At 44.5% G+C, this 62,531-nt stretch overlaps 2 protein-coding genes and 3 pseudogenes across 2 annotated transcripts; 4 read left to right on the top strand and 1 right to left on the bottom strand.

Moving 5' to 3' along the window:
• The first annotated feature begins 4,213 nt into the window (after positions 1-4,213).
• On the top strand, positions 4,214-4,372 carry LOC111823222 (40S ribosomal protein S28-like). The gene has a single exon (XM_023743959.1). It carries the CDS (start codon positions 4,214-4,216, stop codon positions 4,370-4,372), a length of 159 nt encoding a protein of 52 aa, XP_023599727.1.
• Positions 4,373-32,965: 28,593 nt separating this feature from the next.
• On the bottom strand, positions 32,966-39,367 carry LOC102424871 (cytochrome P450 2A13). Its single transcript, XM_006102630.2, has 9 exons — positions 39,122-39,367; positions 38,481-38,643; positions 37,514-37,663; positions 37,194-37,354; positions 36,552-36,728; positions 35,469-35,610; positions 34,845-35,032; positions 34,247-34,388; positions 32,966-33,698 (listed from the first exon to the last, which is right to left on the bottom strand). Exons 1-9 carry the CDS (start codon positions 39,299-39,301, stop codon positions 33,517-33,519), a joined length of 1,485 nt encoding a protein of 494 aa, XP_006102692.1. The 5' UTR covers positions 39,302-39,367; the 3' UTR covers positions 32,966-33,516.
• A 6,314-nt stretch (positions 39,368-45,681) lies between these two features.
• LOC102433212 lies at positions 45,682-46,796 on the top strand (annotated as a pseudogene).
• A 7,291-nt stretch (positions 46,797-54,087) lies between these two features.
• Positions 54,088-54,526, top strand: LOC102424243 (annotated as a pseudogene).
• A 3,037-nt stretch (positions 54,527-57,563) lies between these two features.
• On the top strand, positions 57,564-57,722 carry LOC111823221 (annotated as a pseudogene).
• The last annotated feature ends 4,809 nt before the right edge of the window (positions 57,723-62,531 follow it).

Raw genomic sequence — 62,531 nt, 5'->3', positions numbered from 1 at the left:
CAAAAATTAACCCCCAAGAAAATCTATGGCATTTCTATACACCAATAGTGAACTTACAGAAAAAGAGACTAAAAAAACAATCCCATTTACCATCGCACCAAAAAAATTAAGCTACCTAGGAATAAACTGAAGTAAGAGGTAAAAGACCTCTACTCAGAAAACTACAGGACGTTGAAAAAAGAGATAGAGGAAGACATAAACAGATGGAAGAACATACCATGTTCTTGGATTGGTAGAATCAATATCATTAAAATATCCATACTACCCAAAGCAATCAATAAATTCAACGCACTTCCCATTAAAATACCAACGGCATATTTCACAGACCTAGAACGAACTCTCCAAAAATTCATTTGGAATAAAAAAAGACCCCAAATAGCTGCAGCGATCCTGAGAAAGAACAAAGTAGGTGGGATCTCAATACCAGATATCAAGCTGTATTACAAAGCCACTGTTCTCAAAACTACCTGGTACTGGCACAAGAACAGACATATAGATCAATGGAATAGAATAGAGACCCCAGAAATCAACCCGAACCAATATGTTCAATTAATATTTGACAAAGGAGGCAAGAACATACAATGGAGTCAAGATAGTCTCTTCAATAAATGGTGTTGGGAAAATTGGACAGATACATGCAAAAAAATGAAACTAGATCACCAACTTACGCCATACACAAAAATAAACTCAAAATGGATAAAGGACTTAAATGTAAGAAGGGAAACCATAAAAATACTAGAGGAATCCAAAGGCAACAAAATCTCAGGCATATGCCGAAGCAATTTCTTCACCGATACAGCTCCTAGGGCATTAGAAACTAAAGAGAAAATAAACAAGTGGGACTACATCAAAATAAAAAGCTTCTGCACAGCAAAAGAAACCATCAACAAAACAACAAGAAAGCCCACTGCATGGGAGAACATATTTGCCAATGTTATCACCGATAAGAGTTTAATCTCCAACATTTATAGGGAACTCATACAACTTAACAAAAAGGAAGATAAACAATCCAATCAAAAAATGGGCAAAGGACCTAAATAGACACTTTTCAAAAGAGGACATTCAGAAAGCCAAGAGACATATGAAAACATGCTCAAAGTCACTAATCATCTGAGAGATGTAAATGAAAACAACAATGAGGTACCATCTCACACCTGTCAGAATGGCTATCATCAACAAATCAACAAACGACAAGTGCTGGAGAGGGTGTGAAGAAAAAGGAACACTCGTGCACTGCTGGTGGGAATGCAGACTGGTGCAGCCACTATGGAAGACAGTATGGAGTTTCCTCAAAAAACTAAAAATGGAACTCCCATTTGACCCCGTGATCCCACTTCTAGGAATATATCCCAAGAAAACAGAAACACCAATCAGAAAGGATATATGCATCCCTATGTTCATAGCAGCACAATTCACCATAGCTAAAATCTGGAAACAGCCTAAGTGCCCATCAGTAGATGAATGGATTAGAAAACTGTGGTACATCTACACGATGGAATACTATGCTGCTGTAAAAAAAGAAGGAATTCTTACCATTTGCAACAGCATGGATGGAACTGGAGAGCATTATGCTAAGTTAAATAAGCCAGTCAATGAAGGAAAAATACATGATCTCACTCATTCATGGATATAAAGACCATTATAAACTTATGAACAAAATAGATACAGAGGCAGAGCAGCCTCGAACAGACTGTCAAACTACAGCGGGAAGGCCGGGGAGGTTTGGGGGGCAGGAGGGGAGGGTAAGAGATCAACCGAAGGACTTGTATGCATGCACATAAGCATAACCAATGGACATAAGACACTGGGCGGTAGGGGAGGCCAGGGGATTGTCAAGGGCGGGGGGAAAAGGAGACATATGTAATACTCTTTGTAATACTTTAAGCAATAAAACAATTAAAAAATAAATAAAAATAAAAATCAAGTGAATAAATAATCTGATGAACAGAATAACCTGGTGAGTATAATAGAATCAGGGGCATAGAAAGGGAGTGGACTGTCTATTCTCAAGGGGGAAAAGGGTGTTGGGGGTGCGGGAAGAGACTGGACAAAAATAGTACACCTATGGATGAGGACAGTGGAGGGGGGGTAAGGGCAGAGGGTGGGGTGGGAACTGGGTGGAGGGGAACTATGGGGGGGAAAAGGGGAACAACTGTAATAATCTGAACAATAAAGATTTAATTTTTTTAAAAAAATCAATAAAATATATTTTTTATAAAGAAACTTTTAACCTTATAGACTTGCTTTTTAAAAAAATAAAAGATATGTTTGCAATAAACTGAAGAACTGCAATGCCCTTTTGTAGAAAGATTTAGAAATAGTACAATTATTAAAGCTATTAAACATATTTAATACCTATTTTAGGTTGTTTTTCCCTGCAATTCTTACTTTGCTTATATAACTGTAGTAAATAGTTTCAAGGAAGATTCTTGTAAGAAAATATTACACGTTTAAAGCTCTTTTTATTGGCTTCTGGTCAAATAGAAAAGTGCAATACTCACCACCTCCCGCAACCACAGCAAAATTTACAAATAAAGCCCGGCTGGTGTGGCTCAGTGTTTGAATGTCAACCTATGAACCCGGAGTCATGATTCAATTCCCAGTCAGCATGTTCCTGGGTTTGGGGCTCAACCCCCCATGGGAGGCGTGCAGGAGGCAACCAATCAGTGATTCTCTCTCATCATTGCTGTTTCTATCTCTCCCTCTCTCTTCCTCTCTGGAATCAATAACAATATACTGAAAAAATTTTACACTAAAATACAAAACAACCATCATTCAGAACCAACTGAAATCTAGCTGAACAGAAGTCCTACAACTATGGAATTAAAGAAGCACATTGAGCCAAACTGGTTAGGCTCAGTGGATAGAGCGTCGGCCTGCGGACTGAAGGGTCCCAGGTTCGATTCCGGTCAAGGGCATGTACCTGGGTTGCGGGCACATCCCCAGTGAGAGATGTGCAGGAGGCAGCTGATCGATGTTTCTCTCTCATCGATGTTTCTGACTCTCTATCTCTCTCCCTTCCTCTCTGTAAAAAATCAATAAAATATATTTTAAAAAAGAAGCACATTGAGCCTGGTGGGGGTGGGGGGGAGACATGGGTGGAATCCTGGACCCTGGTAGTCTGATGCCCACATGAGGCCATTTAAAATCAGGAGAGATATCTTGGCTGTGGGTGTTTCCCAGAAGAGCAAGGAGTCCCTTCCTGATACCAGACTCCCAGCCCATGGTTCCAGTGTCAGGAAGAGAAGTGCCCATACCTTCAGGCTGTAAAAACCAGCAGGGATTGTCGCTGAGTGATACAGACGCTGTTGGAGACCCAGGCAGTTCCTCTTAAAGGCCCACTCCTGGACTTGCTCCCTCTGAGCTCCAACACTGAGGCAGCAGCTTGAAAGGAACCTGGGATATTCGGAGAGAAACTAACTTGTCTGAAATCAGGGCAAGAGCTGGAGGGGCAGCTGTCTCCCAGGCAGAAGTGCTGGCAGAGGCCAGTGTTCCCTTTGATGAGACCTCCCTGCCATAGAGCTGACGGGCTGTGCTATATCTGAATCTCCATTAACCTGGCTCACACTTTTCACCCTGCCCTGGTGATTCCTAAGACCCCACCCCTTCCTATTTACAGGCTCATCCAAGCCATTTCCAGTGGCTTTTCCATACTGGCCTCTCTTGCCTCATGCTTTGGACTTTCCTAAAATCTCTCAAACAAGCAACAGCTGGCATCAGCATGCTCCATACTTCTCAATAAGTAGCCCCAGGCTCAGCACTAGCCACAGCCCACCATGGTTCACAGCTTGGCCTTTCCTGGGCACCTTCAAGCTCAATACAAGTAGCAGCCATCTGCAGATTGCTTTGTAGCTCATGCTGGTTGGCCCACGCAGGGCACAGGCAGAGGCTGACTTTGCACCTCCTGGGAGGCCCCAGAGCCAGTGAACCTGGTGGTCCACTTTGACCATGCTCAGTTGGTTAGAGCATCGTTTTAGTCTTGGTTAAGGTACCTACCCAGGTTGCAGGTTAGATCCCCAGTCGTGCATGTGTGGGAGGCAACTAATTGATGTTTCTCTCTCACATCGATGTTTCTCTCTCTCACTTCCTCTCTCTAAAAAAAAAAATTTAAGGAAACTGAAAATTAATAAGCCTAGCATCTAATATAGGAGAATAAAAAATTAAAAAAAAAAAACACAGAGTGAGCTCTTTCCACCGGACAGTTGCTGCCATCATGGACATGAGTCATGTGCAGCCTATCAAGCTATCCAGGGTCACCCAGGTGCTGGGCAGAACGGGTTGTTCCATCATCCAAAATGTAAAAGGCCTCATGCGTGAGGGCGACATGTTCACTCTATTGGAGTCAGAGCAAGGAGCTCGGAGGCTACACTGAATGTGTGATTGGGTCCTGGCTGTCTGGGTAAACCACATGGCCCATGGGGAAGATGTTCCACTGTTAACAAAGTGTTTATGTAAAAGAAAACAGTTAGTCCTTTAAAAAGATAAAAGTAGCACTGACTTGTGTGTTCGTGGTTAGAACACCCGCCCACAGACCTAAGGGTCTTGGGTTTAATTCCCAGTCAAGAGCATGCACCTGGGTTGCTGGCTCAGTTCTGGCCCCGGTACAGGTTCCAGAGGCAACCAATCCTATGTCTCTCTCACATCTGTTTTGAAAGGTTAACATGGGTAGTGTGCAGGCAGGCTAAATAGCCATCTTTGACAGTGGATTAACAAAAATTAAATTTATTTAAGGGAAGGGTATGTGGGTTGGGATATCCAAAGAGAAGGGCTGCACAGCACTGGGCCAAGGGGACATTGGGTGGATGATGGCAGCACCCAGGGGCTGGAGTTCCATCCTTATATGCAGTCACAGGTGGGAAGCTCTTGTCCTCAGTGGGTTTGGGGAATGAGCTGGTGGGCTTGGAATGCAGATGGGATATGAATGTGCAATCAGGTGTTTTTAGGACAGTTTTAATGCCTTGTATGTCGTCCAGCAAGTTTTCCTGGTCTTTGTCCTCCTATGGCCAGAAGCTTACAAATGCTGATAAGGATTATATTGCCCTATAGTCCTAACAGATGTTTCTCTCACTATCTCCTCCTCCTCCCCATCCATTCTCTCCAAAAATCAATGGAAAAAATATCTTCAAGAGGATTAACCTGAAAAGGTAAAGTTAAAGAAATAATAAACGTAATAGTATAAATGAATGGAACACAAAACACAGTAGGTAGACTATGAAAACAAAAACTTCTTCTTTGAGAAGGAAAAACAACTTTAAGTTCCTGTAATATTTGTGATAAGCAGAATTCTAAAGATGACCCCAGTCCGAACCGGTTTGGCTCAGTGGATAGAGCATCGGCCTTCGGACTGAAGGGTCCCATGTTTGATTCCAGTCAAGGGCATGTACCTTGGTTGCAGGCACATCCCCAATAGGGAGTGTGCAAGAGGCAGCTGATTGATGTTTCTCTCTCAGATGTTTCTCTCTCATCAATGTTTCTAACTCTATTCCTCTCCCTCCCTCTCTAAAAAATCAACAAAATATATTTTTTTAAAAATAAAATAAAGATGACCCATGCCCTTGTATAATCCCTTCCCCTGAGTGGGGGTGGGACCTGTGAATGTAATAAGATATACTCCTGTGTCTATGTGACTTATGACAAAAGGGTGCACAAGTAGAGACCCAAATCAATTAATTTTGAGTTAATCCCAAGTGAAGTCATCCTAGGAGGGACTGACCAATCAGATAAGTCCTTAAAAGGGACTGAGCCCTTCCAACAAAGGATTAGACTTAATAGTAAACCAATAGAAAAAAAGGTATTAAGAGGCAGTTCACAGAGGAGGAGATTAAATGGCCGCTATACACAGCAAATGTTCAACTCAGTAGCCATTTGGAGAAAAGTAAATAAAAATGAGATATAATTTCACACTCATCAGATTAGCAAAATTTTATAATTGATAGGATCAAATATTGGAGGACAACAGAGAAATCTTTGTGCACTGTTGGTGGGAACATAAATTAGTTCAACTACTTTGCCGAGCAGTTTGGCAATACCTATCTGTACATACATGTGACCCAGCAATTCCACTTCTAGCATCGCCCCTAGAAAAATTCTCACAGCCAGAATGTCAGCTCCATAAGAGCAGGAAATATTTTTCTGTTTCATTCTTTGCTGTATTCCCGGTGCCTATAGTTAGCTGGCCCTCGATTGACATTTGTTGACCTCATTAACGAATGCATTAAAAGCATGGTCATGTTAAGAAAGATTCATCTGGCCCCATGGAGGAGGTAAGGACTAGAGGCAAACGAGGAGGTGTGCAATGAGGCAGTGGTTCAGGTGGAGAGTGACAGCATCTTGATCACAGAGCCCAGTTCAGACAGAGGGGCCGTCCCTCCCCTATTGCACCTCTCACTTGTTTCCCAGTAAACTCGTCTCCTCTGTCCACAGACAAGCTGAAGGTGTCTGCCTCAGCTCTCAGCCACGAGCTTCTTCAGTTCGCCTTTACTCGCCAACGGAGAGTTACCACTGTGTGCAATGAGACCCATTGCTCAACAACCCTGTTCAGGGACCTAGGAAACAAAATCTGCGCTCCTCAGAGTGGCAGTCACAGCCCTTTAATACCCAAGTCCCACCTCCTCCCCCCCCCACCCCACCCCCACCCCGAACTTAAATGCCCCTGGGGGCCTGACAGGTCACCAGCAAGTGATTTGGGCTGGGAGGGGGAGTGGGACTAATGGACAGCCACGCCCTAACCAGTGTGGCTCAGTGGATAGAGCCGGCCCACAGACTTAAGGGTCCCGGGGTTCGATTCTGGTCAAGGGCATGTACTTTGGTTGCAGACTTGATCCCCAGTAGGGGGTGTACAGCAGGCAGCTGATCCATGTTTGTCTTATCAATGTTTCTAACTATCCCTCTCTCTTCCTCTCTGTAAAATCAATAAAATATATTTTTTAAAAAATAAAATAAAATGGACAGCCACTATCAGGTCCAGCAGACACTAGCCATGGACTTGGACAGTCCTCCTGGCCCTGGTTGTTGTCTCTCTTGTGGTTCACCAGGCCCCTTCTCTGTCTTTCACTCCCACCTCTGGAATCTTCCACCTCCAGGAGCTTGCGTGTTTGACTGTTCCACTTGTGAGATAACTCCCTTCCTGGTGTCTCCCAGCTGTGCTTCCCTCATTGCTGCCCCTCCCTCCAAGCCATTCTGTGGTGTTCCTGTACTTGTACCTGGGCCCCAGGTACTTTCTCCTATACAAGCTGCCTTTCCTCGCAGTCCTTCAGTAATACCTCCTGACTGTCATCGGTGCCACGGAGGTGGAATATCTGGAACTGTTTGATTCCCCTGCGACTTTCTTCCAAGTATACCCCCCTCCCAATTTCTCCTTTGCTTATTCGTCTCCAATGCAGCCACTATGCTGACTCTAGGAAAACTGCTTAATGGTGTGTTCCACCCACACTGATAGGCCTGTAAGAGGAGGTTCCTCTCCTCCTGCTCCACTCAAGTCCCCAGCTCCTTAGGTCTAACTGTCTTCACTTCATCAGCTCCCCTACCTCCACTTCCAGCCTCAGGTCAACTCTCCAGGTCTGTGGTTGAGTAAGGAAGCCACATCCCCGATCCCCCCAACCCTTCCCATGTCAGAGCAAGCAGCTCTGAGTCCCTAGGAGAAGGGAGAAGGGAATGGGGGATGAGTGTCCTTTGCTGCAGGGAGCTCCTTATGTCCAGGACAGGGGAGGAGAGAGGACCACTATGGATCCCAGCATGCAGACACATAGAAAGTAGACTCAGGAAAGGATTTGGTGGACGTGGGGTAATTTCTTCTCTCTCAGTTCTGCAGAAATCCAGGCAATAGTCTTAATGGTGTGGGTTGGGGATTCTCGGGTTCTAGAATGCAATTATTCTAACCCCTTCTAAACCTTTCATGCCAGGCTGGTGTGGCTAGTGGCTGAGTGTTGACCTATGAACCAGGAGGTCACAGTTCGATTCCCAGTCAGATCACATGCCAAGGGCGTAATCCCCAGTGAGGGGTGTGCAGGAGGCAGCCAATCAGTGATTCTCTCTCAGCATTGTTGTTTCTATCTCTCTCTCCCTCTCCCTTCCTCTTTGAAATCAACAAAAATATTTTTAAATAAACCTTTGTGGGATAGCAAGCCACTCTCAGAGCTGGACTGGCCCTTGGTAGGACTGGAGTTTCCTTTCACTCCACCCGTGCCCCTCATCTGCCACTGGCTTAGAAGAGCCAGGACTCATTGGAGAAGTGCTTGATTCCAGAGCAGGGAAAGCATAAGAAAAGGAAAAATAACTTTAACTTCCTGTAGCACTTGTGGTAAACAGAATCCTAAAAATGACCCCACATGGCCCATGTCCTGATAGAATTCCCCTTGTATAATCACCACACCCGCGGTGCCAGAAAGTAAAGACGTGGTTAAAAAAGATGGGCCACGTCAACAAGAAGCAGAAGCCGACCTGAAGGAGCGCCCAATGATCAAAGCTGAAACAACTTGAAAAATAAATAAAGTATTGGATTATAACCTGTGGAATAAAATGAATACCCATTAGACCATAGTGCTGTAAATAAATAATTGAACAAATAAATAAACAGGGGGAAAGAGGCAATTCTGCATTATGGAAAAATTCCAGTTAATAAATCTAGGAGGAATGAGGGAAATGGAAAATCACTGGGAGGCAGCACAGTAGCACTGTAGGCAAGGTCCACTGATGGCTACTAGCACTGGTAGGCAAAATGTGAGGAAAACAGAATGTTGTGATCTCAAATATATTCCCCAAGAAACCTTAAGCAAGTAATCAAAGTTGGCATGTCAATAATAAGATGTAACATCATGTACCCTAGACAGGATGCACTGAGAAGGGCACAGCATTCCTGTGCAAAACTACATAATCTCAATACAGTCATGAGAAAATATCATCATCTACTAATTAACTGACTATACTTTTTATTTTTTTTAAATTTATTAAATCTTTATTTTTCAGATTATTACAGTTTTCCTCTTTTTTCCCCCCATAGCTCCCCTCCACCCAGTTCCCACCCCACCCTCTGCCCTTACCCGCCCACTGTCCTCATCCAGAGGTGTACGATTTTTGTCCAGTCTCTTCCCGCATCCCCCTCACCCCTTTCTCCCCAAGAACTGTCAGTCCACTCCCTTTCTATGCCCCTGATTCTATTATATTCACCAGTTTATTCTGTTCATCAAATTTTTTATTCACTTGATTTTTAGATTCACCTGTTGATAGATATGTATTTGTTGTTCATAATTTTTATCTTTACCTTTTTCTTCTTCTTCCTCTTCTTAAAGAATACCTTTCAGCATTTCATATAATACTGGTTTGGTGGTGATGAACTCCTTTAGTTTTTTCTTATCTGTGAAGCTCTTTATCTGACCTTCAATTCTGAATGATAGCTTTGCTGGGTAAAGTAATCTTGGTTGTAGGTTCTTGGTATTCATCACTTTGAATATTTCTTGCCACTCCCTTCTGGCCTGCATAGTTTCTGTTGAGAAATCAGCTGACAATCGTATGGGTACTCCCTTGTAGGTAACTAACTGTTTTTCTCTTGCTGCTTTTAAGATTCTCTCTTTGTCTTTTGCTCTTGGCATTTTAATTATGATGTGTCTTGGTGTGGTCCTCTTTGGATTCCTTTGTTTGGGGTTCTCTGCGCTTCCTGGACTTGTAAGTCTATTTCTTTCACCAGGTAGGGGAAGTTTTCTGTCATTATTTCTTCAAATAGGTTTTCAATATCTTGCCTCTCTCTTCTTCTGGCACCCCCATAATTCAGATGTTGGTACACTTGAAGTTGTCCCAGAGGCTTCTTACACTATCTTCATATTTTGGGATTTATTTTTCTTTTTGTTTTTCCGGTTGGGTGTTTTTTACTTCTTCATATTTCAAATCTTTGACTTGATTCGTGCGATCCTCTAGTCTGCTGTTGGATCTCTTTATAATATTCTTTATTTCAGTCAGTGTATGCTTAATTTCTAGTTGGTCCTTTCTCATATCCTTGAGAGTCTCACTAGATTTATCAAGAGTCTCACTAAATTTATCGGCGGTTTCTAGAAAATCCTTGAAAAACCTTATAACCGTGGTTTTGAACTCTATATCCAGTAGTTCGCTTTCCTCCATTTCTCTCATTTGTGACCTGTTTCTTTGTCTCTGCATTTTGGCTGCTTCCCTGTGTTGATAGAGTGGCTTTCTGTGCTGGGTGTCCTATAGGGCCCAGTGGCTCAGCCTCCCAAATTACCTGAGGTGAACACTCTTGGTGCACCCCTTTGAGGGCTGTGTGCACAGTCTTGTTGTAGTTAAGCCTTGATTGTTGTAGGTATCACTGGGAGGAATTGACCTCCAGGCCAATTGGCTGTGAGAATCAGCTGTGTCTATGGTGGGAGAACTTCCGTGCTGGAGACACCCATATGGGGCAAGACTTTCTTCAGTGGGGCTTTGGTGCTCACTGAGTCTGCCCCCTGAGTGTGTCCCTTATGGATCTGAGGAGTTGTAATCTGGATGGTCCCACTCTGACCACTGGATACACTGGCACTTGGAGCTCTAAGGAGGTGCTAATTTAGCCTCTGCCTGAGGCTACCCATAGGAGCTATGGAGAGATCTGCAGATTCCTCTTCTTTGCTTGGGATTTGGAGGTGCCCAGATGAGGCCCAGCTGTGAAGCAATGCAAGCTGCTTTGGGGCCTTGGGCCTTCTTTTGGATGTTCTGGGTCTCCCTGACCCAGCTGCAGTTTGTTAGGTGATTTTAGACTGCAAATGGCCAGGTCATTCATATGCAAAAGTCTCTGCACACAGCTTGGGTGGGGCGGGGTCTCAGGGAATCAACAGGGCAGAGCAAACAGCTATGGCTGATCCTCAGTCCTGCCCTAAGAGGTCCCGGGTCTCAGTGTCCTGTGGTAATCACTGCAAGCACCTCTGAGAGAAAGCCGCCCTCGAGTTCCGCCCACTGCCAGACAGTCCAGTTTCTCCCCGTATGAGTCTGGGTCCCCAGAGACTCAAGGGGCCAAAGAGCCACATGTGGCTCTCGAGCTGCAGTTTGCCGACCACTGCCCTAGCTGATTGGCTCAGTGGATAGAGCGTTAGCCTGTGGACTGAAGGGTCCCAGGTTTGATTCCGGTTGAGGGCACATGCCTGGGTTGTGGGCTCAATCCCAAGTAGGGAGCATGCAGGAGCAGCTGATCAATGATTCTCTCTCATCATTGATGTTTCTATATCTCCCTCTCCCTTTCTCTCTGAAATCAATAAAAAATATATATTTTTGTAAAAGTGTCAAGGTCACTAGTCAATAATATTGTAGCAACAATGTAGGTGCCAGGTGGGTACTAGACTTATTGGGGTGATCACTTTCTAAATTACATAAATGTCTACTCACTATGATATACACCCAAAACTAATATAATACTGTGTGTCAACTGTAATTGAAAAGTAAGAAATTTTTGTGTGTCAAATTCATGAAAAAATGGAGACATTGTCCCAAATTGGAGGAACTTTAGAAAGAACAAAAACTAAATACAATATGGGAGACTGGCAGGCATCCTAGAATAGAAAAGGACACTAGAGAAGAACTGGTGAAATCTAAATAAAGTCTGCAGTTTATTAATAATATTGTACCAATGTTAAGTTCTTGGTTTCGATCATTGTACCAGTTATGCCAGTTGTTAACATCAAGGGAAGCTGAGCAAAGAGTAAACAAAATCTCTCTGTGCTATCTGCAACACCAGTCAAGGCTCCAAATGTGTGATTTTTTAAAGACTTTTCAAATATCTTCCATGTCTCATCCTCCTCTGTATCTTTCCATTGCATGAAAGCTTTCAATCAAACAACGAAAAGGACTCCCAAAAGCCCTTACCATCATCCCTCATTAATTACCCCAAACTACAACTCTTCTGTGTTGTGTACATGGATCATCCTTCACTACACTCCTCACTTATAACTTTCCCCTGAAATCCCTTCAGGGTACGTTGGCCTGTAGACAGGATGCAACAGGGACTTCTGTAACCTCTTAGAACCCCCCAGCTTGTACTAGGTCAACCTCTAATTTCATTTTCAGCTTTAGGGAACGGTCACACGGAGATAGGTGGGCAAGGCGTAAGACACCCCCACGCCAAGTCTTCACCTTTCAACATGTGAATATGTGTGTGAATTTTCCAAAATCTCCACTTTTACCATAATCTTTCCCTGGGCTCCTACAGCAAAAGAAACTGCGATGGGCAATAGTAAGGATTTCTGAAATCCTCTAAAATCTGCCACAAACACCAACCCTTCAGTGTATGCATTTTTTGTATGTTGTACATTTTTCTAATGTCCTCCTTTTCAATTGCTTTTCCTTGGGTTTCACTGCAGCAAGCGAGTCTCCAGTCAGACAAAAGCTGAACTTGATACTCTTTAAATTGAAGTACAACATACATGAAATAAAATGTATCTTCAAAGCGTAAATCTTGAGGAATTTTTACATCTCTATGCACCCCTATGACAATTACCCAGATTAAGATATAAAACATGTTCAACCCCCAGAAAGTTTCCTTATGCCCCTTCCCAGTCAACCCCCACAAAGTAGCTACTATTTGACCTTTAATCACCTTAGATTCACTTTGTTCTTGAACGTCATGTAAATGGAATTAAACAGTTTGTTTTCTTTTTAATCTGGTCAAGGACATTTGAAAGTCCTTCAAATTCCAGTCCCCATGAGACTCCAGACTTCTTTATGTTTATTTTTAAATATTTTTATTTTTTAATTACAATTGGCATACAATATTATATTAGTTTCAGGTGTACAATATAATGATTAAACATTTATATAACTTGTGAGGGGATCACCTCAGTAAGTCTAGTACCCACTTGGCACTATACGTAGTTGTTATAACATTATTGACTATATTCCCTGTGCTGTACTTTACATCCCTGTGACTATTTTTATACCTGCCAATTTGTACTTCTTAATCCCTTACCCTTTTTCACCCATCCCCACAAATCCCCTCCCATGTGGCAACCCTCAAAATGTCCTCTGTATCTATGAGTTTGTTTCTGTTTTCTTTATTCGTCTTATTTTTTAGATTCCATATACATGGTATTTGTCTTCCTCTGAGTCTTTTCACTTAGCAGTAGAGGCCCGATGCACGGATTCCTGCACCAGTGGGGTCCCTCGGCCTGGCCTGCACCCTCTTGCAATCCAGGATCCCTTGGGGGATGTTGGACTGGTGGTTTTGGCCCTGATCCGGCAGTCCAACATCCCCCGAGGGATGTAGCAATGCCAAAGTGGCAGGCGGCTGGGGAGGAGCCTGAGCCGGGGCCTGGCACCATCCCACAGCTGCACTCCTCAGCTTCTGGCTAATTAGCTCCTGCTGTGGGAGCGCACTGACCACCACGGGGCAGCTCCTGTGTTGAGTGTCTGCCTTCTGTTGGTCAGTGTGTGTCATAGCAACCAGTCAAGCCATCAACCAGTTCTAACGGTCGTTTAGTCCTTTATATATAGGTAATACCCTCTAAGTTTATCCATCTTGTTATAAATGGCAAATTTTCATTCCTTTTTAGGGCTGAGTAATATTCCATTGTATACTGGTATATGAAGCACATCTTTATTCAGTCATCTATTGATGGACACTTAGCTTGCTTCCATATCTTGGTATTGTAAGCAGTGCTGCAATGAACATGGGGGTATACCGTATATGAGACTCCAGACATAGAAGCAGACCAGCCTCTGACCATATTCAATTCACTCATCCAGCCAGTTATTCAATGAGAATTTATTGATTCTCTACATTGTGTCAGGCACTGTTCTAGGCACTGGAGATATAGTTGTGAACAAAACTGACAAAAACTTCCACTCTTACCAAACAGAGTATAAAAACATAAACAAATATAAGCTAATTTTCGATATTAATAATTACTATGAAGGAAAAATTAGGTTGGGTAAGGGTGGAAGAGGGGGCTGTTCCTTTAGATAAATTTGTCTGGAGAGGTATTATTGAACTGAAGCCTAACTGATGTGAGGGGTGCTGTGGTCTGAATGTGTCCCCCCAAAATTCATATGAATTCTAGCCCCCAAAGGTTATTAGGTGGAGTCACATCTTTTTGCCTGCCCCAGACACAAACATACAAATACACTTCATTAAAATCTGGGTGTTCTCTCCATAAACATAGTTTTCAAAGCTACTGACACACGTGGCAAGTATATGGTACAACAGTCTTCACACATTCTTAGCTGTAAAAATCTTTTTTCAAATTTTCCTATGTGCAAGTCTAATACATAAAGTAGGAAAGAGAGTTACTCATCTCTCTCTAGGTAAAGCACAGAAGCAATCTAGACCCTCAAAGACCCTTCACTTTCACTCATGAGGAGAATCTCTGGCCATGCAACACACATGTTTGTCCTCAGTCCTGCCCACACAACAGGGACCTGAGGACACAAAGGTGACCAGAGTAGAACCAATCACTGACCACATAGGGCTCTCATCCCAGCTCCTTCATTACAGGTATCTAGGAAAACCAATAATAAGTGGATTTCTTGTAACAAAGGCAAAGACCAGATTTACATAACAGAAAGACAGTAAAGGCAGAGAGAAAAAACACAATTTAGGGTCTATGAACTTGTTTTCCTTATCTTGAGTGGGCTGCTGATGAGCTGGCAGATATTAGAGACTGGTTAGTGTTCTGCCCTTGGACAGTTGGATGGACTATCAATAAAAACAAACTGAATTCTTTATGGATTACCCAGAACATCTTTTAATTTATTTTTAATATATTATTAGTAATTTCAGACGGAATGGAGAGAGAGATAGTAACATCAAAGATGAGAGAGAATGGCTGCCTCCTGCACACCCCCCACTGAGGATCAAGCCGGCTACCCGGGTATGTGCCCTGACCGGGAATTGAACCAGGGCATGACCTCCTGGTTCATAGGTTGATGCTCAACCACTGAGCCACATGGACCAGGCGAACATCTTTTAACTGTGAAGTGTATGCAAGGCTCTCTCTATATATAATATCTGTCTCACCTTAGAGGCTTCAGCATTCCCCTTATCAGAATTTCTCACTGCTCTTCCCACAAGACATACATATTGTCATTCTTTTCTAATTTTGTAACTTCAAAGAGCAAGAAAAGTGATACATTGCCCTGGGCGGGTGACTCAGTCAGAGTGTTGTCCCACCAAAAGGTGGTGGATTTGATTCCCAGTCAGGGTTTCTGGTGCAATCCCCAGTCGGGGTATGTACGGGAATGGATCTCTCTCTCTCTCTCTCTCTCTCTCTCTCTCTCTCTCTCTCTCCCTCCCTCCCTCTCTCTCTCTCCCGCTGCCCCTTTGTGTCTCTCTGAAATCATTTTTTTTAAAGAAAGAAAGGTGATATATTATGGTGTAAATTTTTATTGCTTTGATTAGTAATGAAAGGACACATGTGTTTATCCTTTGCATTTCTACTTTTATTAGTTGTTGATCACCTCCTTGGTTCATGTACCTACTCTATATTTCAGAATTTTTCTCATTGCTTCTATAATACAATGAAGATGCTTACCCTTATTTTGTGTGTTGAGTAAAGAGATTCTCGCGATGTGTTTGGTTTAGAATTGGGATATTTTTAAACATGAAATTATTTCATAGAAGTCAAAATCTTTCTAATCTTCCTTTTATGAGTTGTCCAATTATCTCTAGTTATATAAACAATCTTCTCTGTACATACTTTTTGACCCAACAATTGCACTTTGGAAAAAAAAAGTGCCAAGATGGAAACACAAGGATATTCATTTCAACAATGCTTATAAAGGTAAAGTAAATAACCATATATCCGTTGTGGAGCAGAACAGCATGCGTAGGTTATCAGTCCCAGGGAAGGACTTCACCTATCTGGAGGACCATAAAGACCATCACTGTACCAACCCCAGGAGTAGAAGGACAAATACTTCTAGCCATTGCGTCTTGGTTTCAGAGTCACCAAGGAAAACACAATCTAGTCAAGCACTGGATGAAGCAACACTTTACTTACACAGACAAGAGGCAGATCAAGATCAGCTTCAATAATGCCCATTGTCCCCTGTGGACAACAGGTGTCTCCTAGTAGCCAATGCAGGGCAATTCACCTATAGTTTACATCTCTTGTGTCATATGGAAAGACCACATTCCCTCCCCATGGGAACAGTTATAGCAGTGGGGTTTGCCAGGCACCATATGATAAACATCCTCAAGCAGAACAAAGGTGCGCTCAAAGGTGTGTTGAGCTTAAACAGCAAAAGGTATTCCTATCCAAGATTAGACGCCCAGCACAGGCTTTGTGTGAGCTTTTTATCTCTTGGTAAGGAAGTGTTCAAGAATCTTTCTTCTGTGGCCAAGCAGGGTTGGAAAGACCCTACACATAAGACAGCCTTTCCCAACATCCATCTATTTGGGGATGGTATATCACACAATGAGATGCTATGCAATTAATAAAAAGTTAAAATAAAAATTTAGACATAATAATTTCCAGTGAAATATTTTTGTTACAAAACTGCCTTCTTGAAATATTTGGAAACATGACAGAAGACTCCATCTTTCTTACCAGGATGTAAATAAATTGGTACTTTTCCTTCAACAACAACAACAAAAAATTCAGAACTTGAGAAGGACATTACTAAAAAATGTTTCAATAAAGTCTCCTTGATTTTCTACTTATTATAATATCAAGTAAAATTGGATGTTAACTGCACAATTTTCTTAGTTCTCTGCTGTTGGGGTTTCTTCCCCTGTTCTCAAGGATCTGAGCACTGGAGGGTCCCTCCCAGTATAAGAAGGGTATGCAAAACAGATTCCACATTAAAGGAGAAGGATGACCACTCCACTGCTCACAACGGACAAGTTATCAAGAGTCTCTTTTTAACCACTGAAATAAGTGCCTTCAATGACCTAATTACAAATTTTCCTTCCTCATTTTGGCTGAGGGAGGAGGAAGATAGTAGTATAGACACTCTGGAAAAGAGTTTGGCAGATTCTTATAAAGTTAAACATACACTTATCAAATGACCCAGCAATCCCCCTGGTAAGTATTTACAGAAGACAAATGAAAACACTTCTTGAAAGAAACTCTGAAAGATGGTTGTATAGGAGTTTCTAGTACTTGTCCCCTCCCATAAATATCAATTTGAAAAACTAACCATACACAAAAACCGGTATACTGATGTTTATAGCAACTTTATTTTTTAATTTAATTTGAGAGAGAGAGGAAGAAAGAGGGAGAAAGAGAGAGAAACATTAATATGAAAGCAAAACATCAACCAGTTGACTCCTGCACACCTCCTACTGGGGATCAAGCTGGCAATCTGGGCATGTGTCCTTACTAGGAATTGAACCAGCAACCTTGCAGTACATGGAAAATGCTTAACCCACTCCAGCCAGGGTGCAACTTTATTTTTACTTGCCAAAAACCATACCCAATCCAAATGTCCTTCAATTGGTGGATGGACTTCAATATATCTATATAATAGAATACTACTCAGCAATAAAAAAGAAATGAAGTACTGATACATGTTATGAAATGGATACAGTATGCTATGTGAAAAAATCCAGACTCAAAAGCTATGGAGGGGTCTCTCTTTTCCGCGTCCAGCGCGGAAAGAAAGTGGTCCGGTTCTTAGAGCAGAGGCGGCTGGGGATTTGAGAAATGAAAGAATGAGACAGAACACAAAGATGGAAGAAAAAAGCTTAGACCAGGTGGGACCGCTGTCCTCTTCTAACAAGGAGACAGGGACAGGGACAGGGACCCAGCACCAGAACCACATGTTTATTTTATACCTCCAATACCAGGAAGTAATTTCAGTTCTGGGCGGGCCTGGCTGGTGGACATGATGAGCAGTCCAAGGAGTCAAGCAGGAACCCGAGGGCGTGGCTCCACCTCAGGGCCCCTCCCACAGGTTGGGGCGCTAGGTGTCCCTTGGCCACTAGGCCTGGGATTGGGGCCAAAACTGACTTGCCAGTCACAAGGAGGAGACTCCTAATCATTCCTGGTGCTTGGCTGGATTTACAATCATAAAACCCACTCCCCAACACCTGGGCAAAGATGAAAGTCAAGCTGAGAACACTTCTGCCTTTTTGGTAAGATGTGTATCCAGGACGTGGCTCTGCCTATCGCCCTGAATTCAGCTGACAATTATTAGAGAAAATGCCCATGTGCCTTCCCAGGGGCCCTCTACAAAAAGCTTCATACAATATGCTTCCACTATATAAAATTACAGAGAAGGAAAAATAATAGGAGCAGAAAATGGATGTGTGGTTGCCTGGGATTGGGAGTAAGAAGAGAATTTGACTACAAGGGGTGTGGAAGACAGCATTTTGGGGAGTGATATAACTGCTGTCTATCTTGATTGTGATGGTAATCATATGGCTTTATGCATTTGCCAAAACTCATAAAACTGCATGCCAAAAAATGGATTTCACTGTATGTAAATTTAAAAATAAATTTTAAATTACATATGTGGGATGCTCTATTTTCCTATTAAATAATAGCTGCTCTAGAAGAAATATAATGAAGAAGCCAATATGTATCATGTTTTCTCAGAACAGAGAACAATATATAAAAACTAGTGTCCTGGTGCATGAAATTCATGCACATTAAAAGGGGTTTAATTAGAGGAAATATTTTAATATTGCTATTTGCCCTTCTTCTATAATAGAAGTGTCAGAGATGAAAGAAAATTAGTAAAATGTATATGAAAATCTTCCTTCTGTCAGTCTGGGGCCCACCATGGGACCCAGAGTCAAGTCCCCGCCCACCCACGTGTGCCTCAAAATCATGCGAGACCCAGACCCGGCCAGCCCCATCCCATTGGGCTAGAACATGACCTGGCTGGTCCCAACCTTGTCAAGCACTGCTGGGTGGGGTCACAGCCTCAGGTCCCCTGGCCTGGCACCAGGCGGGGGCACAGCCTGAGGTCCCCCATCAAGCCCCGCTGGGCTGGGGGCACAGGCTGAGATCCGCTGTCAAGCCCCGCCAGGAGGGGGGCACAGCCTCAGGTCCCCGGTCAAGCCCCGCTGAGCTGAGGGGCGTGACCTGAGGTCTCCCAGCCCAGCACCAAGGAGAAGGATGCACCTTGAGGTCCCCTGTCAATCCCCGCCAGGCAGTTAGTGCAGCCTCAAGTCTCCTGGCCTGGTGCCAGGGCGGGGGGCACAGCTTGAGGTCCCCCATCAAGCCCCACTGGGTGGGGAGCACACTTTGAGGTCTCCTGTCAAGCCCTGCTGGGCGGGAGGCGTGGCTTCAGGTCCCCTGGCCTGGCACTGGGGCAGGGGGCATGGTCTCAGGTGCCCTGTCAAAACCCACCGGGTGGAGGGCACAGCCTGAGGTCCCCCAGCCTGGCGCTGGGATGGGGTGAATGGTTTGAGGTCCCCTGTCAAGCCCAATGGGGGGGTTGGGGGGGCGCAGGTTCAGGTCCCTGCTGATTGCTCGTTAAGGCTCATTACAGAAACTCAGCCGCTGCTGTGGGCACAGCCATCTTGTGTTACAGAAACCCCGCCCCCCCCCTTGCCTCTGCTGTGGGCACCGCCATCTTTGTGGTGGGGTGACAGTCAATTTGCATATTCCCACTTTATTATATAGGATTCTACAGATACCATACTTTTATTTCCTCCCTTTTTCATATGTTATAGAAATTAAATATAGGCAAAGAAATGCCTCAGGGCTTATAGTAGATTGCCCTAGGAATGTTACTGTAAGTTTTATTGTTGGGAAGCACGAAAGACTTGGCTGGAAAGTTTGTAAAAAAAGACATTCTGAGAAAAGGGAAGTGTGCGGAAGGCAGCCTGCCCTGTTTATCGGAAATCTGACTTAGGCAGTGCCCCTAATTATTCCTAGACCTTCCCAAACAAGTCTGTGAACGTGCAGACCCCTGGATGTTTACTGGAATCTTTATACTTAATCTTTAGGTGTCCTTGCTTAAAAGACACTACAAACACATGTGTCCTCCCAATATTACTTACCCTACTGATTGTATCTTAAAGATAAACTTTATCTCAAACTGCTGCTACAGTAAAAGCCTAATGAGGCAGGCAATCAAGGCTATATGGTTCCTATAGCCAGGCAGTCCCTTAGCCCTCTCTTTCACAGCAAATGTTGTGTAAGAATAATCCATTCATCTGACGCTCAGGGTCTGCTGGTTAGCCCTGGCATTTTATAAAACTCATATTCTTTCAGATAAAGAAATACAATTACATAGTGAATAGATTTACCTAAACACCAAAACTGCATGTTTACATTTTCCAATTATATAAAATTTACCCATTCACTCACTCATTCATTCATTCATTATTTACTGTGTATCCATTCTGTTCCAGGCAGTGGATATTTGAAAGCGAATAAGATACTACATTCTAGTAAGAGGGTCAGGAGGAAGAAAATTAATGCAAATTAATCCATAAGCAAAAGCTTGCAATAGAATGAGAGGATGGCCAGAAAATACCTCTTTGAAGAAACTCTGCAAGTTGGTGATATAGGAGCTTTCAATACATGTCCCCTCCCAGAAATATCAATTTGAACAACTAACCACAGACAAAAATATCTTCACAAGACCTAAGATTCTAAGTGAGAGGGTACAGCACCTGTGTGAGGCAGGGAAATAAGAAAAGATGCATTGAGGTGAGTATGAAAGACAGTTTTGCATTACCTCCTTCACCCCAGAAAGCTCAGAGCAGAGAAAGGGACCCTCTCCATGGAGAAGGGAAAGTGAGGTGAGAATTGGACTTACCATGGATCCCAGCCTGACCCAGCACTAGGTGGCCCCCGTGGATCCTGTATGTAGGCACAGCCACACAGACCCAGATCTCAGCATCATGAATCCAAGCATCGTGTCTTTCTACCTGTTGACCAAGGCGCCAGACCCTCCTGCCCAAAAGCTCCAGTGGCAAGCCCACTGTAGACACCACAGATCACCCACCCAGACTCTCGAGAAGGGCTGATAGGTGAAGCGATTTTCAGTCTAAGCCATTCTGGAAAGATTAGAAGAGGTGCCTACTCCTGCAAATGTGCATACACCAATGCAAGGCCACAAGGATCATGAATAATCAAGAAAATATGACACTGTCAAAGAAAACTAATAAAGCTCCATCCAATGAGTGACCCTAAAGAAATGGATTCCTGTAAACTGTCTGACAAATAACTCAAATAATCCTCTTGTAAAAATTCAGTGAACTACAACAAAAAAGACAACCAAACAAAATTAGTAAATACAATGAATGAACAAATAAGAAGTTCAAGAACGACATAGAAATCATTTTAAAACAAGGCAAAAATCCTAGAGTTGAAGAATATAATAACCTGAACTGAAGATTTCAATACAGAGCTTTAAGATTGATTTCAGCCAAGCACAAGAAAGAATTAGTGAACTAGAAGATAGGTCATTTGAAATTATTCAGTCAGAGGAGAACAAAGAAAAAATAATGAAAAAGAGTGAAGAAAACCTACATGAATTGTAGGATGCGATTAAACAGAAATGATCTGTGCACTATTAGTGCCAGGATGATAAAAAAGCGTAGAAAGGGTCAGAACACTTATTTAAAGAAATAATGACTGAGAACTTCCCAAACCTCTGGAGAAATTTAGATATTCAAATTCATGAAGCCCATGGGTCCCCGTAATATTTCAACCTAAAATTATCTTCTCCCCGACACAATATAATTTAATAAAGATAGTAAATACACTATCTAAAAGCTCAATTTCAAAACATTAAATGTCTTAATTCACTTACCTAGAAAAGCAGACACAAGCCATACATTAGTGTATTTCTCCTGTTTAACCCTAACTAACATGAAAATTAATTTTAAATATAAGACTCTAAACACTTTCCTGGCTTATTCTTGCACAAATGAGCCACAATGTGATCGTTTGCTTAAAAATCATTTTTTCTTCAACTGTACATGAGGTAGGAGAAGGGGAAGAAAAGTAAAGCCATGGGACAGTGAGCAATGTTAGATTCACAATATACTCAGCATGTGTCCTTGGAGAAAGACTTTTCCTCTGAAGCCATGTTTCATTTGCCTGTAAAAGACTATTTCTAAAATTAAATGAAATTATGTAATTAAGCAAAAATGATATAATAAAATTGTCTAAAATCAAAGATAAAGAGAGAATTTTTAAATCAGCAAGAGAAAAATAATCTCTCACATATAAGGCTACCCTCATAAGTCTATCAGCAGATTTTTCAGCAGAAATCTGGCAGGGCAGAATGAGATGTTGTATTCAAAATACTGAAATAAAAACATTTACTTTATTCAGCAAAGATGTTATTCAGAAATAAAGGAGAGCTAAAGACTTTACTAGACAACCAAAAGGAGGAAGTTCATTGCCCTGGCTGGTGTGATTCAGTGATCAGCTCATGCACATAATGGTTGCAGGTTCAATTCCCGGGTTGGAGGTTCCCTCCCTGCCCCAGTAGGGGTGCATGTGGAAGGCAACCAGTCAATGTGTCTCTCTCACATCTATGTTTCTCTCTCACTCACACACACACACACACACACACACACACACACACACTCCTACTCCCTCAAAAAAAAAAACACTAAAGAAAGATACGAAAAATATTAAAGAAAGATACGAAAAATATTCTCGGGTGAGGATTAAAAATATAAAAGGAGGGAGTTCATTATCACTAGACCTGCCCTATAAGAAATGCTGGAAAGTTCTTCAGACCTAAAAGAAATGACGCTAACTAGCAACATATATAGGGTGACATCAGAGGAATGGCAGCATGAGAGAAACCCTCCATCTCTCCCCCTGAAACTTCAACTAGTTAATCAACTATAACCCAACAAAGGATTCCCTACTCAAGATAGACGTGCACCTGCGAGACCTGTGCATTGAAGTATCTAAGGGTGGGCAACCAGGAATAGATGAAGGGGCGAGGAGGGAAGAGAGCTCAGAACACCATGTACGCAGCCCTGCAGCTGGGGGCTGGCAACCAGCTTGGCCTGTAGACTGCGGAGGGAGTGGGGGCGGGGTAGCCCATGGTAGCAGGTGCTTCAGTGGGCAGGGAGGAACAGAGTCTTGGTGGGCTATCCGGCAGGGTGAGTGGTGCGAACAGAGGCTGAGCCAGCAGAGATGCCCAAGCAAGGACACAGCTTAGGGGTTCTGCCATGGCTGTCCGCTGTCAAGTGGTGGTGTTTCAGACAAAGAAATGGAGCCACAGAACCCTGCCACGCCTTGGACTCCCAAAACTCACCTCCAGTTGCCCTTGGTGTCCAGTGGAGGAGCACATTATCTGCAAACATAGCTATTGCAGTAGAATCACTATTACCTTCTGTGATTGATCCCCGGGTAAGGCAGGGGTGGGGAGGACCTCGCAGATGTCCAGGGCAAAATAAACCCCACACCCAGGCAGTGCAGCTGTCCTGTCTGATAGAAGCCAAGAAGGGCAGCTCTGGGAGGTAAGAGGTAAAAAAAATAAAAATAAAAATCTTGTGATTCAGCGCCACCTACTGGAAAATAATAAAAGACTTCTTAAGAGAAAGCTGCTAGAGAAAGGTAGGTAATACAACAGATGGTAGACAAAGAAAACCAGCAAATACCAATAAGCACAGAAATGAGGGAGCTAAGAAATAAAAAAAATTAAATAAAATCTCAAGAAATCTAGGTGGAATATCCCAAGAAACTAGAAACACCAATCAGAAAGGATATATGCACCCTATGTTCATAGGGGCACAATTTACAATAGCTAAGATTTGGAAGCTGCCTAAGTGCCCATCAACAGATGAGCGGATTAAAAAACTATGGTACATCTACACAATGGAATACTATGCTGTGGTAAAAAAGAAGGAATTCTTACCATCTGCAACAGCATGGATGGAACTGGAGAGCATTATGCTAAGTGAAATAAGCCAGTCAGAGAAAGATAAATATCACATGATCTCACTCATTTATGGAAAATAATGAACAACATAAACTGGTGAACAAAAACAGATCTAGAGACAGTGAAGCATCCTTCAGACCATCAAACCTCAGAGGGAAGGTAGGGAATGGTGGAGGTAAGGGGGAGAGATCAACCAAAGGACTTGTATGCATGCATATAAGCCTAACCAATGGACACAGACACCAAGGGGATGAGGGCATGAGTAGGGGGGTTGGGAAACAATGGAGAGATAAGCACACATATGAAATACCTTAATCAATAAAATAAAAATAAATCAAGGTGGAACACTTGGAAAGATGTGAAATAAATGACAGAGAATTCAAGATTGCAATTGTGAATATAATCAACCAGATGCAAAAAAAATACAGACAGAAAACATATAAAATTATAAAATACACTGAAAACGGTAATTTTATGGTCAATTTCAGAATACTTTAATACTATAATACAGTACTGAGTTAATCATTTAACGCTAGTATAAAAGATAAACAAATATATTACAGTAATATAGTTACAATAATTTGTTAATGAATACATAATATAAAGGAGGTAAATTCTAACATCAAAAACAAAATGGGGCCCAGCCAGTGTGGCTTATTGCTTGAGCATAGACTTATAAACCAGGAGGGCACGGTTCGATTCCAGATCGGGGCAAATGCCCAGGTTGTGGGCTCGATACCCAGTGGAAGGCATGAAGGAGGCAGCCAATCAATGAGTCTCATCATTGATGCTTCTATCTCTCTCTCCCTCTCCCTGCCTCTCTGCAATCAATAAAAAAATATTTTTTAAAATGGCTGAGATAAAAAATGGCAGTGGAGGAAGTGGATGCTACACTGACATGCTTCCAGGACCAAACTGGAATTACAACTAAAGTACAGAAAAAACATCTTGATTAATCAACTCAAGACTAGCTGGAGAGAATCCTGATAACCAATGGCAGAAAGAGGAGACTGCATAGAGACTGGTAGAAAGGGCAGATATATGAGAGGGCTGGCTGAGCTCCCACAAATAGCAGCTGAAGTCCTGGAGCGATATCTCAGCTGTGCGGGATTGCCACTGAGAACTCTGGGATCTAAATGCCAAGCTGGGCTCCCCAGCCAAAAGCATCAGAACTGAGAAAGGTGCCCACACAACACCTACTTGTGAAAAGCAGCAGAGTTGCTGTCTGACAGTGAGAGATGGCTGAAAATGCAGGCAACCTCTTGAAGGACCAACCCACAAAATGTCCTGTGCAGCTCACTCACCTTTGTCTCTGGCTGAGGGAGGGCAGAGTGGACACGAGCTCTGTGAGCAGAAGCCAGGGTTGGGGGATCTGGGGTTAGAGCTCATATCAGTGAATTAGAAAACAGGGTAGAAAAAAATCACTCAATCAGAGATCCAAAAAGAAAAAAACAATTTTTAAAAAGTACAACAGCTAAAGGAAGCTGTGGGACAACATGAAACATAACAATATTCCCATAATAGGTGTGCGCGATGGGGAAGAAAGTGAGCAAGGGATAGAGAACGTGTTTGAAGAAATAATGGCAGAAAACTTCCCTAACCTGGTGAAGGAAACAGTCTCACAAGGACAGGAGGCATAGATAGTCCCAAGTAAGAAGAACCCAGACAGGCCCATGCCCAGACACATCATAATTAAAATGCCAAAAATTAAAAACAAAGAGAGAATCTTAAAGGCAATAAGAGAAAAACAATTTGTTACCTACGATGGAGTTCCCATAAGGCTGTCAGCTGATTTCCCATCAGAAACTGTACAAGACAGAAGGGAATGGCAAGAAATATTCAAGGTAATGAAAAGCAAGCATCTGAAACCAAGACAATGGTATCCAGCAAGGCTATCTTTCAAAAGAGATGGTGAAATAAAGATTTCCCAGACCAAAACAAAAACAAAAACAAAAAGCTAAAGGAGTTTATCACCACCAGCACTACAAGAAATGCTAAAGAGACTGCTGTAATGAGAAGAAAAACTATATAGAGAGAGAAAAACATAGGCATACAGAATTAAAACAGTAATAAATAAGTACCTATCAATAATAACCATAAAAGTAAATGGATTAAATACTACAATCAAAAGATATAGGGAAGCTGAATGGATATGAAAACATGACCCAATTATATGCTGTCTACAACAGACCCACCTCAGGATGACTCACACAGGATGAGAGTGAAGGGATGGGAAACAATTTTCCATGCAAATGGAAACTAAAACAAAAAGCTGGGCTAGCAATACTCATACCTGACAAAATAGACTTCAAAATGAAGGCAATCACAAGAGAAAACAAAGGTCACTATATAATACTAAAGGAATCAACCCAACAAGAGGATATGACCTGGTAAACATATATGCAGCTAATATAGGAGCACCTAAACAAAATAAAAAACTTATACAAGCCTTTAGGGGAGAGATCAACAATTATACAGTCATAGTAGGGGGCTTTAACAACTCACTGACTATACTGGATAGATCTTCCAGACAAAAAATTAACAAGGAAACAGTGACTCTAAATGACACACTGGATCAGATGGATTTAACTGATATCTATAGAACATTTCACCCAAAACTGCAGAATCTACATTCTTCTCAAGTGCACATGGGTCATTCTCAAAGATAGACCACATGTGCCCTAAGTGGTTTGGCTCAGTGGATAGAGCATTGGCTTGCAGACTCAAGGGTCTCCGAATCTGGTCAAGGGCATGTACCTTGGTTGTGGGCACATCCCCAGTAGGGAGTGTGCAGAAGGCAGCTGATTGATGTTTCTCTCTCATCGATGTTTCTAACTATCCCTCTCCATTCCTCTCTGTGGAAAATCATTAAATATATTTTTTTAAAAAGATAGACCACATGTTAGGACACAAAAGAAGTCTCTACAAGTTAAAGACAATTGAAATCATATCAAGCATCTTCTCATATCACAATGGAATGAAATTAGAAATCAACTATCATAAAAACACTCAAAAACATTCAAACACATGGAGGCGAAATAGCATGTTATTAAACAATGAATAGGTTATCAATGAGATCCAGAAAGAAAACAAAAACTTCCTGGAAACAAGTGAAAATGAGCACACAACAACCCAAAACCTATGAAACACAGCAAAAGCAATCCTGAGAGGGAAGTTCATAGCACGACAGGCCTACCTCAAAAAAACAAAAACAAAAATTAATAATAAACAACTTAACCCTCCAACTTAAAGAACAGCAAGAAAAGCCCAGAGTAAGTAGAAGAAAGGAAATAATGAATATTAGGACAGAAATAAATGGCATAGAGACTAAAAAAATAGTACAAAAAATCAATGAAACCTTGAAAAGATAAACAAGATTGATGAGTCTTTAGCCAGATTAATCAAGAAACAAAGAGAATGGATCCAAATAATTAAAATCAGAAATGAAAGCAGTGAAGTAACAACTGACACCACAGAAATACAAAGGATTATAAGAAAATACTGCATACAAGTATATGCCAACAAGCTGGACAATGTGGATGAAATGGACAAATTCCTAGAAAAATACAATCTCCCAAAACTGAATCAAGAAGAATCAGAAAACCTGAACAGGTCAATAACATCTAATGAAATTGAAGCAGTAATCAAAAAACTCCCAGCAAACAAAAGCCTGGTCCAGATGGCTTCACAGGGGAGTTTTATCAAACATTCAAAGAACTAACACCTATACTCCTCAAACTATTCCAAAAAAATCCAAAAGGAAGGAATACTTCCAAGCTCTTTTTATGAGGCCAGCATTATCCTAATTCCAAAACTAGATAAAAAACACTACAAAAAAAGAGAATTACAGGCCAATATCCCTGATGAACATAGATGCTAAGATCTCCAACAAAATATTACCAAATCGGATCCAGCAATATATTAAAAAGATCAAACATCATGACCAAGTGGGATCTATTCCAGGGATGCAATGCTGGTACAATATTCACAACTCAATAAATGTGATACATCACATAAACAATTTGAACAATAAAAATCACATGATCATATCAATAACTGCAGAAAAAGCATTTAACAAAATTCTGCACCCACTTTTGATAAAAACTCTCAGCAGAGTGGGATTAGAGGGATCATATCTCAACATAATAAAGGCCATGTATGACAAACCTACAGTGAACATCATACTCAATAGGCAAAAACTGAAACCATTTCCCCTAAGAACAGGAACAAGACAGGGATGTCAGCTTTCACCACTCTTATTCAACACTAGAGGCCCAGTGCACAAAATTTGTGCATGGGAGGGGTTGGCCCACAGCCCAGCTTGTGCCCTCTCGCAATCCGGGACCCCTCGGGGGATGTCCGACTGATGATTTAGAGGTTAGAAAGAAACCTTGTGAGAGAGAAAAACAAAAGAAAACAGAGGCCACTCCAGTGAGGGTGGGTTCTTAGGAGCTAGGGTTAACTTTCTGCATGAAGATTCGCAGGCCAGGGAAGAGGGGAGGAAGAAGTGTGTGTGTGTGTGTGTGTGTGTGTGTGTGTGTGTGTGTGTAAGAGAGAGAGAGAGAGAGAGAGAGAGAGACACCCCCAAAGACTCCAGACTCTTTTGTTCTAAAACACAAAACTTTGCTTTCCCCACATTTATCACATGTCTAAACACAAACCATTGTGTACTTCAAGCAACATGTATTAGAGAAGGAGAATGCAGCCTTAAAGCCAAGGGTGAGGGTGTCAGAAGCAAGTGACCCCTCTCGTCCCCCCAGCTGAAGCTCCTTGGGGGCCTGCCTCTTTGTGAATCCATATGTATCTCTTGGCACCTGGGAGGTTAGGGAGCACAGCATTATCCTGGGAGGGGAAGGTCACAGGGACTGCACCTGTGGTACTCACCCCAAGTTTCACTTCCTCACCCTCCCAGGTTGCTTTTTACTCCACCACTGATCCAGTTAATGGGGTCGGAGGTCTGAAGCTGGACATCTCCAGGCGGAGAGCATGCTGGGGCTGGGTGGTCCAGCTCCGAGGCCCCTGTGTCCACGCCCCACCCCCACCAGCTTCCCAGCTGCGGGCAGCGGCTTGGGGTGTTCCACCCCACCGCATGCCATACTCTATCCGACTGGGTGTAGGGAGAGATTGGGTGGTTCCATGGCGGGCAGCTCTGTGGCTAGCACCTTTGAATTATGCGCCACTGGGGGGGAAAAGAAAATCCTCTCCAGAAAGAGGTTTTTTCAAAAGCCTTCAGGTACTGGGAGGTTGGCCAGCCGGGCCTTCCTTCCTCCTGCTGCAGGCAGCCGGCCCCGCCCCCCACCTGCACCCACCTTGGCCTTGCGCCACCCGCATCTGCCTCCACCCACCCCCCATTCCTTGTTCTGTGCTCCCCATTGGGTGGGCGGTGCCTGCCAGCCAGGGGGAGAGACTGGGAGGTTGGCTGGCAGGCCCCGATCAGGCAATCGGGGTGGTCAATGTGCATCATAGTGACCAGTCCGTTCTGGCCATTCGGTCACTCTGCCGTAATGGTCGCTTAGGCATTTATAGATAGATAGATAGATAGATAGATAGATAGATAGATAGATAGATAGTACTGGAAGTCCTAGCCACAGAGATCAGACAAGCAGGAGAAATAAAAGGCATCCAAATTGGAAAGGAGGAAGTAAACTCTCATTATTCACAGATGGCATGATATTGTACATAGAAAACCCTAAAGACTACACGAAAAAACTACTAGATTTAATAAATGAATTTGGCAATGTAGCAGGATACAAAATTAACACCCAAAAATTGATGGCTTATCAAAAAAGACCCACACCAAGACACATCATAATTAAAATGACAAACATTAAGGACAAAGAATCTTTTTTTTAAAATATATTTTATTGATTTATTACAGAGAGGAAGGGAGAGGGATAGAGAGTTAGAAACATCGATGAGAGAGAAACATCGACCAGCTGCCTCCTGCACACCTCCTATTGGGGATGTGCCCGCAACCAAGGTACATACCCTTGACCGGAATGGAACCTGGGACCTTTCAGTCTGCAGGCCAACGCTCTATCCACTGAGCCAAACCGGTTAGGGCAGGACAAAGAATCTTTAAAGGCAGCAAGAGAGAGACAGAAAGTTACCTATAAAGGAATTGCCATAGATTGTCAGCTTTCTCAATAGAAACACTTCAGGCCAGAAGGAATTGGCATGGCATATTCAAAGTAATGAAAAGCAAGGACCTGAATCCAGACTACTCCATCCAGCAAGGTTACCATTTAAAATTGAAGGTAAGCCTTGACCAGTTTGACTCAGTGGATAGAGCATCGGCCTGCGGACTGAAGGGTCCCAGGTTCGATTCTGGTCAAGGGCATGTACCTTGGTTGTGGGCACATCCCCAGTAGGGAGGGTGCAGGAGGCAGCTGATCAATGTTTCTCTTTCATCTATGTTTCTAACTCTCTATCCCTCTCCCTTCCTCTCTGTAAAAAAAATCAATAAAATATATTTTAAAAATAAATAAATAAAAATAAAATTGAAGGTGAAATAAAGACCTTCCCGGGGTGTGGGGGGAGCTAAAGGAGTACATTACCACTAAACCAGCATTACAATAAATGTTAAAGGGACTTCTTTAAGAAGAAGAAATTGAGAGAGGAGGGAACAGGTATAAAGAAAAAATGGCAATAAATAAGTACCTATCAATAATAACCTTAATGTAAATTGACTAAATGCTCCAATCAAACTATATAGAATAGCTGAATGGATATATATATGCTGTCTACAAGAGACCCATCTCAGAACAAAAGATTCCCACAGATTAAAAGTGAAGAGATGGAAACTGTGCTGAAGGCGGGGAGGTGGGTGTAGCCCCCCTGACCTGGGCCTATTAGAATTGAGGATCTGTGGAGACTGGAGAGGCTGCAGATCTGTAGGTGAGACAGGAGGGCCTGGGACTGAGAGAGGAGGCCCTGAGGGCACTGGCTATGGACACTGTAGAGTGGGTGCAGCAGTGGAAGCCTGGGGCTGAAGTCCCTCCATAGAGTAGCACTAGCACCCAACCACAGTGCAGTCTGGGAAGTTCCTCCTGACCAGGGGGAAGGGCCATGCAGTGGAGCTCAGGGCCAGCCTACATTGGAAGGATCTGAAGGACACACCCAACATTGAATCTGGAGGACCCTTTATTTCTTGGAGGAACTCATGGGAAAATCCAGGAAGAAGGATCAACCCTGCACACCTGAAACACAGGGAAGGTACCCTCTTTCCCACCAGCAAAACAGCTGCTTCTGACCTGACCTGCAGCAACCAGAGGCAAAGGGTAACAGCCCAGGGCGGGAAATCTGTGCCCCTGCAGGTGAAACAGAGGAGGTACCAGCAAACCAGGCAGAGCTGAAGCATTAGAAGAAGGGCAGGGCCCTGCCTTCTACAAGCTACTGACACCATCCCAATAGGAGTATGATCAATCCATCCTGGGCCCGACCAGGATACCCCCGCAGAACCCATGGGGGAATGAAGTACAGCTCAGTACAGGGACAATCAAGTGGTGAGACTCAAGGTAGACCCAGCCTCTGGGCTAAGGAGTCCCCACCTGCTGGACTACTTGGGGCTTCAACCACTCAGACCTCAGTCAGCTTCCCCAAGACCAGAAAGGGACAGTGACACAGTGACCTGCACCAGAGAAGCTGCCATGAGGCCCAGGATAGTCACACCAAAGACCAGATTCAACAACATCAGAGCAAAATCCAGCGAGCCCCACAAAGCGTGCACCCAAATGTTTCTGAGTGTGTGGGTGTGCATGGTTTTGGTTTTTTGAGGTGTGTGTGTGTGGTTTTTTATTTTTTGTTTTTCCCCCTTTTTCTTTCTTCTGTTTTATCTTGCATATCTCTAATTTCTCTCTTTCCTTTTATTCTAGTCTACTTTTAACTATTCTTATTAATTTTTCTTATTTTATTTAGTTTTTTTCTTTTCTCTCATTTTTTTCCATTTTACTTTTCCTAGTTACCTCCTGGTTCATAGGTCAACACTCAACCAATGAGCCACACTGGCCAGCAGGGATGTCCACTTTCAACACTTCTATTCAACATAGTTTGGAAGTCCCAGCCACAGACATTGGTTAATAAAATTACATGGGTTTCAAATGTGCAATTCCATGGTACATCATCGGTATATTGCTTTGTGTACCCACCACCCAAAGTCAAATCTTCTTTTGTCACCATATATTTAACCCCTTTGACCTTTTACTACCTCCCACCGCTTTCCCTCTGGGGGATTGTGAAAATTAATAGTTGTTCTCTCTTACCTCTTCTCTCCCTCCTTGCAGGGCAAAGACCTGATAGCTATTCTCTCTTCTCCTGGAGAAGTGCCTCATTGGCAGCACCCAGCTAGCTCCATCCCCTCCTCTCCTCTCTTGACTCTTTCTCCCTTTTTCTCCCTTCCTCTCTCTCTAAAATAAATAAATGATAATAAATTTTTAAAAGTGCATTTGTAATAATAAAGGGTGTTTCCCTATGGATCCATCCTTCTCCTTCTCCAGTGAGCAGGAAGCAGCCAATTCATGAAACCTAAATTGTAAAACTTAGATAATGGAAAATGAGAAACTTGAGAATCATAGCCTGCTGTGAAATTTGCAAGGTTCAGAGGACCAAATTTACCCCTCTCTTTTTCTCAATCATTGGTCCTTCAAGTGTGGCAAGTATTCTTTTCTTGGGGGGAGAAAGATGTGTGTAGCATTTAGTTCAAGAAACACAAAACCAAGGCTAATGTGTATGAATGTTCAGATTGTGCACTGATTGAGGATGCCACTTCTAAGGGAGCACATACTGACTTATTTGAGAGTAAGAAGGTGATTCTGAGAATCTTAGCTGGGTCTTACAGTAGACCCCAAATCCATCAGAGAGAGCCAAACCTTCAGAAATTCATACCAAATGAGTTCATGCATACACTCAGAAGAAGATGCAATCATATACTTGCATGCACACACACTTGTAAATGGCTGTGCCATGACCAAACTTCTCCCAGCATTCACTGAAGTGTTTTTCTCCCACACCCAGTTCACTGAGAGTCCTGATTCCTGTTCCCCAGTCTCACTCTGATCAGATCCCACCTCATAAGGGATCTGATCAATGCCCTGGCATTTGCAGTGTGCATGAATGAACAAGAGTATGTAGTGAAGCCAGTTCAGCTGCCGGCCAGGGCTCTGGAAAAATCCTTGGACAGAGCTGTTCATATTGTATAATGATATACTAAGTTGTCATTTTTTACTTAAGAGAAAGGAGTGCTCTTTAAGAATCTACCCAAAGGACAGTGGGCTATGTATAGCCATCCCTGCACAGATCTGTGTCCGAGTACTTGCTGAGCACTTATTGTGTTCTGTGGGGTCTCAGATAGAGACTTAAACTTTCTGATCCTCAGCTGTGTCACCTGTAAAATGGGTATGAACACAGTTCCCTTCCCATAGGTTTGTGAGCATTAAGGGAGGTGAGTGTGTAACGCTTTTAGCACAGAGCTGACACCAAGTACTTGCTCAATAAATAATAGCTGTTCCTATTATTATTATCATCATTCACGGTATAGTGTAAGGTTTCGCTTTATCTCACTCCAACTCTGAAGGATCTATCTCTAGGACGGTGGACAGACAGCCCATCTGTTTCTTCTTACTCTCTAATCCACCTTGCACCTTCTTTTCCTCCACCCCACCCCCATCCTTAGCACCGCCCCTCCAGGCCCCGCCCTCCCATTTGCTCCTCCCACTAGCCCTGCCCTGTGGCAGCTCTAGCTCAGCGTGGCAGGAAGCTCATGGTGTAGTTCCGTGGGATGGTGGCAAAGCCCACATGTTTCGGGGACACGTCGATATCCTTGGGTGTCTGCGGGGACTTGAAGCGGAAGTTCTGCATGGTGGTGGTGAGTAAGAGAAAGAGCTCCATTCTAGCCAGGCCTTCTCCAAAACAGTACCGCTTTCCTGGCAAGATAGGGTGGGAAGGGCGGAGGTGAGGCCCACTCTCACTGCCACCTCTTCCCTCTCCCCATCTCCAGCTGCATTCTCCCCGGGGAGGAGGGGACGGAATACCGTGGCCTGTAGATTTTCAGAGAAGTCTCTAATCCTGTCTGAGCCTCAGTTTCCCTTGTACATGGGATGGGGGTGAGCCATAGTAGGCTGTAGCAATGGGAATTTTAGATGACCCTTCCCCCTAAACATACACATATGGCTGCTGTGCTATCATCTCCTTAGGCGTCTGAAGAATTCAAGTGACCTTGGGCAAATCTCTGACTCATTCTGGGTCTTGATTTTTCCCATCTCTGAAGTAGGTACTATCACCCCTTTCCTTTTGCCTGAGTTTTGGTAGGTGTTAGTTAAGAGGGTTACAGTTGGTTGGCTGCAGGGTAGATAATAAGAGGGACTTGCAAGCTGGAGAAAGCTACTAGGCTACATCTCAGAGAGGGGAACTGGGATGAAGGAGGCCCCTGTTGGTGTGACGGGTGGCTTGCTAACAGACAGTGGTCTCTTACCAATGGAAAATGGCACAAAAGCATCGTTCTTCTTAAACTGCCCTTTCTCATCTAGGAAATGCTGAGGGTTGAAATCTCCAGGTTTGGAGAAGAACTTGGGGTCTCTTAGCACGGAGCCCAGCATAGGAAACACTTCAGTGCCCTGGTGGGGAGGAGGAAGGATTGACAAGGTGAAGGGGGAATGGGTATGCAGAGAGCATATGGGGTCAGAGGGGGAATGTGGGTGCTCTGGGTGAGGAGAAATGGGAGTCAGGGTCCTCTCTGAGGGAGGAGCTTTGAGGGATGTGCCATTTCTGTCCCTGAGACAGGATTTTTGGGGGAGTATAGGGTCTGTGTCTCCTGAAGCAGAAGCTTTGGGGTACATGCAGTTCATGTCACTAGAGGCAGGATGTTTGGGGGACATGGGGTTCATATTCCCTGAGGTCTTGGGGAGATACGGGATTCAGGTGTCTCTGAGTGGGAAGGTTGAAGGGACATGTGATTGGGGAAGTCTTTGATTGAGGGAGGGGGACAAGGGCTGGGAAGCTTCTAAGGAGGATGGGGTGCTGGGTCACAGGGTGCAGGTTGGAGGTCCCTCTAGGCTGGGCAAGGGCAGCACCTTAGGGAGGAGAAAGTTCCGAAACTTGGTGTCCTTGGTGACTCTGCGGGCCAGGCCCATGGGGATCATGTCTCCGAATCTCTGGATCTCGTGGATCACCGCCTCTGTGTAGGGCATCTTGGCCCGGTCTTCAAACTTGGGCTGACGGTTTTTGCCAACCACCCGGTCAATCTCCTCATGGACCTTGGCTGTGGGATAAGGGGGAATATGTTTAGGTAGCTAGGGGTCTCGGGGCAGGAATGATAGCCCAAATATGTACAACTGGATGGATATATGATCATTCGAAACAGAAGTTGGTCTAAGCATTGTTGGGGCAGGGTCGTGTTAACCTGGTTGTGCCAGAATCATGGGGGAAGCTGCGAGGGAGGAGTCTTGGGGGATGGTCTGGAGCGGCAGGTAGTGGGCACTTCGTGGAGCTATTTAACAATCAGTTCAGATATTTTCAATATGTTAACAGCTAATGAAACTTGGCTGGTCCCTATTAGCTGAATATCATCACCCAGTCTCTGGATAGCAGGGTGTGTCTGAGGGCCCAGAAATTTGAAAGAGGTGGGGACATTGCAGCGGGCTCAGAGGAATTTTGAGGGTCTGTGGCCCTCACTTCCCCGCCCCCTGCAGCCTTACCCTCCACATCTGGGTGCTTCATGAGCAACAGGAAACCATAACGCAGGGTCGTGCTGACCGTCTCGGTGCCCGCAAAGAAAAGGTTCAGCGTGGTCATTACCAGGTTCTTCATGTGGAACTCGGAGTTGGGGTGCTTTTGCTCCTGCAGAGAGAGAGCTTCAGGCCAAGCCCACTCCCCCAGGCTCTCAGGGCCCTTCTGGGGTTTTTCCTCTGGACCCACTTCTTATAGATCCGGACCAAAGGTGGGAAGAGGGACCCTAGTTCTGCCAGGCCTTTTCCAGGCTGGTGGCTCTACCCAAATATTCTTCTCACTCTCCTTATGCAGCTGACTATCTGTTCTTTAATTACCCACTTAGTTGTTGCTTTCTAATTATAGAAATATTTAGAAATGAAGGAATAGAGACAGTGAGCGAGAGAGACCATGATGGAATGCATCAGAGAGCGTGGAAGAGAGACATTTTCTGAGGCACAGACCAGATTTTAAGCAACAGCATCCTATTCCTTCACTGAAAATCTTGAAGCTTCCTATGGAGCATCCACTCCCTGATCCTTTCACCTTGAACTTCAGACTCTATAAAGCCCTTCCAGTTAGGAGTGGGGACCCTCCAATGTCACATAGTAAAGCAAGGTCACCTGTCCACACAGGTGTGTCTGATAACCAAGGAATGAAAGGTAAGAGCATGGTGGCTAAAAGCACCAGCCTTGGAGTCTGAGAGACCAGAGTGGGAGCTAGGTGTGTGACTTCAGGCACGGCACTTATACTCTCTGGGCCTCATGTCCTCATTTGTAACATCGGAGTCATAGTAGAACCTTCTCCAAGAGCTGGTGTGAGTGTTAAATAGGTGAATACCGTAAAGTTCTTAAAATAGTGCCTGGTGCACGGCAGTGCTATAGATGTGGTTATTATCATGATTTGCACACACACGTCCTGCCCATGGGTAAAGGCTCAGTGGAGAGAACAGTGAATTATAATTGGGATTCTGAGGGTTATGATGGGGGTCATCTGAATGAGCCGCTGTTCTCCCCCGCCTGGTTTTCCTCTGCTAGTCTTTGGTCTTCTTTGCCCTGGCTGCTGGCATGTACCTCCTGCATGCGGATGAGGAAGGAGTCAATAAAGTCCCGAGGGGAGTTGGGATCCAGTGTACGTTGGTTCTGCTCCACCTTCTTGGCTATGAAGTCCTCCAGCCCCTGGAGCTCCTTAAATGCCTGCTGCTGTGGCCCCGGCAGGTGTTTCATCACTGAGGAGAACATCTCATAGAGCTGAGGGGGGAGAAGGAAAGGGAAGGACAGCTGTCGGTGGACGTCACCTGAAGGGAGTGGGCCTATCTCGGGGCAAAGGAGTCACCGGTAAAAGCACCTGTGCAGGTGTTTAGGCTTTTAGATGGGGCTGGATGGAAACAGATATCTAAGCTTTCATGCAAGATCAGCGTGAGAGCTCCTGTCCACGGATTTAGAGGAGATGGACTGAGACACATCCAGATTTCCTTCCTTCCCTTTCTTTTTTTGTAAGGGGACTATCAGCTGAGACAACCAGGTATTGGAGACTGGGTATTGGGCCCCTGCCCTGAGTTCCTGTGCAACTGTTCAGTTGTCCAAAGGAGAAGGCTGGTTTTGAGGGGACCCTGGTCTGGAGGAGGATAGGAGCTTGGGGTAACTATGTCCCTGAAAGGGAGATGGTGGCTGGTTGTGCTAGGGCCACAGTAGAGCCAGGTTGGGATCAGTCACCTGCCCTGTAGGTGTAGCTGTGAACTGGAAGCTTCCCTGCATCATGCGCAGCAGTGAAAGGAACTCTTTGTCCTCGTAGTCAAAGCGGTCCCCAAAGACAATGGAGCTGATGACATTGGAGACAGTTCGGCTCAGGAAGAAGGTGGGATCAATGAAGGCACCTGGGGAGGGGGGGCGGGGGAGGCGGAGGGACGGGGGAGAGTCAACTTGGCGGTCGGATGCCAGTCTGAGAATTCCAGGAACGCCTTCCCCCAACCTAGTTCCCCTCCCAGGCCAGGACTCCCGTTTTCCTCCTCTGCTCTCTGGGTTGCCAGGCTCACCTCGCGTGCCACGAAAGGCCTCGAGGAGGAAGCCCGCTTCCTCCTGGATGCGCTCCTCGATGCCGCGCTTGCCCACGCCGAAGTCCCGCAGCGTGCTGATGGAGAAGCGCCGGAGTTGCTTGGCGCGCTCCCCGTTGCTGAATGCCACGCCTGGGGAGGGAATGTAGGAGTGGGGAGTGGCCAGAGAGGGGCGGGGTCAGAGGGAGGTGGGGAGAGAGAGAGAGAGACAGAGAGACAGAGAGACAGAGAGACAGAGAGACAGAGAGAGAGAACACTCAGAGTCAGAGAAATACAGAAAGAGAAAGAGACCAAGTTGGAAGAAAATTAGAAGAAAAGGGGCAACACGGATGTACAGAGAAACAGAGATACAGAGACACTCACATGAAGAGAAATAGGAGGGAAGGAGGGGAAGTGAGATATGTGGAGATCTGGGAAGTGGGAGTAAAAATTGAGAAGGATTCTAAGACTGACCTGGAGAAGAGAGAAAAACATATACAGAGAAACAGAGAGGGCCTGGAAGAGAGAAGAGGCTTTTATCAGGAGGCGGAGGCATGAGGATTGTGAAGCAGAAAAAAATGTGAGATTCTAAGACAAAGGAAAAGAGAGGCAAGGAGAGAGAGAGAGAAACAGGGGGAGGCACAGAGCTGAGAAGAAGAAAAAGACAAATGACACATGGAGACAGAGGACCAGGGTTCCAAAGCAAAAATCCCAAGAGCATCTAAGAGATACAGAGAAAGAAGAGCCATCTAGTGAGAGAGAACCGAGAGATGGGACAGAGAGAAGCAGGGAGACGCAGAAACACTAAGACAAGTTAGAGGGGACACAGGGATAAACAGAACGGGACAGAGGAGACCGAGGAAGGGCTCTGCCTCAGCCTTGAGTGGGTGGTGAGTTGGGAGAAGAATGCTGGGACACTGAGGCCTTCAAGTCTGCTTGACCACATTCCCCCTCCCAGAGTCCCCCTCACCATAGCCTTTGAAGAGCCAGTCAAAGGTGGCCTGCTCGCCTCGCCCACTGAATTCCTCAGCCTGGTCCACCAGAGCCTCCTTTACAGCCTCATGTCCACACAGCACCACGATCCTCCGAGTGCCCAGGTGGATGGTGAACACGGGACCGTAGCACTTGCTGATCTGATGGAGAGGCGTGGGAGTGGGTGAGAGGGAGCAGCCCCAACTCTGAACTGACTCTGTACCCAGACCTCACAGACTGGGATACACTTTGCCTGAGTTCTGACAGTCAAGGAACTGGACATCCCAAGATCTGGTCTTTCCTGGCTAGAACCCCAGTACTAAACCTTCAAAACTCCCCCCTCTTGCCCTGGCTGGTGTGGCTCGGTTGCTTGAGCATCGCCCCATGCACCGAGAGGTTACCAGCTTGATTCCCTGATTCTGATCAGGGCACATGCCCACGTTTTAGACTCCAATGATGTTTCTCTCTCTTTCTCCCTCTCCCTCTCTCTCTGGAATCAATAAAAACATATATTTTAAAAACAACCTCCTCCTTCCTAAGATTTCAGTCCAACCTTGCCAATCCCCTGCCACAAAGTCTCAGCCAGACTGGGCAGGCCCCCAACCCCACCCTAACACCCATTTCCCTGCCTCATGACACCTTCATGAGGGAGTTGTACATCTGCTCTGTGTTCAGCTGCAAGTAGTTCCCGATGAAGGGCAGCGCTCGGGGACCAGGAGGCAGCTTTCCCCAGAACTTCCTTTGCCGCCAGACAGACATCAAGACCATTATTGTCAGGCAGGACAGCAAAGCCACCAGAAGCAGTCCTGAGGCCAGCATGGTGGCACTGAGAGTGAGAGTCACAAGGTGATGGCTGGGACGGCTTGTCTTTATACTACCTGGGAGAGAGGGGCGGCCTTTGGTCCTGCTTATGTAACTGTCTCATTTCACCTCCCAGTTACACACACCCCCCACCATGCTCCCGCCTAGCTTGGGATACAGCCAGCAATGGAGGAGGGAGGGACTCCAGGGCAGATGAACAAGTCTGAATTTGTGGCTTCTCCTGAGGGACTAGTACAGGACTGTGGACTTGGTGGGAGTGGGGGAGATAGTAGACAAATTTCAGAGCTGAAGATTCTGGAATATTGACATGTGTAAGCCCCTGAGCTTGGGATTTGGGGTCTCAGAGTGAGAAAGAACATCAAAGTTGTGGAGTTTGGGGTCTTGAGAGAGAAGAATAAAAGATTTAAGGGTATTGGAATAAGACAGACTACGTGGCTGTGGATTTGGGGATCTTTTGCTGAGGAGGGATGTAGGTTTAAAGGTCTCGGGACTGGAGATTCCAGAGAATGGATTTGAAGGTCTTGAGGTAAGAAGCACCCCAGCAGTGGATGTGGACTTCCTGGGGGAAGAAATATGTGAGGAGTCCAGCTGGACCATGGAGTCACCTCCTGACCCAGATGCTGACCTGCTTTTGTTTTGGACATAATACCACCTCTTGATGCCCAGAATCCTCATTGGCACCTCAAAGCGGAGTCAAGATGGCATGCCACAGGACTGCCCATTCCTGGTTGGGAAAGGGAGAGACAACCAGAGCCACATCTCAGTGGAACTTTCCACAGAACTGGAAAAGAGTAACTCATGGTCTCATTGACAGAGGGATGGGCCAGGACTTGGCAAATAGTAATGACAACTGCAATACAGTACGAAAAAATCGCAACTGTCTGCAGGGTTATAATTTACAGAGAGCCACAGTGACTCCCTGCCCAGATCCTTAGGGAAACCCACCAAGTTGATTCCATCATTTCTATTGTTATTATTATTATTTATTTATTTATGCTTCCCATTTTATATAGGGGTAAGATGAGGGCAGAGAATAGAGAGTGGGCAGGGAACACATATGTCTCTCCTGCTCTCTACTTTTATTCCCCCTTTCTGAGATTGAGTTTGCCACCAGTGCAAAGGTTATATTTGAGGGTGTGTGTATTTTCGAGGTGATTCCTGGCTCAGCAAGGCTGCCATTAGCAGGCAGAGGGAACCAAAACAGGAGAAATTTGAGTAAGCTTCAGTGTTGGGAACAGAAATGGGCCCTGAGATACTGATTGGGCGGGGGTAAGTGCAGAAAGGATGAGTGACTCTGCTGTCCTCTCCTCACTGGCATTCTTTCTTAATAATGAGGACAGTTTCCCCTTGGTGAGCACTAATTGTGGAGGTTGACTCTGTATGCAGGATCTTATGGAATCTTTATAAGAATGGGCTGGGTCGTTATCATTCTTACTTTGCAGTTAAAACCAAGACTCCATAAAGCCACTTGCTGGAGGTCACAAGTAAAAAGTGATGAAGCTGGGCTTTGAATCCTCTCTCCTGCTTTCTCCATTGACTGGCCTAGCCCACCCTGGGGGCCAAGTGGAGACCAAGTTTAGCAGCAGGTGGGTTCTGAGATTGGCATTGGCATTGGCAGGTTCTGCTATTGGCATCAGGTAGCCCTGGGACAGAGGGCCATCACATTGGGATTGAGCTTGTTTCCAGGTAGACACTAGGATTGAAAATGAGTTGACACTGAACTTGAGACCAGGAGAGCAGTAGTAGAGCACCACTGGTGTTGAGAGGGCTCTGAGAGTAGACCCAAGTGGCCATTGAGGCTGGCTTCCAGAAGGCATAGGGTGGCACCATGTGGGCTCTGAGGTTGATCCCAGCAGGCTCCAGCATGTGCACCAGATGAGCACTGAGATTGGTCCTATGTAGGCCTGAGAGGGGCCCCTGATGGCCACTGGGCAGGATCCCACGTTTGGACCATCCTGCTCAGGTGCCACCTCTAATCTCAGGTGAGTGCAAGTGGGTGAGGCTGGCACTCTGAGGATGGGCATGCTGCTCAAAGCATTGTAGGCCCCTGAGCTATGAGACCTGTAGGGAGGGAACAAAGGGTGGAGAACAAAACAGAGAGAGGAAAGCTGTTTGTTGGTTTTGGAGGGGGAAAGAAAAGGGAAGGAGGATTCGCATGGGTTTCCCTAATCTTTTTTTTCTTTTTGACCTTTTTACAAAATGAGGTAACATTGGTTAACAACATTATATAATTGAATGTGTGTAGCATTGTAATTTGATATCAATATACTGGATTGCATTCTTACCAACAAAAGTCTAGTTTCCTTTCTTGCACCTGGGCTGGCCTCAAGCCTGGGCCCCGCCTTTCCCCCCTTGTTCCTTGAGAAGGAAGCAGGTAGGACTTTGAGGAGTTTGTTTCCCTATGAAGTTGGCAACAGGAAGGGCCCTGAATGTTTAGACAAACAGCTGGGTGGGGAGGGTGTGAGGGGTCAAGACTGGGAAAAGTACTTGAGGTCACGTCTCTGACCCTGGAACATGGAGTGAGAGATCAGTGTCTGACATCACAGGCCTTACCTCCCAGAGGCAGGACACGTGCCGGTGTGCGGTGGCCAGGATAGGCTTCGGAAGAGACCTGGTGCTGAATCCAGGAAAATCTCTTCCCCTCACTGGGCCTCAGTTTTCCTTTCTGGATGGATGGGACAATGGTTAAGAACAAGATTGAGACATGGATCCTAACCTTATCCTTTCTTCAATGTGTGACCTTGAATGGGTAACCTAACCTTTCTGAGCCTATGCTGCCAATAACAGTACCCAACCCTTTGGCATTTTGGTGAGGAGTCGATGGGTTAAATTGTGTGATATACATAGCAGTAAACACTCAATAAATATTAGCTGTTCTTGCTATTAATCCATGGAGGGAAAGAGATAGAAGAGAGGTTCACTAAATCCCCTTCTGGCTTTTACATTTTCAGGTCTAAAGTTCCCACAGCTTTTCCTTTGGGAAAGGAGGAAGAGAGAGAAAGTTTTGGGGAACCTCCTTCCCTATTTCTTCCTCCATGCAGCCAAGTCTGAATAAGAACCTGATCTTCTGGGTGGCCTCGGGGAGAGATGGTGGATTAAGCAGTTTCTGAAGAGGGTGGGTCAGGGCTAGAGCCTCGGGATGTTCTGGGTGGGCATGGAGCCCTGCACAGGACGTTCCTCTCTGTCCTCCTCTATCTCAATCCCCTTGTCTCTGACTTTCTCTTTCTCCTTCCCTGTAAGTCAGCCTGCCCCTTAGCCCTGTGTGTGTTCCTGGATCTGGATCTCTTCGTATTTGTGTCATTTTATCCAGTGGGTTCTCCTAGATGCCTCTGCCATGTTTATCCTTATTTATACACCTGCATATGTGTATCATTCTGGGTACATGCTTGGGGTGTCTGTGAATGTGTGTGTGCGTGTATGCGTCAGTTTGTCCATGTTGATAAATTCATGCCCACACCTGTCTTTGGGGGTTGGGGGGGTTGGTGCATAAATTGGTATCCATACCTGTTTATGCTCATATTTGCATATCTGGGTGCATAATAGGGTATGTGTGTGTCCTTGCCAGTGTGCCTGAGTGCATGCTGATCTCTGTGTCTGTCTGTAGGTAGCATGAGTACATGCTTTGGGATATGCTTGTTGGGTGACGTCTACATGTGTGTCTCTGTATCCAACCTGATGTTTTGATATCTGTATATACATATGTATAACAGCTGACTATATATGAGTGTGTGGATGTGTTTGTGTGCATTCTGGTATAGTATGTAGGCACGTGGGCCACACTATATACACATGAGCATCTGAGATTGACTTGTGCCTATCTATGTTTGAAATCAATCACAGCCCAGCTCCACGTCCCTTCTTAAAAAAATAAGTAGTTCCCTTATTTTTTCAGAGTATTTACCTCCCTCCATTTTCAAGGGTCACACTAAGTAGAAAAAGCCTCCACAAGACAGGTGTGTCTTGAGAGCATTTCAAGGTAGCTCATTCTCATTGGATAAACTTAAATATCCTCTCTGAAAATTCTCTTTCTCATGGTTACCCCACACACACACACACACGCACACCACACATACACACACACATCAGACTTGTAAGCCACTCAACAAATTTAGCAGCCATTGAACCAGTGCTCACTGAACCAGTAGTTTTTCCAGGCTTTGCTAGATGAGACTGAGAACACAGGGGTGATCAAGACAGTCCTGAGCCCTAAACTCATGGGGCTTTCACTCCAGAGGGAGACAGATCAGTAACAAGAAAGTGACAGCTCAGAATGAACAGTGCAGGGAGGAGAAGGCACAGGCAGGGGGGTCATAGCCAGAACGGGGATCCCACGGAGCTGTAGGAGCCCAGAAATGGCACCTGGTCAACTTTGTAGGTTCAGGGTAAGCCCTTATAGGGCTAAGAAGGATTTTCCATGGAAGGATAGGGAGTGTTGTGAGGGAGAATTGCAGGCAGAGGAATAAGCTTGTATAAAGGTGAGAGCCCCAAAGCTTGTATAAAGGTGAGTGCTCCTAGAGTGTAGAGATCTGGGGCTGTGTTCACCCATGAAACTGGAGCCATCAGCAGGAGTCAGGCCATATGGAGCCTTATGCAACTTGTTGGGGAGTTTGGATTCTATCTAGAAGCAAAAGGAAGCCACAAAGGGTTTTGTTCTGTTTTGTTTTGTGTGTGTGTGTATGTATGTGTATATATGTATTTTAAATGTTACATATGTCTCCTTTTTCCCCAATTGCCCCCCCCGCCACTCCCACCTGAGAGGGCAAGCCCCCACCGCCCCAGTGTCTGTGTCCATTGGTTATGCTAATATGCATGCACACAAGTCCTTTGGTTGATCTCTAACCCCTGCCTTCTCTCTGAGGTTGAATGGTCTGTTCAGTGCTACCTTGTCTCTGGATCTATTTTTGTTCATCAGTTTATGTTGATCATTATATCCCATATATGAGTGAGATCATGTGATATTTATCTTTCTCCAACTGGCTTATTTCGCTTAGCATAATGCTCTTCAGTTCCATCCATGCTGTTGCAAATGGTAAAAGTTCTTTCATTTTTATAGAAGTGTAGTATTCCATTGTGTAGATGTACCACAGTTTCTTTAATCCACTCATCTGCTGATGGGCACTTAGGCTGTTTCCAGATCTTAGCTATGGTAAATTGTGCTGCTATGAACATAGGAGTACATATATCCTTTCTGATTGTTATTTCTGGTTTCTTGGGATATATTCCTAGAAGTGGGATTACTGGGTCAAATGGGAGTTCCATTTTTAACTTTTTGAGAAAACTCCATACTATTTTCCACAGTGGCTGCACCAGTCTGCATTCCCACCAGCAGTGCACAAGGGTTCCTTTTTTTCTACATCCTTGCCAGCACTTGTCATTTGTTGATTTGTTGATGATAGCCGTTCTGACAGGTGTGAGATGGTACCGCATTGTCATTTTGATTTGCATCTCTCAGATGGTTAGTGACTTTGAGCATCTATTTATATAAAAACCCTGGGTGTAATGTCACGACCGAGGCTCGACCAACTGGAAGTAAGTCAGTCCTGCAGGGGTCGTCTTGGAAATGGCTGCACCCTCCCCGAGCTGTTTCCGGTAAGGGCGAGGTTTGAGGCAGGAACCGGCCCTCAGAGCGTGGAGGCATATCTTTATAAAGTTTTAATACATTATATTAGAGGTCTTGGTAGTACTGTTTACCCACAGCGTCTACAGGAATTGCTGCAAATTTACTTCTCGGTGGAAGCACCTTTCATTTCCAATATAAATTACCCATTCCACTAAATGAAACTTCAATTTCTAAACTCGATATAAAGAGTGAAGTTGTGCCGAACCGGTTTGGCTCAGTGGATAGAGTGTCAGCCTGCGGGCTGAAGGGTCCCAGGTTCGATTCTGGTCAAGGGCATGTACCTTGGTTGTGGGCACATCCCCAGTGGGGGGTGTGCAGGAGGCAGCTGATCGATATCTCTCATCGATGTTTCTAACTCTCTATCCCTCTCCCTTCTTCTCTGTAAAAAATCAATAAAATATATTTTTTTTAAAAAACTGCAAAAAAAAAAAAAGAGTGAAATTGCTAAAACTATTAAAAAGGCCCAACTTCTCATTATTGATGAATGCACCATGGCATCCAGTCATGCTATAAACGCCATAGACAGATTACTAAGAGAAATTTTAATGTTGTATTTGGTGGGAAAGTTCTCCTTCTTGGAGAGGATTTTCGACAGTGTCTCAGTGTTGTACTGCATGCTATGCGATGGGCCATAGTACAAACAAGTTTAAAGTACTGCCATGTGGCACTCAGCCGACGCACCAACGCGGAACGCACCGTCCCGCTGCAGTGTCCGCTGCTGCCCCTGAGGATCGAGGAGAACCCACAGGAACCAAAAATGCTGAAACCAATCAATGTCCGAGTCACCACCATGGATGCGGAGCTGGAGTTCCCCATCCAGCCGAACACGACCGGAAAGCAGCTTTTTGATCAGGTGGTGATGCCGATGGGCCTGCGGAAAGTGTGGTACTTCGGCCTCCAGTACGTAGATAATAGAGGATTTCCTACCTGGTTGAAACTTGATAAAAAGGTGTCGGCCCAAGAGGTCAGGAAGGAGAATCCCCTGCAGTTCAAGTTCAGGGCCAAGTTCTACCCCGAGGACGTGCCTGAGGAGCTCATCCCGGACATCACGCGGAAGCGCTTCTTCCTCCAAGTGAAGGAGGGCATTCTGAGCGATGAGATCTACTGCCCTCCCGAGACCGCGGTGCTCCTCCGCTCCTACGCTGTGCAGGCCAAGTTGGGAGACTACAACAAAGAATTGCACAAGTCCGGGTACCTCGGCTCCCAGCGGCTGATCCCCCAGAGAGTCATGGACCAGCATGAGCTCACCAGGGACCAGTGGGAGGACCGGATCCAGGTGTGGCACACCGAGCACCGCGGGATGCTCAAAGACAGCGCCATGCTAGAGGACCTGAAGATCGCCCAGGACCTGGAAATGTACGGGATCAACTATTTTGAGATAAAAAAATAAGAAAGGAACAAACCTGTGGCTTGGAGTGGATGCCCTGGGACTAAATATTTATGAGAAAGATGATAAGTTGACCCCAAAGATTGGCTTCCTTTGGAGTGAGATCAGGAACATCTCTTTCAATGACAAGAAGTTTGTCATCAAGCCCATCGACTTCGTCTTCTACGCCCCCCGCCTGCGCATCAACAAGCATCCTGGACGACCACCATGAGGAGAAGCGGGTCACCAAGGCGGAGAAGAACCTGCACGTGCAGCAGCAGCTGATGACTCTGTCCAGCGAGCTGTCCCAGGCCAGAGACGAGAACAAGAGGACCCACAAAGACATCATCCACTACGAGAACAGGAGGCAAGGCCGCGACAAGTACAAGACGCTGCGGCAGATCCGGCAGGACAACACCAAGCAGCACATCGACGAGTTCGAGGCCGTGTGGGCCTGGCGGTCGCACGCAGACTCTGAAACTCGTATTTGTAGTTTTCTAATCTAGACCCTCCTCGTACCCAGTTCCTTTAAAGAGAGTAGCTGTTTCAGCAGGAAGATTCCGGGGCACGGACTGGGGAGGCTTCCCTGGTTACTTCCATTTGTATCATAGTGCCAAACAGCCTGATTTTCACTATTATTATTGAATCACTTCCTAACTGTGCTGGGAGCAGGGCCGATCGAATCAAGGAAAGGGCCGCTGCATGCCTGCGGGGCAGCTCCGTGCTGGCGTGTGTGTGTGTGTGTGTGTGTGTGTGTGTGTGTGGTGTCCTTACAGCACCCACAGTGGCTCCAGTCCGTGCCATATTCCTTCTGTATTTGAAATTAGCTCAGATTGATTAATTGCACTTGATTTCTGTGAAGGATGCATCTCTGTATTTATGTTTTTGAGGCTTGCAAACTGGTCGAAAGCACTCACACACGTGCACACACACTGACTTCCTCCCTTGGGAGGCAGTCCTCGCTCATTCCGCATAAATAGCACGGAGGACACACGCTTAGATAAGTTCTGGTTTTAACAATTAGAGACTCCATGATTGGACTCTCACACCTGATTAATAATGATCAGCTATAGAGTATAATATTTATATATAAGCAATAATATGGTTGTGTAACATTAGTTAAAAGGGGATAACTTTGTTCTGTATATTTTGTTACCTTTTACAGAATAATAAAAAAGGACATGAAAACCAAAAAAAATAAAATTAAAAATAAAGTACTGCAATGTTTGGGGATGTTTCAGAAAGTTGTCTCTTACAACAAATATGAGATCAGAGGATTCTGCTTATAGTGGATGGTTAGTAAAACTTGGAGATGGCAAACTTGATAGCAGTTTTCATTTAGGAATGGGTATTATTGAAATCCCCTGTGAAATGATTTGTAATGGATCTATTATTGAAGCTACCTTTGGAAATACTATATATCTATAGATAATATTAAAAATCTATAGATAATATTAAAAATATATCTAATCGTGCAATTCTTTGTCCAAAAAAATGAGCACGTTCAAAAAGTAAATGAAGAAATTTTGGATATACTCGATGGAGATTTTCACACATATTTGAGTGATGATTCCATTGATTCCACAGATGATGCTGAAAAGGAAAATTTTCCCATCGAATTTCTTAATAGTATTACTTCTTCGGGAATGCCGTGTCATAAATTAAAATTGAAAATGGGTGCAATCATCATGCTATTAAAAAATCTTAATAGTAAATGGGGTCTTTGTAATGGTACCAGATTTATTTTCAAAAGATTATGACCTTGCCCTGGCCGGTTTGGCTCAGTGGATAGAGCGTCGGCCTGGGGACTGAAGGGTCCCAGGTTCAATTCCGGTCAGGGGCATGTACCTTGGTTGCGGGCACATCCCCAGTGGGGGGTGTGCAGGAGGCGACTGATCTCACTCATTCATGGATAATAAAGACCATCATAAGCTTATGAACAAAAATAGATACAGAGGCAGAGCTGCCTCAAACAGACTGTCAAACTGCAGCAGGAAGGCCAGGGAGGGTAGGGGGGCAAAAGGGGGGGGGAGTAAGAGATCAACCAAAGGACTTATATGCATGCATATAATCATAACCAATGGACATAAGACACTGGGGGGTAGGGGAGGCAAGAGGATTGTCAAGGGCGGGGGGGAAAAGGACACATATGTAATACCCTTTGTAATACTTTAAGCAATAAAAAAATAAAATAAAAAATAAAATAAATAAATAAAATATTTCTGCTAATTAATTCCCTTTTAATGTGCATGAATTTCATGCACGGGGCTACTAGTGTTTTCATATGTCTCTCGGCCTTCTGTATGTCCTTTTTCAAGCTATATTACAAAGCCACTGTTCTCAAAACTCCCTGGTACTGGCACAAGAGCAGACATATAGACCAATGGAATAGAATAGAGAACTCAGAAATTGACCCAAGCCACTATGCTCAATTAATATTTGACAAAGGAGGCAAGAGCATACAATGGAATCAAGACAGTCTCTTCAATAAATGGTCTTGGGAAAATTGGACAGATACATGCAAAAAAATGAAACTAGACCACCAACTTACACCATACACAAAAATAAACTCAAAATGGATAAAGGACTTAAACATAAGACAGGAAACCATAAAAATCTTAGAGGAATCCACAGGCAGCAAAATCTCAGACCTATGCCGAAGCAATATCTTCACTGATACAACTCCTAGGGCAATGGAAACTAAATAGAAAATAGACAAATGGGACTACATCAAGATGTTTCACATTTTTGATGTTGTATAGTATGTTGTGTTATGCTGGCAGAAGCCTCATACATCTGGTGTTTACTGCATCTCTTGATCACATCAATTTCCTTTGTGCTTGATTTAATTTTCTGTTGTTTTGTACAGTAACATGCTGTGCATGGTTGTAGCTTAGGAATAGTAGGCTGTACCATAGATCCTAGTTGTGTAGAAGGCTAGACAGAAATATTCAACCTTTTTTATTTCATGGCACACATAAACTAATCACTAAAATTCTCTGGCACACCAAAAAACATGTTATACTTTTTGCTAATCTCACAAAACATAGATATAATTTTAATTCATTCACACTGGATAGCTACTGCTGTGTTGGCTGTTGTCTATTTATTTGACAATATAAGGGAAAAGAGGTCAGTACCCCTAACTAAAGAGTCAGGTACTGCATGTTTTAAAAATTCTTGCGGCACACCAGTTGAAAATCACTGGGCTAGACCATCTAGGTTTGTGTAAGTGCCCTCTATGATATTTGCACAACAAGATTGTCTAATGATACATTTCTCAGAACGTGTCCCCATCATTAAGTGGTGTATGACTGGATTACTATTGTTATTCTCATTTTGCAGGTGAGGACATTCAGTCCCAGAGTCATTGAGTGACATACTCACAAATCACACAACTGAAAAGCAGCGGTGCCAAGACTTGGAACAGATCTATTGGACTCTTTCCTGCCTAGTCTACAAACAGGCACACACACAAAAATGTCAAGGGTGAAGTAATTAAACCGCCAGAGCCCTGTGTTTCATAAGACACCACAGTTATTGAGTTTCAAACATTTATCAGATTTGTGTTGATAGCTTGAGTTCCAGTTCTGGTAGCTTCCCACAGGCCAGGGGTAGGAGTGGGAGGGTATCAGGAAACCCCAAAACCCAAAACCACATGACTTGTTTCATAACAAACACATTAATATCAAGTGCCCATTCAGACTGTAACCATCCACGTGCACCATCTTTAGGGAGGAGGCTGAAGACCTTTGACAATCTTCCATGTATGGCATAACGATACACAAAACTTTGGAACCACAGTCTCTGTACCAAAGACTTGAAATACTAGTCATTATACATAGAATTTTAAAATGTCTTAATAAAAAAGGTCTTTAAAATAAAAAATGTTCTACTTTGGCTGGTGTGCTCAGTTGGTTGAGCATCATTCCCATGCACCAAAAGGTCTCCAGTTCAATTTCCATTCAGGGCACATACCCAGGTTTCTGGTTCGATCCCAATCAATGTTTCTCTCTCACATCAATGTTTCTCTCTCACATCAATGTTTCTCTCTCCTTCTCTAAAATCAATAAAAAACAATCCTCACTCTCATCCATTGCTGGGGGACTATGAATTGGTACAACCTCTGAGTGTGGTTTGACAATATCAGCCAAAAGGATAAGGAAATGTGTCATTTGACTCAGCAATTTCACAGCTAATAATTTAGCCTACACAGGTACTCAACCGTGTGCAAAATGACCTATGTGCAAGCTTTTTGCTGCTGCTTTGTTTAATAGTGAAACATCGGAAATAACCCAAATGTTCATCATTAGATGATTGACTAATAAAGTGTGGTACATCCATGCAATGGAATGCTGTGCAGTCAGGATCCCAGCAGGAGAGGTAAGTCACACACAAATAGGGTAATTGAGAAGTTAATGAAACGACCACTTACAAAGTTGAGGGAGGGAAATCCAATGAGGGATGGGAAACACCTGTAAACTAGCCACAGTAAGGCTCCCTGGATCCCTGTCCCTGAAGGAGGGAGCAATTCCTGGAATGGAGACACCTGTACATACAACAGGAGTCACGGCCAAAGCAAGTTACATGACCAAGCAAACCAGTGGGGGAAAGGGAAGTGTAAACTTGTCCTAAGAGAAGGACCGTGAGAGGGAAGGGAATATTTTGAAAATACAGTCATCCCTCCGTATCCATAAGTTCTGGATTTCCCTCCCTCAACTTTGTAAGTGGTCTTTTCATTAACTTCTCAATTATCCTATTTGCGTGTGACTTACCTTTCCTGCTGGGATCCTGACTGGCACGGCATTCCATTGTATGGATGTACCACATTTTATTAGTCGTCCCTCCGTATCCATAAGTTCTGTATCCATGGATTCAACCAACTCGATTGGTTGTGGAACCCAGGGATACAGAGGGCCAACTAAAGGACTTGAGCCCCCTCAGATTTCAGTAACTGCAGGGGGTCTGGAACCAATTCCTCCTGGATACCAAGGAATGACTGATATATTCTCCTAGACTTCCAAAACCTCAGACTTCCAAAAGCTCTCCTACCCCCACATGAATAAAGTCTGTTAGACAATAAAATCAAAGAGAGACAAGAGCAAAGAGATTGAGAAAAACAAAATCCTAAAGATATTGTTTAAAGCCTGAATCCAGCATAGCTGCCTCTTGACCTGCCCCAAAGCTCCTAAAAATATATTCTCATTCTCACCTAAACTCTCTTAGTTTGAGTTAGATGTCCACCCCTTGTAACAAAAGTCTTTTTTTAACATGTTTTTATTGATTTTTAGAGAGAAAGAGAAAGAAACATCAATGAGAGAGAAACATTATGGATTGGCTGCCTCCTGTACACCCCCTCCTGGGAACTGAGCCTGCAACCAGGGCCTGTGCCCTGACTGGGAATCGAACTGCAGTCTCTTGGTTCCCAGACTGATGCTCAACCACTGAGCCACACCGGCCGGTCTGCAACAAAAGCCTTAATCCCGGATCTTTGTCGGGAAAGCCTTTCTCAAGCTCTGTTACACTCTCCCACCAGTCTTGAGTGCTGACTCTACCAACATTTGAAAATCTCAACTGATGAACTCTCCCAAAAGAAGCAACTGTCTTCGCTAAGAGACAGAAGCCAATAGCATCATATTTTCTTAACATTTTATTATGACAATTTGGAAATATACAGAATAGTTTAAAGAATTGTACAATAAGACACCACCTAGATTCTACAATTAGTGTTATTCTACTTTCTTTATCACAAATCTATTCTTCCATCCATCCATCAAGTCATCTGGTTTGTTTGTTTGTTTGTTTGTTTGTTTGAGGGGGGAGGGGTTTAATCTTCACCAGAGGATATTTTTTCGTTGATTTTTAGGGAGAGTGGAAGAGAGAGGAAAAGACAGAGAGAAACATCAATGTGAGAGAAACACATCGATTGGTTGCCTCCTGAATGAGCCCCGACCTGGGTCTGGCCAGGGAGGAGCCTGCAACCAAGGTATGTGCCCTTGACTGGAATCAAACCCGAGACCCTTCTGTCTTCAGGCCGACGCTCTATCCACTGAGCCAAACCGGCTAGACTCTAACCGCTACAGCATCTGTTTTTTTATGTATTTCGAAATAAGTGGCAGACATCAGGTGCACTTCATCCCTTAACAATGCACAGCATCATTTTGTAATTCTTCATAAAGAGACATCCATGAGACTTAGAAACAAATTTTATTACTAGAACTAGAGGCCCAGTGCATGAAAATTCATGCACTGGAGGGGGGGGTCCTCAGCCAGGCCTTCCCCCCCTCACAGTCCGGGAGCCTTCAGGGGCGGGAGGCGACCTGGCAATCAGGGGAAGGCAACACCCCGTCATACCTCTACTGCTGCCACTGTCGGCAGTGCAAGCCTCAGTCGGCCCTGGTTACCTGAGCCTTGGGCAGCCCTGGGCAGCTGAGCAGTCACCATCCAAGGCTTGCCTGTGCTTTGGGCCAGCCCTGGGCAGCTGGGGGGCTGAAGGGATTGGGGTCCTCTGGAGGCAGGCACACAGAGCGGCCTTGCCTCATGCCTGCTGCCCCAGCGAGGCTGAAGGGACTGGGCGCCACCATCTTGTGGCTGTGGGCGCCACCATCTTTGAAGGCAGAGCGGTCAATTAGCATATTCCCTCCTTATTGGCTGTGGGTGCTGCCATCGTTAAGGATGGGGCAGTCAATTAGCATATTCCCTCCTTATTGGCTGTGGGTGCCGCCAACTTTTGCATCAGTGTGGGGGTCAATTAGCATATTCCCTCTTTATTAGATAGGATAATAATCTGAGAATCTCAGACTCCCCAAATCTTAGAATCAGGAACACCCCAAAATTTAGAATCCAAGATCTTCTGCATTTATCTTTACAGATGACATCACAGCTTCTCTGTGGCTACAAATCTATTGTATAAAGGTGAAGTTTCTTTTCACCAGGCATCACAAATCATTTTTACTCATAGCTTGTGAGGAAGAGGCTAGCTGGGGGCAGCTTGGCTCCTCCAGGTTTGAGGTTGGTTCACTGCCACACACACACACACACACACACACACACACAGATGACAGAGATGAGGGGGTGAAGTTAATCCCCATAATCCCAAAGCTAACAGAGAACATGGGTGTGACTGCAAATAGTGCCAGAGTCCATGAGAGGAGTCACCTTTCATCCACCAACATTATTCCCAGATCTTACTTGTCCAAACCTGTGCTGATCACCCGACTCCAGACTTTGGAAGGGCCACTCCCCAACTAACAACTAAGCACAGCTCAGCTCTCAGCTGAGATCGGGCACCTGGGGTTTAGGAGAGGCAGGGGTGAGGGAAGGCAAGGGTATAGGGTTCTTGCCCAGGCTTTGTTACCAGCCCCTGTGTAATCTTGGGGATGATGATGGCCACAGCTCCCTCCTTTGCAAGTCTGCTGTAAAAACTAAAGTGTGACCAGATGGCTAAAAGCTTGAAACTGCCAATGGCTACAAGTACTGTTTAAGCACCTTTAATTTTTCAATTGACTGAATCCTTGCAATAACCCTCAGAGTTAGATGCTGCTATTATCCTCAATGTATGGATGAGTAAACTGAGAGAAATTAAGTAACTCTCCCAGTTACTTAATTAATTAATGCTTGAAGTCAAGACACAGGCTTCCTGCCTGGCCAGTGTGGCTCAATGGTTGAGCATCAACCTATGTACCAGAAGGCCGAGGTTCAATTCCCGATCAGGTGAGGTGTCTTGTTTTTTTAAGTACTGGAGTGAGAGGAGGGTGGGCACGGACCACTTTCAATACAACTGCAGGCTACAGTATCATGGCAAACCAGAACCCCTCTCACCAAGAATATGAAAACCAAGTGTTGGATTTAGCTGAGCATTCCAGAAGACACAACTGGTGGAATCGTGTTTGAGGCCACAGTCTGGACCGATGGTAGAAAAATACTCAGCAGCCGCTCAGATTGTAATGGGCAGAGTGACATACTGGTTTGCAGGATTTTTGTTTCAGAAAATTGGAAAATGTGCAGCAACCGCAGTAGGTGGTGGTGGTCTTCTCCTTCGGATTGCTAGTCACAGCGACTATGTGCAGATCAATGAAAAAAAAAGTGTAAACAAAGCAATGACAGATTAAGAAACAAGCAAATAAGGCAGAACCCAAAATCAACAACATAATTAAAGAGGCAACAGAATTTGTCAAACAGAACATTGTGATATTCAATGGGTGTGGGAGGCTTTTTGCTAGGCCTCGCATCATAAGGATTTGAATGTTCTACCTGTGAGAAAAGAAGCGGTGGCCACAAGGTAATCTCTCAACATTACATGCCACCTGACTCTCTATGGCCACAAGAAACAGCTGGCAGGACAATATCAAACACAACTCAGTGTTTTGCCATCTGAAGGTTGGCAAACTAGCATCTGCTGTAAAACAACCCAGATGGTATGTGTGCCATAGTACCCTGAGCAAAGCATGGCTTTCAGTTATTTAAATCAGAGGTCCTTCGTTGTGCTTTATAATATAGTGCCAATAATTAAAATTTTGTATTATAGCTTCAACATTAGGGCTGACTTTTTTAAAAAGATATGTTTGCAATAAACTGAAGAACTGCAATGCCCTTTTATAGAAGGACTTAGAAATAGTAGAATTATTAAAGCTATTAAACATATTTAATACCTATTTTTAGGTTGTTTTTCCCTGCAATTCTTTTTTTAATGTATTTTTATTGATTTCAAAGAGGAAGAGAGAGGGATAGAGAGATAGAAACATCAATGATGAGAGAGAATCATTGATTGGTTGTCTCTTGCACGCCCCCTACTGGGCATGTACCCTTGACCGGAATCAAACCTGGGACCCTTCAGTCTTCAGGCTGATGCTCCATCCACTGAACCAAACCTGCTAGGACACCCTGCAATTCTTACTTTCCTTATATAATAATTGTATAAATAGTTTCAAAGAAGACTCTTCTAAGAAAATTTTAAAGCTCTTTTTCTTGGCTTCTGGTCAAGATGGTGTCATAGATAAATGCAATATTCACTGCCTCCCACAACCACAGCAAAATTTACAAATAAAGCCCACCTGGTGTGGCTCAATGGTTGAGTGTCAACCTATGAACCCGGAGGTCATGATTCAATTCCCAGTCAGGGCACATGCCTGGGTTGGGGGCTCAACCCCCAGTGGGAGACGTGCAGGAGCAACCAATCAATGATTCTCTTGCATCATTGATGTTTCTATCGCTCCCTCTCTCTTCCTCTCTGAAATCAATAAAAATATAATGGAAAAAATTTACAACTAAAATACAAAACAACCATCATTCAAAACCAACTGAAATCTAGCTGAACAGAAGTCCTACAACTAGGGAATTAAAGAAGCACATTGAGCCTGGTAGGAGGGGTCGAGACATGGGTGGAATTCTGGCCCTTAGTGGTCTGATGCCCACGTGTGGCCATTTAAAATCAGGAGAGATATCTTGGCTGTGGGTGTTTCCCAGAAGAGCAAGGGGTCCCTGTCTGATACCAGGCTCCCAGCCCATGGTTCCAGTGTCAGGAAGAGAAGTGCCCATACCTTTAGGCTGTAAAAACCAGCAGGGATTGTGGCTGAATGATACAGAGGCTGCTGGAGACCCAGGCAGTTCCTCTTAAAGGGCCCACTCCTGGACTTGCTCCCTCTGAGCTCCAACACTGAGGCAGCAGCTTGAAAGGAACCTGGGATATTCAGAGAGAAACTAACTTGTCTGGAATCAGGGCGAGAGCTGGAGGGGCAGCTGTCTCTCAGAAGTGCTGGCAGAGGCCAGTGTTCCCTTTGATGAGACCTCCCTGCCATAGAACTGACAGGCTGTGCTATATCTGAATCTCCATTAACCTGGCTCACACTTTTCACCCCACCCTGGTGATTCCTAAAACCCCACTCCTCCCTATTTACAGGCTCATCCAAGCCATTTCCAGTGGCTTTTCCATACTGGCCTCTCTTGCCTCATGCTTTGGACTTTCCTAAAATCTCTCAAACAAGCAGCAGCTGGCATCAGCATGCTCCATACTTCTCAATAAGTAGCCCCAAGCTCAGCACTAGCCACAGCCCACCATGGTTCACAGCTTGGCCTCTCCTGGGCACCTCCAAGCTCAATACAAGTAGCAGCCATCTGCAGATTGCTTTGTAGCTCATGCTGGATGGCCTACGCAGGGCACAGGCAGAGGTTGACTTTGCACCTCCTGGGAAGCCCCTGAGCCAGTGCACCTGGTGGTCCATTTTGACCATGCTGGATTACAACCCTACGACCTCCACAAGTGACAAACTCAAGGGACAGACATGGTGAGCACCAAAGCCCCACTGAAGCAAGTCCTGTTCCATAGGGGTGTCTCCTGCACAGCAGCTCTTCAGTTGTAGTCACAGCCATTCCTCACAATCTATCGGCCTGGAGTCAATCCTTCCTGGTGATACCAACATAAATTAAGGCTCAACTACAATAGGACAGTGTGCACAGCTCACACAGGTGTACACCTAGAGTGCCCAGCTCAGGTGACTGGGGAGGCTGAGCCACTGGGCTCTATAGGACACCTACTACACAAAGTGACTCTATCAAGTATTGGAGACATAGCAGATCTACATAAGACATAGAAACAAACACAGGGAAGCAGCCAAAATGCAGACAGAGAAACTTGTCACAAATGAAAGAACAGAAAAAATCTCCAGAAAAAGAACTAAATGAAATGGAAGCATGAAAACTACCAGATACAATGGTTCAAAACAATGGTTATAAGGTTGCTCAAGGATCTTAATGAGAGCTTCAAGGAATTTAGAATTTCAAGGAAAAAGTACAAGTCAGAAATGAAGCACACACTAACTGAAATAAAGAATAATTTACAGGGGTTCAACAGTACAGTAGAGGATGCCGTATACCTGAAACTAATATAAATAAGATCGAATATCAACTGTAGTAGAAAAATAAAAGCAAACAAAAAAGTTTAAGGCTGAGTATTTAGAGGATGCAGGTAAAGCAGACTGTTGAGTGAAGTGTCTAAATGTGAAAATAAGAAAACTGAAAAGTGTCCTGGCTAGTTCGTTTTATTTTGGTTAGGGTACCTACCCAGGTTGCAGGTTAGATCCCCAGTCGGGGCATGTGTGGGAGGCAACTAATTGATGTTTCTCTCTCACATCGATGTTTCTCTCTCACTTCCTCTCTCTAAAAAAAAAAAATTTTAGGAAACTGAAAATTAATGAGCCTAGCATCTAATATAGGAGAATAAAAAATAAAAATAAAAAAACAGAGTGAGCCCTTTCCGCCGGATAGTTGCTGCCATCATGGACATGAGTCGTGTGCAGCCTATCAAGCTATCCAGGGTCACCCAGGTACTGGGCAGGACCAGTTGTTCCATCATCCAAAATGTAAAAGGCCTCGTGCGTGAGGGCAACATGATCACTCTATTGGAGTCAGAGCGAGGAACGAGGAGGCTGTACTGAATGTGTGTCTGGGTCCTGGCTGTCTGGGTGAACCACATGGCCCATGGGGAAGATGTTCCACTGTTAATAAAGTGTTTATGTAAAAAAAAAAAAAAAAAAAAGTTACTCCTTAAAAAGAAGGGTCTTGGGTTCAATTCCCGGTCAAGAGCATGTACCTGGGTTGCTGGCTCAGTTCTGGCCCCGGTACAGGTTCCAGAGGCAACCAATCCTATGTCTCTCTCACGTCTGTTTTGAAAGGTTAACATGGGTAGTGTGCGGGCAGGCTAAATAGCCATCTTGGACAGTAGATTAACAAAAATTAAATTTATTTAAGGAAAGGGGATGAGAGATGGGATATCCAAAGGGAAGGGCTGCACAGCACTGGGCCAAGGGGACATTGGGTGGATGATGGCAGCACCCAGGGGATGGAGTTCCATCCTTATATGCAGTCACAGGTGGGAAGCTCTTGTCCTCAGTGGGTCTGGGGAATGAGCTGGCGAGCTTGGAATATGGGTGAAATGTGAATGTGCGATCAGGCGTTTTTAGAACAGTTTTATTCCTTGAATGGTCTCATTCCTGGTGTCCAGCAAGTTTTCCTAATCTTTGTCCTCCTATGGCGGGAAGCTTACAGACACTGTTAAGGATTACATTGCCCTATAGTCCTAACAGATGTTTCTCTCACTCTCTCCTCCTCCTCCTCCTCCTCCTCCTTCTCCTCCTCCTCCTCCTCCTCCTCTTCCTCCTCTCCTCCTCCTCCTCCTCCCTTCCATTCTCTCCAAAAATCAATGGAAAAAATATCCTTGTGAGGACTAACCAAAAAAGGTAAAGTTAAAGAAATAATAAATGTAATAGTATAAATGAATGAAACATAAAACAGCAAAACACAGTAGGTAGACTATGAAAACAAAAACTTATTCTTTGAGAAGGAAAAATAACTTTAAGTTCCTGTAATATTTGTGATAAGCAGAATTCTAAAGATACCCCACATGACCCATGCCCTTGTATAATCCCCTTCCCCTGAGTGGGGGTGGGACATGTGAATGTAATAAGATATACTCCCATGACTATGTGACATATGACAAAAGGGATTTTGCAGATGTAATTAGAGACCCAAATCAATTAGTTTTGAGTTAATCCCAAGTGAAGTCATCCTAAGAGGGACTGACCAATCAGGTAAGTGCTTAAAAGGAACTGAGCCCTTCCAACAAAGGATTAGACTTAATAGTAAACCAATAGAAAAAAAGATATTAAGACCATTAGGACCCCCTGGACCACTGGGGCTGGACCCCAGCAAGGCAGTTCCCAGAGGAGGAGATTAAATGGCCGCTATGCACAGGAAATGTTCAACTCAGTAGCCATTTGGAGAAAAGTAAATAAAAATGAGATATAATTTCACACTCATCAGATTAGCAAAATTTTATAATTGATAGGATCAAGTATTGGAGGACAACAGAGAAATCTTTGTGCATTGTCGGTGGGAACATAAATTAGTTCAACTACTTTGCCGAGCAGTTTGGCAATACCTATCAAGTTGAAGCTGCACATACGTGTGACCCAGCAATTCCACTTCTAGCATCGCCCCTAGAAAAATTCTCACAGCCAGAATGTCAGCTCCATGAGAGCAGGAAATATTTTTCTGTTTCATTCTTTGCTGTATTCCCAGTGCCTATTGTTAGCTGGCCCTCGATTGACATTTGTTGACCTCATTAACGAATGCATTAAAAGCATGGTCATGTTAAGAAAGATTCATCTGGCCCCATGGAGGAGGTAAGGACTAGAGGCAAACGAGGAGGTGTGCAATGAGGCAGTGGTTCAGGTGGAGAGTGACAGCATCTTGATCACAGAGCCCCGTTCAGACAGAGTGGCCGTCCCTCCCCTATTGCACCTGTCACTTGTTACCCAGTAAACTCCTCTCCTCTGTCCACAGACAAGCTGAAGGTGTCTGCCTCAGCTCTCAGCCACGAGCTTCTTCAGCTTGCCTTTACTCGCCAACGGAGAGTTACCACTGTGTGCAATGAGACCCATTGCTCAACAACCCTGTTCAGGGGACCTAGGAAACAAAATCTGCGCTCCTCAGACTGGCAGTCACAGCCCTTTAATACCCAAGTCCCACCTCCTCCCCCCCCACCCCACCCCCACCCCGGACTTAAATGCCCCTGGGGGCCTGACAGGTCACCAGCAAGTGCTTTGGGCTGGGAGGGGGACTGGGACTGAGAGCCGATGCCCGGTCTAAAATGGACAGCCACGCCCTAACCAGTGTGGCTCAGTGGACAGAGCCGGCCCACGGACTGAAGGGTCCTGGGGTTCGATTCTGGTCAAGGGCATGTACCTTGGTTGCGGACTCGATCCCCAGTAGGGGGCGTACAGCAGGCAACTGATCCATGTTTGTCTTATCGATGTTTCTAACTCTCTATCCCTCCCCCTTCCTCTCTGTAAAATCAATAAAATATATTTTTTTAAAAATAAAATAAAATGGACAGCCACTATCAGGTCCAGCAGACACCAGCCACAGACTTGGACAGTCCTCCTGGCCCTGGTTGTTGTCTCTCTTGTGGTTCACCAGGCCCCTTCTCTGTCTTTCACTCCCACCTCTGGAATCTTCCACCTCCAGGAGCTTGCGTGTTTGACTGTTCCACTTGTGAGATAACTCCCTTCCTGGTGTCTCCCAGCTGTGCTTCCCTCATTGCTGCCCCTCCCTCCAGGCCGTTCTGTGGTGTTCCTGTACTTGTACCCGGGCCCCAGGTACTTTCTCCTATACAAGCTGCCTTTCCTCGCAGTCCTTCAGTAATACCTCCTGACTGTCATCTGACGTGCCACTGAGGTGGAATATCTGGAACTGTTTGATTCCCCTGCGACTTTCTTCCAAGTGTACCCCCCTCCCAATTTCTCCTTTGCTTATTCGTCTCCAATGCAGCCACTATGCTGACTCTAGGAAAACTGCTTAATGGTGTGTAAGAGGAGGTTCCTCTCCTGCTCCACTCAAATCCCCAGCTCCTTAGGTCTAACTGTCTTCACTTCATCAGCTCCCCTACCTCCACTTCCAGCCTCAGGTCAACTCTCCAGGTCTGTGGTTGAGTAAGGAAGCCACATCCCCGATGCCCTCAACCCTTCGCATGTCAGAGCAAGCAGCTCTGAGTCCCTCGGAGAAGGGAGAAGGGAATGGGGGATGAGTGTCCTTTGCTGCAGGGAGCTCCTTATGTCCAGGACAGGGGAGGAGAGAGGACCACTATGGATCCCAGCATGCAGACACATAGAAAGTAGACTCAGGAAAGGATTTGGTGGACATGGGGTAATTTCTTCTCTCTCAGTTCTGCAGAAATCCAGGCAATAGTCTTAATGGTGTGGGTTGGGGATTCTCGGGTTCTAGAATGCAATGATTCTAACCTCTTCTAAACCTTTCATGCCCGGCTGGTGTGGCTAGTGGTTGAGTGTTGACCTATGAACCAGGAGGTCACAGTTCGATTCCCAGTCAGGGCACATGCCTGGGGCATGATCCCCAGTGAGGAGTGTGCAGGAGGCAGCCAATCAGTGATTCTCTCTCATCATTGATGTTTCTGTCTTTCTCTCCCTCTCCCTTCTTCTTTGAAATCAATAAAAAAAATATATTTTTAAAAAAGTGTCAAGGTCTGCCCTAACCAGTTTGGCTCAGTGGATAGAGCGTCGGCCTGTGGACTGAAAGGTCCCGGGTTTGATTCCGGTCAAGGGCATGTACCTTGGTTTCGGGCACATCCCTAGTAGGGGGTGTGCAGGAGGCAGCTGATCGATGTGTCTCTCTCATCAATGTTTCTAACTCTCTATCCCTCTCCCTTCCTCTCTGTAAAAATCAATAAAATATTTTTTTAAAAGTATCAAGGTCACTAGTCAATAATATTGTAACAACTATGTAGGTGCCAGGTGGGTACTAGACTTATTGGGGTGATCACTTTCTAAATTACATGAATGTCTAATCACTATAATATACACCCGAAACTAATATAATACTGTGTGTCAACTGTAATTGAAAAGTAAGAAATTTTTGTGTGTCAAATTCATGAAAAAATGGAGGCATTGTCCCAAATTGGAGGAACTTTAGAAAGGACAAAAACTAAATACAATATGGGAGACTGGCTGGCATCCTAGAATAGAAAAGGACACTAGAGAAGAACTGGTGAAATCTAAATAAAGTCTGCAGTTTATTAATAATGTTGTACCAATGTTAAGTTCTTGGTTTCGATCATTGTACCGGTAACGCCAGTTGTTATCATCAAGGGAAGCTGAGCAAAGAGTAAACAAAATCTCTCTGTGCTATCTGCAACACCAGTCAAGGCTCCAAATGTGTGATTTTTTAAAGACTTTTCAAATATCTTCCATGTCTCATCCTCCTCTGTATCTTTCCATTGCATGAAAGCTTTTAATCAAACAACGAAAAGGACTCCCAAAAGCCCTTACCATCATCCCTCATTAATTACCCCAAACCACAACTCTTCTGTGTCGTGTACATGGACCATCCTTCACTACACTCCTCACTTATAACTTTCCCCTGAAATCCCTTCAGGGTGTGTTGGCCTGTAGACAGGATGCAACAGGGACTTCTGTAACCTCTTAGAACCCCCCAGCTTGTACTAGGTCAACCTCTAATTTCATTTTCAGCTTTAGGGAGCGGTCACACGGAGATAGGTGGGCAAGGCGTAAGACACCCCCACACCAAGTCTTCACCTTTCAACATGTGAATATGTGTGTGAATTTGTCAAAATCTCCACTTTTACCATAATCTTTCCCTGGGCTCCTACAGCAAAAGAAACTGCGATGGGCAATAGTAAGGATTTCTGAAATCCTCTAAAATCTGCCACA

This window comes from Myotis lucifugus, unplaced genomic scaffold (assembly GCF_000147115.1).
Source record: "Myotis lucifugus unplaced genomic scaffold, Myoluc2.0 scaffold_421, whole genome shotgun sequence".
Lineage (NCBI taxonomy): Eukaryota > Metazoa > Chordata > Mammalia > Chiroptera > Vespertilionidae > Myotis > Myotis lucifugus.
Note: the sequence above shows the minus strand (reverse complement) of the source record. Positions and strands in the feature narration are given on the sequence as shown.

Excerpts from the sequence above, each read along its gene's own strand:
- LOC102424871 (XM_006102630.2), bottom strand. The coding sequence starts at position 39,301 with ATGCTGGCCTCAGGACTGCTTCTGGTGGCTTTGCTGTCCTGCCTGACA. Across the intron at positions 37,355-37,513 it reads GGCCTTTCGTGGCACGCGAG|GTGCCTTCATTGATCCCACC; the intron begins GTGAGCCTGGCA and ends CCCCCTCCCCAG. Across the intron at positions 35,611-36,551 it reads TCCTCATCCGCATGCAGGAG|GAGCAAAAGCACCCCAACTC; the intron begins GTACATGCCAGC and ends CTCTCTCTGCAG.
- LOC111823222 (XM_023743959.1), top strand. The coding sequence starts at position 4,214 with ATGGACATGAGTCATGTGCAGCCTATCAAGCTATCCAGGGTCACCCAG.